Source organism: Rhinolophus hipposideros (genome assembly GCF_964194185.1).
Source record: "Rhinolophus hipposideros genome assembly, chromosome: 8".
Taxonomy (NCBI): Eukaryota; Metazoa; Chordata; class Mammalia; order Chiroptera; family Rhinolophidae; genus Rhinolophus; species Rhinolophus hipposideros.
In genome coordinates this window covers 12,106,531-12,167,478 of record NC_138054.1, presented here as the reverse complement: position 1 = coordinate 12,167,478, position 60,948 = coordinate 12,106,531, and the positions used below count along the sequence as shown (strand labels likewise).

The 60,948-nt window shown below is 42.8% G+C and overlaps 2 protein-coding genes across 2 annotated transcripts; one reads left to right on the top strand and one right to left on the bottom strand.

The window, feature by feature from the left end:
• Nucleotides 1-327: 327 nt before the first annotated feature.
• On the bottom strand, nt 328-29,638 carry SMIM13 (small integral membrane protein 13). Its single transcript, XM_081056032.1, has 2 exons — nt 29,082-29,638; nt 328-4,545 (listed from the first exon to the last, which is right to left on the bottom strand). Exons 1-2 carry the CDS (start codon nt 29,155-29,157, stop codon nt 4,358-4,360), a joined length of 264 nt encoding a protein of 87 aa, XP_080912158.1. The 5' UTR covers nt 29,158-29,638; the 3' UTR covers nt 328-4,357.
• LOC308500745 (M-phase phosphoprotein 6-like) lies at nt 15,334-15,983 on the top strand. Its single transcript, XM_081056031.1, has one exon. The coding sequence runs from the start codon at nt 15,360-15,362 to the stop codon at nt 15,840-15,842; it is 483 nt and encodes a 160-aa protein (XP_080912157.1). The 5' UTR covers nt 15,334-15,359; the 3' UTR covers nt 15,843-15,983.
• Nucleotides 29,639-60,948: the final 31,310 nt, after the last annotated feature.

Here is a 60,948-nt window from a genome sequence, read left to right as displayed (position 1 = left end):
ACAAAAATATAAGACATAACCTATGGTACAGAATATCAAAATACTGGATAATGTCTAAGAAAAAAAGACTAAACATGGTAAATGTAATTTAGCTCTAATGCTCCATGTCCATCAAATTCTATGTCAATTATTTTCACTGCACTCAGAATACTACTGTTACCTCGTCTTAATTCTTAGAGATTTGGGGAGTTTGGAAAATGAGGTGAAGCGAGGACCACTGAGGAAAATGGCTACTTTCAAATCACTTCACTTCCAAGGTACCTGTCATACGTATTATACTTTATCAATGAAACAAACATACACAGCTTGTTTGTTTTCATTTTTATTTATTCTGTGCAGTTTAAAGTGAAAGTTAGAACATCATATCAACAAACCACAGAAGCTTTACCTATAGTAGTGACCATTTTAAAACAAAAACAGTGAATGATCACTCACACACATTCCTTATCTCTAAGATTACATCTTATTATACGATGGTACTATTAACACGTTACACAATTCTAATTGCTTATAAACCTGTTTGTTAAGCAGCACGACGGCAATGCATCAGAGCACAGCACAGACTGGCTCCTTTGAGAAACCACAGCAGCAGTATTTGGTGAGAGGTTATGCACAGAACTGACCTGGAAGGTAATACAAAACATGGCTCAGAAACCTGGCAGCACGTGTACATTAACAAAGAGAAAATGTAACTTTTATTAAAAAATGGTACTCTTTCTGCTTTAAGTTAAAAGCTATAAGAGCTTTAGAAGCAGACAATAGCAGGTGATTTGATTCTATGCTCTGTAACAAAATACTACTCCATTAGCTGCTTGAGAGTCTCTATTCTTTGAGTACTCATTGCCTTTTTAAAGTCAACATCAAGTAGAAAAGTTTACCAGTTAAAATCTAAAGTTACATTCGTTACACGTTACATTAAAACATAACTTTTCAGAAAAACTGACTTCAACAAATACTGCATAGTTGACTTAACTTCAAAGAATGTTATTCTTAAAATGAAAATGTACTACTTTCAAGACTTTCAACACATTTTAGTTTGAAATGCCATATTTGTGAAACCATTACTTAATATATTCCCAACTTTCAAAAAAATAACTTTGAAGCTATTTTTAAACCTAATAATATCTAAAGAAATGGGTCAACACATGTGTGAATTGGCTAGGCACCTAATAATGTATTTGTGTTTCCACCAGGATAACAATACTACAAAATCCACTGGATGGTTTTTAACTTGATGTAAATACTTAAAAAAACAAACAAACAAAAAGCTCATTTAATAGTGCTACACAGATATTTCGTGTTTTTTGGCATTTAAATCAGATCAATGCTACATTTGATACTGGCAATTTTCATATGCATTTAGAGGCAAAGAGAAAGGTTTCAAAATGGTTGGTTGGGAAGGAAATGAACTGAGACCAGAGTGCTCAATTTTAGAATTTCTCCTCAAAAGATGGCATACTTGATCAGCATTACTATTAATGAGTATTCAGACAAGACTAATACTTGTATGTGTCCTTCATACTCACAATGTCCTAAGCTGTAAAGTTAACCTCCAGTGAATCCGTCTCCCACTGAGAAATTAAAAATGCCCTTTGAAGTTCTGGCAAGTTCACCTACAAAATCTCCAAACAGGAAAAAGAACAGAAACAACGTACCATGCAAATAATTCTGTTAACAAGTATTTCTCTTGCCTCTTAGTAGACATAGAAACATGTACCATACGGAGCGTACTGGGGAAAGACAGTTACAGGAGGGTAAAAAAAGATTTTGAACAAAGGAATTAATTTGTAGAATTTTCACATTGGCCTCAGTGATTTCTTTTTGCCCTCCAAAGAGTTAAAACATTGGTAGGGTGTGAGCTATTAATAGGCTTTTGGATACATCTCCCAAATGAGTTAAGCAGAACATTAAAATACCAACATGTACACCTTTCTATGGCCTCATTTAATTTGTGGATGGCCCTTGCAGGTTTTGGGGCGTTGCAGGGACCATCATTCCTTAATACTAGCACAGTATGGAGGTTCCCCAGGTACTTAGTTAGCAACTATTGTTACCTAAATCTAAGATATCCACTACAAAGCAGAATCCACAGCTCAAAATATTCAACTATGAAAGATCTAATTTAAATATCCTCCCAAGCAAGAAACTTTTTAGGCATTTTTTTCTTCCCTAACAGATGATCGCTCTAATGTGGTATTTTTTGCTAGTATAAAGCACTAAAATTAATGCTTAAAAGTTGTTCCATTGATTTTGTAATCCCTACAGTCACATCAGAATAGAAAATTGCACCCAATAAAGAAATGAAGACAAAATGATTAGGCCCACTCAGCTGCTGGGGATCAAATATTTACAACTAAAGTCAAGCTCCCTAAATTCTCTTTTAGCATACACAAAAGGCTGCAATGACAGCAGAGGTGTTTGTCAGGAATACCACTTGAAGCAGAGCAAATAAACTATTAATTAGCAAGCAAAACTATCAGTATCAAAAGTATGAGCTACCAAACATAATTGTACAGCATGGTAAAATAGAGGTGACATTATGTGGACTAGTACTTTAGAAACAAAGGTTAAAAACATGAAAAGACCTTGGATGAATAAATTAAGTTGGCTTTGCAATTCACTCATACAAGGCAGATGATACTTAAACAGGAAGGTTTTTTAATCCCTATCTCTCTCCCCCACCAATCACTCAGTCCAAAGTTCAGTGAAGACAAACATGCAAACTAACCTGGCAAGAGTCATTTTACAGTGAGAAGCGGGCATTCGAACCCACGATTTTTCCTATCATTGTCTCTGAGATCTTGTCACCGAACTGCTGTTTGTGAAGAAGTATTTTATCCACAACATGCACCTTGAGCATGAAGTCGTCCCATACAAGGGAGTAACTGATCCTACTCTTCCTAAAGTAGAAGATAACTCTGACATTCCTAAGTTATTACTCTGAAGTCTTGAATAAGTTACCAAAAAATGTATCTCACGGAGGATAATTAACAACATTGTAAGAGTCAGAATTAAGTTCCCCAATAAATAATTGCTATCCCAGAAAAAAATAAATACATTTACAAACTTTTTTATTTCATCGAAGAAAACATCACTTTTAAGACGCACCATATGTATCACGAAGAGAAACACAGGCAATTAAACTATGACACGATGTTTTCGTAACATATAGAATGTTTATTTTACAGTTATCGAAAGAGAACTTAAACAGATTTTTATCGCATCAATTTTGTGCATAAAGTGTAGGAAATAAACTGGTTAAGTTATAGCTTAATATCCCAAGTCCAACTCTGCTGAGTCACTTCTTAAATCCCAGAGATCTGAGCGCTTCTGCCCCACAGCACCCGTGGTGTCACCAAGCGCACTGGTGGCGCAGCACTTCCTGGAGAAGTGCTCTACCACCGCCTTCTGGTGGAGGTTAGCAGGAAGCTTGGACAGCACAGCGTTTGACACCTTAACCACAATCCTGCTCCATGCATAAATCGGTCACACCGGCCTCTAGTGGCTTTACATTGCATTTCACCTATTCCAAGGGTTTTGGCAAATTCTCCCTCCATCAATGCATCGCTTGGCATGTGATAGGCAATCCTTTGACACGTGTCTCAGTGACAGAATGGAGTACAGCTTCCTCTACTTTTGGGTATCTCCCCTGGTTAGGTCCTGTAAAGTTTTTTGTTGCTTTACAAGAAAACACGGCATTCCAGTCATTCCTCCAGGGACGGCTATTGGCCTCAGTAATGTCACATGTATGCCCTGCTGCTCTGTTGCCATGCTTTTCTGCATACACAATAACTGCGTTTCAGTGCCGACTCCTAGTGTAATGTTTCAGGACACATTTTTAAATGCCAATGAAATCTGACACGTTAGATACCGACAGTACAGACATGATGCTATGACAAGCTGTGGGTCGTACACGCACAGGCAAGGACAATCACAGCAACTGTTGCCTGGCCGCCAGCGTGGTGAGATACATCCCCATTTCAGACAAATTGAAATGTTGGGGGGCGGGGGGCGGAGAAAAGTACATTAGAAAACTAGTAAAATGCGGTCTTTCAAGACTATAATGTTTAACAGATTCACACAAGTGCAAGAACAGAAGCCCAAGAGCCAAGGAATAAGTATATAAGTAAAAGCTAGTAAAGCAAGAGATTATTTTTAAGATGAAATTTGCAATGGTCCGATTTGGTTTTAATTCCCTTTATTTTCATATGGCTTACGTGTAAATCTTTTTTTTTTTAATTGGACGGAATATCCAATTAAAACAAAGGTTCTTCAATATTTCCGCAAACTGCAAAGCCAAGTCGTTAAAGACGGGCCTCCCACTGCCTGTGGTCATTGCCTGGCAGGCGGGGCGGGGTCAGCGGCCCTCCTCAGAAGGCGCCCTCCGCTGACGAGCGGATCTGATCCTGTGTGGAGACAAGCAAGCATCCTCTTCTGTTTCAGACCCTGAAGGCTCAGGATCTCCCTCCTGGGAGCCTGTGTCTCCCACCAGTTCCCGCAGAAACTTGAATTTCGATAAGAAAATATGCCATACAAAATACCAACCTAAGAGAGACAAAAACATGAAGAAAAATGATTACACACGAGGATACATACCATTGACAACATTCCAGTGAATTGTGGGACGTGGGGGATAATTTTACAAAATATGTATGATGTAAATAAATAATGTGTGAGGACAAACATATATTTATATAACAAATGCTTACTAAGCATTTACTATGGACAAGACTAAGGATAAACTCTGGGATTATACAGGAATGGTAAAACAGTTTCTGCCTTTACAGAATTTAGAATCCAAGCTCCGTCCATCAACATTAAAATTGAGATCAAACCTAAGTAAAAGTGTTTATTATATTAAAATCAACTTTTTGAGAGCCATTTTTCGGTAAGAAAAAATACACTTTGCTATTTACTTGCACATTCGTACAGCACTGCTAGTGTTTACTAAAAGCAAGTTTTCTTTGAGCAGAATGCAAAAGACATTAAGTGGCAGCATTAAATGCACTACAGTGAAATCTTCGCAGTCAGGATCACCTATTACTAAGTTTCTAAAAATAACACATTTTCACAGAAAACAATGAACTTTATTACACGATGAGATAATAAAACCAGAGCATCAGTATCTTAAGTTCAAGATTCTAAAAATATACTATATTCATGTCAAAGTTATTGACATTTGAATAACTCCCGGAAAAAAAAATTACCAAGTTGTCCTTGTTTTGCAAGAAGTCTAAAGTTTACTAAGTTTTACATGCCCACTAAAAGGAAAAATAATCAATAAAGGAACACACAGGATAAAACCTCCGAACCCATGACTGGTTGCTCTGAAATGTTAAGAGCATAAAATAAACAAAATCAACCATTATAACAAAGTTTGTCATGTTACCACGATGTCTTTATTTTAAATGCTCTAGTTTCACAGAAAAGCAATAGACCATAGTGAGACAGGTTAGTTAGCCTGTCCCCAGATAGACTGGCAGGTCTCTGGTGGAATAAACAAAGACACCCATATCCTAAAAATCCAGGTTGAAATCACTCCTTCACTCCAGGAAAAAATGTAACAAGGCCTTGAAGTTAATCATAAAATTCCTTTTGGCCTGACAAGTGGAGCAGATCTGATAAGTAAGAGTGGGTTATTTTGCTAATTCCTTCAGGATGGGCAAGCAGAACAAACCTGGTAGATGAATTTCATTAAAAGGTGCCAGCTCTCTTTCCCCAAACAGGCAAAGGAAGGTATAAAAGAGCTTTTGCCTCAGTCACTGGGCACCCCCATTCAGGACCCCCTCCCGCTCTGGAGTTCTGAACACAGATTTCCTAAGGCTATAACTGCCATAGATAGTGATTCGTCTAATGGATCTGGGCAAAGTAAATTGAAAACATTCTGGGAAGAATTCACCATTCTAAATGATACTAAGAACATCTGTGATTCATTGGAAGAGAACAACATATCAACATTAACAGGAGTTTGGAAGAAGCTAATTCCCACCCTCACAGATGACTATGAGGGGTTGAAGACTTCAGAGGAGGAAGTAACTGTAGATGTGGGAATGGCAAGAGAACTAGAATTAGAAGCCGAGCCTGAAGATGTGACTGAATTGCTGCAATCTCACGATAAAACTTTAACAGATGAGGACTTGCTTTTTGTGGATGAGCAAAGAAAGTGGTTTCTTGAAATGGAATCTTCTGGTGGAGATGTGAAGATTGTTGAAATGACGACAAAGGATTAGAATATCACATAAACTTCGTTGATAAAGCAGCAGCTGGGTTTGAGAGGATTAACTCCATTTTTAAATAAGTTTTACTGTGGGTAAAATGGAATCAACAGCGTCACATACTACAGAGAAATCATTCCTGAAAGGAAGAGTCAATTGATGCGGTAAACTTCACTGTTAGCCTAAGAAATTGCCTCAGCCATTACAACCTTCAATCGCCAACACCTTGCTTGATCAGACAGCAGCCATCAACACCATGGCAAGACCCTCCACCAGCAAAAAGATTACCACTCACTGAAGGCTCTATTGATGGTTAGCATTTCTTAGCAATAAAGTGATTTTTAATTACAGCATATACGTTGTTGGTTCTTTTAACATAATGCTACCTCATACATAATTGACTACACGATAGTGTAAACATAACTTTTATATGCACCAGAAAACCAAAAAGTTCATATGACTCGCTTTAATGTGATATTCATTTTATTGCACTGGTCTGGAATCGAACCTGCAATCTCCCTGATGTATGCCTATAAATGGAATCACGGTATGTGTAGTCTTTTGCGTCTGGCTTCTTTCACTCAGCATATATCTTCGAGGTTCTTCATCCATGTCGTTGCATGTATCACTTCATTCCTACTTCTTACTGAATAATATTCCATTGCATGGATAGGCTACATTTTGTTTAACCATTCACCAATTAATGGACATTTGGCTAGTTTCTATTTTTTGGCTATTATAAAAAACAAAGTGGGCCCGGTTGGTGGCTCAGGTAGTTGGAGCACCGTGCGCCTAACGCCTAGGTTGCCAGTTCGATTCCCATATGAGCCAGTGAGCTGCGTCCTCTATAGTTAAGATCGTGAACAACAGCTCTCCCTGGAGCTGGGCTGCTATGAGCTGCTGCGGCCTGCTGATCGCTGCAGCGGGCTACATTGTGCCACCAAGCGGCCAGCAGCCAATGTGAGTGGCCATGGGCTGCTGTGTGCTACCTTGTGCCACTGAGAGTGGCCGACAACTGGCGAGAGCTGCCAGGAGCTGCCGGGAGTGGCCACCGGCCCACCTACCAACCGACGACAGGGACCAACGGCCTCAGCTGGGGGGCAGCGCAAAGCTCATAATACTAGCAGGCAGGGGCCAGGGAGCTGTGTCCTATACAACTAGACTGAGAAACAACAGCTTGACCTGGCCTGTGGGGGGGAAACAGGAGCAAGAAGGCTTTTTGGCTCCAAAGACCATTTGTGTACAATTTTTACTCAAACATGTTTCCATTTCTCTTGGGCATATATCTATGAGTACAATTGCTGGGCCATATGGTAACTATATGTTTAAACCCACATGCAAAGCATGAGGTTCCAACTTCTCTACATCCTCTTCAAGACATTTTATTGTCCACCTTTATGGTTACAGTCATCCTAGCGGATGCACAGTGTGTATCAGTTTGGCGCTTACTTGCATTTCCCTAAGGATAAGATTTAAACATCCTTTCAGGTTTTTACTGGCCGTTTGTGTATCTTCTTTGGAGAAATGTCTATTCAATTCCTTTGCCCACTTTTTAATCAGGTTGTTTTTCTTTTATTATTAAGTTGTCAGAGTTCTTTATATATTCTTGCTATTAAACCCTTATCAAATATACGATTTGGAAATATTTTCTGTGTGGGTCTCTTTTTATCTGTGTGGATAATGTTCTTTGAAGTACAAAAGCTTTTCACTAGAACAATGACCAATTTGTCACTTTTTCTATGATGAACTCCAATTATCTCATTTTCTTTGGTTGCTTGTGCTTCTGATGCCATTATCTAGGGAACCACTGACTAACCCAAGGTCATGAAAATCTATGTATTCTTCTAAGAGTTTTAGCTCTTCCAGTTCGGTCTTCAATCCATTTTACATAATTTTGGTGTAAGGTCCAAATGCAGTCTTTTGCATGTGGACATCAAGCTGTACCAGAACCCCTTGTTAAAAAGACTGTTCTCTGTCCACTCTCCCTTAAAATCTCTTAGTACTTTTGTCAAAAATCAAATGATCATAAATGTTACCGTTTATTTCTGGACTCTCAATTCTGTTCCACTGATATGTATGTCTATCCTTATGCCAGTACCATACCTTGATTACAGTAGTTTGTATTTAAGTTTTGAAATCGAGAGTATAAGCACATCGTTTATTCTTTTCAAGATTATTTTGAGTTCCATGCATGTCCATGTGATTTTTAAAATTATTTTGTCAATTTCTACAAAAAAGGCACCACAAATCCTGGTAGGAATTGCACTGACTCTAGTCAATGTGGGACCTACACTGTTTATTTTATAACTTCTCTATACTTTCCATATTTTTCTACACTACATACATATGGTTTTCATAATAAGGAAAATTAGGAGAAAAACAAGTCAGAAACGATAAGTAAATCGCAAATGCTCTTTAGAGGTATGTGTTTTAAATAGGCCAATGTAATTAATCGGCTTAACTTACTAAGGTCAGTTGGTTTCAACAGACACCAAGGGAAACGCTTAATTCTTCGGTTAGTTTTGAGAACCCAACTTAAAACTTAAAAGAACTCACTTGCCCAGGGTACTGTGCTAACTAGAGATTTTGGAAGTGAAGTTACCATCAGGGAAATTATAATCAAGCTCAAAGATGAAAGACTGGACCTCATAAAGATCAAAGATTCTAACAGTGCCTACAAGTATAAAATAACCACAGAGAAAAGTAAGGGAGGTTACTGAAGGTCTTCTGACTGAAAAGAAACTAGAGCGAAGGGCCGCCGAGCGAATGGGAACTTAAGTTCCCATTATACTGTCCTTGGGATGATTAACGGAAAGCAGTCTCCCAGCACAGAAATCTACAAAACAAGGAACTGAAGATACCTGTAGCAGTCGGTTTGGGTAGATATAAGAGCATTCAGCTAGATCACAAAATCTTGCTTTCCTGAATTTAATAAAACAAAAAAATAATGCACCATCCCCCTTTTCTTTTTGCTAGCAACCAAACAATGTAAGAGATTCAACTGAAAGCCCAATTCAGAACATGGTGGCCAATGAGAGAAACTCCAGTTTGTAGCAGCAAGTCAAGGCCACTCCCTCCACACTCACCACTCCCTGACTACCCCCATACACCTCTTTAATTTCTACTCCCAAATATGGAGATAGGCAAACTTGAAAAGTATGCTTATTTGCCCCCTCTTCTCCCTGGGTGTAAGGTATGAGAGGGTGGGGGTGGAGGGGGACAAATGGGTAGTGACACTGTTTCTCACAAAAAATCCTGAGGTAGAGAATTCCCCTACTATAGACGTGGAGTTCATGTGCTGGGCAGCCAAAAAGAACAAATGCCCACTGTGCTTGGCTTTCACAATGACTGCTGTAATGATAGGGTGGGAAAGCAACGTTAAGAGACCAATTGTAGTGCTGATAAGAACTGCAGTAGTAGTCAGTACACTGAGGAGGATCAACATCTTGTCCTCCAAGTAAAATAACTCAGGTCTTACATAGCTGTCATTCTGGGGAAATGGGACAAGGATGGAAGTGGGCGGAGTTCCCATAGCACAGTGCATATCAGTAAGATCCTGGGCTTCTACAACACGCTGTTTATCACAGTGTTAATAATGTGAAAAAGAAATGGTACTAAAAATGCCAGGCAGTTTGAATGGAAATACTGCACACTACTTATTTTAGAAAAAGAACCGCAATTAAAACCCTAGTGAGTATATACCACGAAAAGCTACACTTAGCAAAAAAACTAACAGAGGTACTTCTGTGCCAGAAAAAACTGCTACTAAGATAATCACTGGCTATGTTGATCATACATGGAAATATTAGGTTGATGCCAAAGTAATTGTGGTTTTAAAGGTTAAAAAATAATTATTAAAACCGCAATTATTTTTGCATCAACCTAATAATAATAGGTAACTTAGGAACAGGTACTGTGAGGAAATGCTTTGCACATATCATTTAATAGCCAAATTGTGATTCAATGAAACTAAACTGTCCCTACACATACTTTCGGTATGTCACAAACCCTGTAGCTGATTAATATGGCCATGACCTAATCATCAATAGCATTTTACTGATACTGATCAAATACAAAATAGAAAGTCATATACATAGTCCATCTCCTATGATTTTAATAAAGCAGCTATTAGTTCAAGTAACAGAAACACTGCATCCGCTTAAAAAACCGGGGGAGCCCCTTATTAGCTTAGAGGACTGTCTCCTGAGCACTTGGGAGGAAGCATTCTTATTAGGGGCTAGACTAATAGGAGAAGGCTCTTGTTAACTGATGCCATTCTCCCAGCATCATCGCTCTCATTCTGGAAGCTTGCCCCACTTTCTGCTGGGCTTCTCTTGCACATAGATGCTTCTTCACAGCTTTCTATGACTTCCAAGTTCATATCCTCAAAAAGCAGAATCTCCATCCCAACAGGGGTCAAGTGTGAGTCCTGAGACCGATGTGTGTTACCTGGGTCAAGTATTGCGAACATGGCTGGAGGCCCTCCCCCTTAGAGTTCCAGAGTAAGTTTAGAGATTAGAAGGGAGTGCATAGGACAGCCTGGAGAAAGAACTCCAGTCAAGAAGTCTCCTCTACTTTCACTGGGAAACAGGCTCCTGGAGGAGGGTCCCCACTACAAGAGTCACCCAAAAGAAATCACTGAACTAGGCAGGTAACTCTTTTATTGGATAAAGGCTAACCAAAACCTTCAATTTTCATGGGATCTGCCTAAATGCCTTGAAAACCTCAACGCAATGTGACCGTTCATGAAGGTCCACACTGCCAGAGGTCCTCAGCCTCCTGAGCAGATGAACTACTTGGGGGAGGGGCAAGGTGGGATCAGATAAGACTGAGTCATATCTCCTTTTCAGGGAAAGGGACACGTGTCAGTGTAAGGAAAGTTCAAAAGCATGTAATACCCAATGCAATGAACCCAGTTAAAGTACGTGATTACCACGCTGCAGCCATTCACAAGAAAAATCGCCCAAACTGGATACTCATCATATCCTGCTAGGGAGCTTTGAGAAACTAGATTCCCAACAACTCATCCCAAATATTACAAATCAATGTCCAGGGACTGTGCTCACTTGCTTTTTAAGCTCTTTAGATGATTCTGAGGCACACACAGGTTAGGAAAAGAGAAAAGGAGTGAAGAAGAAACGTAAGTGCTACTGCCCATCGGTTATCAAGATGGTCCAAGAAAAGGGAAAAGGATAAGCAATAGAGCACCAGTGGGGAAGGCATGGAACGCCAGTTGACCGGATTACCTATCTGAGAAGATCTCACTTGAGTAAAGGCAGCAAAAGTCACTTTAGCATTTAGTGATTGGACAGAGGAAGCCAGTGAGAGGGGGCTGTGAAGAAACTGCCCAGGCGCTGCTGCTGAGTGGGGTGATGCTGCAGGGGAAGACGGACAGCTGAGGAGTGACGCAGCGGATGCTCAGGAGTTGGACATGAGGACTGAGGACACCTTTGCTCCAAGAAGAATTGCATTGCCTGGTGAATAGAACGCTTTGGTACAACATTTATGTACTCAGAGTTCATTCTCCTGTATACTATGAACATAAGAGAAAACAAGTAGAAAGTTACATAATACGTGTAAAATGCATCATTACACCGCATCTACATGTTATTGGTTGTAAGAGAGCATCAAACAGCGGAGAAGAACATGCACTGGAGTGTCTGCTGGGAGAGGGAGAGGCACCACAGACAAGGGATGGAATCACCAGTTCAGATTAACAACTCTGACTTACCACAAGAACAGACCAACCTAATTTGGACTCTGGGCTCTAGTAACTTTCCTAGGTGTATATATGTACCTTTGGAGGAGAGCAGGATAGTAGGAAAAATAACCACTAAAACCCAGACTACCTTTCACGGAAATGGACTTACTATTGCACCCTGCATGCCTACAGCAGCCACAGGACCTCTTATGGAATTATAATTCATAAAATTCCTCCCACCAAACTTGATACGCAGATACCAGAAACTCTTTACCTACCCTTATTTGTCTTGTACCTTGTCTTGGGATTTAGTAAGAAAACAATGGGAAGGAGGAAGGCAGAAAAAAAGGAAGGAGGGGAGAAAGGGCTATCTACAATTATATGTACTTATAATCAGAAATTTACACTAATTGTTAAAACTACTATCGCAGCTTTTCATCATTTAAAAGACAAATCTGTACTTTGCTCCAGTCTCACACTGGTAAACACTGTATGAAAAAAAAACTGCTGGCAACAGGGTGTGTATTTTGATATAAGCAAAGGAACACTCACAAGTGTGCCAATAACTAAGCATTGGGTCAAACAACAAATTCATAAAATACACTGTACACTATGCAAGATAAATGTGCTGGCTGCAGAAGGGTAGTGATGTATTTGAGTGATGAACCGTCACCATCAACACACCACAAACCCAGGAGATAGCTGTAATTATAGAGTTCTCATTTCACAGATGCCCTTGTATTCAGCATCTCATTTAATCCTCCCGGTAACCCTCTGAATTAATTAGACAAGGAATCTCCCTCATTTTCCAGATAAGAAAACAAAGGCTCAAGCAAACTTTCAACCACTGAAGATCGCCAGCTAGGCAAAACGGAGCAATGAGTTTAAAAATTGTACCTTATTTCTCAGATTTTCACGATGAAAGTAAGGCTAAAACACAAAACACTAGCTGAGGAATGAGAATTTGATTAGCCAAGGTGTTTTAGGTCAAAGCCCAGATGCAGTGTAACCACAAATTCTTATCTTTGTGGAATCATTCCAGTGGAGTTTCATAACCCCGCTTTCATGGTGGTGTCTAAATAGTTAATCAACTGGCTCAATACCAATTTCAATTTGTACAAAGCTCTTTTCCATTTTCAATCCTATTACCTCATTTCATTTTACTCTGAAGACAGCTAAGGTTCACTTCTAAGATAACGTAGGCTAAGTAAAAACACAGCCATGCTCTTCCAACTCCTACCACAATCCTCGCTCTACTGCAAACTCCTTTTGTAATGACACTGGATAGCACCAGAAGATAAGCCCCTGGAGTCACCATTCTGAACCACACAGCATTGAGCCATAATACCTCCACATGAAAACTCTTTTATCTGATAAACATAAGACAACTCTGAAGTCTCCTTTGAAAATCTCTCCTTTCTCTTTCTATATTCTTCTCCCTTTGGTGGTCACACCACTTCCATGGATCTAAATACTATCTTTACTACAAATGATTACCAAAGGTTTCATCTGTACCTTCTAACGTTTCTTTAACTACCAGACACAATCTCTACCTGGTTGACTTTACAGACTTATATATTATATACAGCTCGTTCTAATTTTGCATTTCTGTAATGGGGACTGTATCTTCTCCTTACTTTCTCGTGGCAAAGTGTGTCTTCTCAGCACATTACCCCTCCCCTACTTTTACTTCAGTGCTATATATCTACCTTAATATACCCTCTTCCATTTGTGTCCTTCTCTACATTTCAGTGTTATTCTCTATCCTAGATCAAACCCTTTATTATCTGTCAACTAGGTTATCACCATAATCTCTTATAGCTCGTGGATCCACACTGCTTGGCCATGTATCCTAACTCAACAACTTACCTCCAATTTGGGCAAGTTAACCTGAAACTCAAAATAAGTAGAAGAAAACAAAGATAAAAACATCAATCAATGAAATAGACTATGACTAATGGAGGTGGGGAATCGATGAAACCAAAGCTGATTCTCTGAAAAGATCAATAAAATTTACCAAATCTAGCCTGACTGATCACGAAGAAGAGAAAGGTCACAGTAACCAATAACAGGCATGAAAGAGAAAACATCAGCACAGATCCTACAGATAGTAAGAGGAGAGAATATTAGAAACTTTACTCCCACAATTTATATAATTCAGATTAAACAGGCATAGTGCTTCAAAGACACAAACTATAAAAGCTCACGCAAGAAGAAACAGTGAGGTAGAGTACCTATTTTAAAAATTAAATTTGTCATTAAAAATCTTCCCCAAAAGATAAGTCCAGTCCAGATTAATTCTACCAAACATTTAAGAAAGTATACAAACTGTGGCAGACCTCTTAGTAACCTAAATCAGTCAAGCCTTTGTGTAACCCTTGTTACGTGTCTTTAGAAAAGCAAATGTTTTGTATTTTGATTGTCTCATCTGTCAATTTTTTCTTTTGTATTTAATGCTTTTTGTGTCCTATCTAAGAAATCACTGCTTACCCCAATGTCTCCTTTAGTGTGGGCAGAACCCGGGACCTGCTTCCAACCAATACAGGTAATGGGATAGTTATTCCTTATTAGGTTACGTTACATGGCAAAGGTTAAGGGATTACGCAGATGTAATTTAAAAGGTCTCAATCAGTTGAATCTGAGTTACTCAAACGGGAAACTATCCTAGGTGGGCCTAACTCCACTAAGTGAAAGCCTTTAAAAGAGAGACTGGGACCTTGCCTAGTGCCAGAGAGATTCTCCTGCTGGCTTGAAGAAGCACGCCAAGCCAAGAGTCCTACAGTGACAAAGAAACGGATTCTCCCAAGCTCCACATGAGCCAGGCCAACACCCTGACTGCAGATTTGTGAGATGAGGAGCAAAGGACCCAGCTAAGCCAAACGCAGACTCCTGACACACAGAAACTGTGAGCTAATAATTATATGTTGTTTGAAGCTGCTAAGTTTGGGGTAATTTGTTATGCAGCAATAGAAAATATGCCGATTCTATGCAAAGTCTTCCAAAAAATAAGAGAAAGAAATACTTCCTAACTCATTTCATGAGGTCTGCATGAACTTACATGACAAAACCAGACAAAGGCATTAACGAAAACTACAAATATTTCTCATGAATGTAAACAGGAAAACCTTAAGAATTTGGTAAATCAAATCCCGCAATATATAAAAAGGATAGTACATCATGAACAAAGGGAATGCATCTGAAGAATGCAGAGTTGCTTTAACATTCAAAATCAATGTAATTCACCATATTAACAAACTTAAAGAAAAACCCCATAATCATCTCAATAGATTCAGGGAAAACATGAAAAAAAAAAAATCAGAAACACACATTTCTGATTTTTTAAAAAATCTCAGCCAAGTAGTAATAGAAGGAAACTTATCTTGTTCAACCTGATAAAGAGTATCTATATAGGTGGAGGAGCGCGGGGCCTAGCGGAAGCCAGCATGGCGGCGGAGCGCAAGACAAAGTTGTCCAAGAACCTGCTGCGCATGAAGTTCATGCAAAGGGGACTGGACTCCGAAACCAAGAAACAACTAGAAGAGGAAGAAAAGAAAATCATTAGTGAAGAGCACTGGTACTTGGATTTGCCAGAGCTTAAAGAGAGGGAGAGTTTCATAATAGAAGAGCAGAGTTTCTTGTTATGCGAAGATCTTCTCTATGGAAGAATGTCATTCAGAGGATTTAATCCTGAGGTTGAGAAATTAATGCTTCAGATGAACGCTAAGAACAAAGCAGAGGAAGTTGAAGATGAAACAGTGGAGCTCGACGTGTCTGATGAAGAAATGGCTAGAAGATACGAGACCTTGGTGGGGACAATTGGAAAAAAGTTTGCCAAGAAAAGAGACCGTGCCAATTATGAAGAAGATGAAAATGGAGACATAAAACCAATGAAAGCAATGAAGACGTTCTTAAAGCCCCAAGATTAAAATAGATGATGCCCTGAGATACAGCTCAGGGGTGCCTTCCTTGTGGGAGTTAACGTATTTTGGAACTCATTCCAATGGGTTCGCTATAGTTGTTAATACTGTAATGTTTATTTGTAATGTTTATTGTAAAGAAATGTATAATTCTGGTAACATGCTGTTTTTGAAACAGATGTGTGATGGATGTTAAACATCCTTTCCTTAGTGGTGTATAAAATTCATCAAGAGTGGATTTTCAGTCCTTGATCTTCAGATGTACATAGGTACATAGTTTCTTCCTAAAGATTTTTTTGACCTTAGAGATTGTTTTTAAAATATATCTCTCTATTGACTGAACTTGATGACTCAAAAATTAAAACCAGTGTTTAAATTGTCCTTGAGTATACAATTTATTAATCATGTCAAGCCGATTGGCACATACATTTTGGAGTCAAATATTGTGAGTTTATCATGTGTAAATTCATAAAGAACAAACATACCTCTCCAGCCTGAAATATTTGCATGCTTCTAAGTCATTGTCAGTTTGTGGAATTTTTTTTTTTTTGTATAAAGCCTTTACTTAATAAAAAACAATTATTATTCTGTAATAAAAAAAAAAAGAATATCTATATAGAACCCACAGCTAACATTAATAACACTTAATTGTGACAGATTACAGGGAGGAAGGTCTGTTTTCACCCCTTTCCACAATGTAGTGGAGGTACACTGAGGCAAGAACGAAAAGACGTACACATTGGAAAGAATAGGTAAAACAATCTTCATTTACAGTTACCATCAGCCGCTGGTTAGAAAATCCTGTGGATTTTCCAAAAAAGGAATCCTTTCCATCCAAAATCTTAGTAGAAGAGTGAATCTGGCAAGATTACAGGATATAAAGGCAATATGCATATAAATGAATGAATGAATGAATTTAGCAGTTTTACCAAATACACTGTCAATACACAAAAATCATTTCTTTCTATATTAGCAGCAAACATTAAAAGAATACCATTTACAAGAGCATTAAATATGAAACCTTTATAGCTAAATTAGACTAAATCAATGCAAGAACTACATTACACATTGAAATATACAAAGTGTTGCTAAGAGACAGTCCTAAAAAAATGGAGAGATATAATATGGTCATGGACTTCAACATTAAGATGTCAATTCTCTCCAACTTGACCTATAGATTCAATAGATAAATTTTGACAAGCTGAGTCTGAAGCTTGCAAGAAAATGCAAAGCATCTAAAATAGCCAAAACACTTTGAAAAAAATAATATTGCACAACTTACACTGCTGACGTAAGAATAGACACGTATAGCTCAATGGAACAGAATAGTCCAGAAATAAATCCACATACCAGGGTGGCAAAAAAATGTATACACGACTTGTGTTCATCTTTTGTTACTGGTATATATTGAGTATTACAATTTTAATACAGTTTTTTTCTTTCTTAAAATGTGTATACATTTGTTGGCACCCTCTGTAGTATATAGTCAACTGATTCTCTACAACTGCCTTTTCAATAAATGAGGCCAAAACAGTTTCATATCCTTATGTAAGAAAAAGAACCCCAATTCTTAATTCAAACCATACATAATAATTACCTCAAAGTATACAGACCTATCGGTAAAACCTAAAATATAAAACTCCAAGAAGAAATTATAGGAGAAAAATCTTTGTGAGTTTGGGGTAAGCAATAATTTCTTAGATAGGATTCAAAAAGCATTAAATACAAAAGAAAAAAATGACGGATGTGACTATCAAAATACAAAACATATGCTTTTCTAAACACTTAAAAATGAAAAGGCAAGACGTATACTAGAAAAAAAATATTTACAAAACATGTATCTGATAAAAGACTATACCCAAAATACATAAAGAATTGTTACAACTTTGATAATAAAAAGATGACTTTTTTTTAATGGGCAAAAAATTTGAACAGACACTTTACCACACGACTGTTGGCAATGCAAAATGTTTGGTAGTTTCTTATAAATTTACCCAAGAGAAATGAAAACAGTAAGACTTATAATTGAATGTTAGTAATAGTAGTAATACTTGTAACAGCCAAAATCTGGAAATAATCCTAACATCCGTCAATAGATAAATGAATAAACAACTTGTGGTACATCCATACAATGGAATACTATGCAGCAATAAAAAGAAGAAATCACTCATATACACAACAGCATAGACAGATGGACTTCAAAAGCATTCGGCTAAGTGAAAGAAGTCAAACACAAAAAGCATGTTGTACAATTCCATTTATAATAAATTCTAGAAAAGGCAAAATGATGGCTACGGAAAGCAGTTCAGTTGTTGCTAGGGGCTGGAGAATTAACTACAAAAGGACATGAGGGAACTTTCTGGAGTGATGAAAATGTTCCGTATCCTGATTGTGGTGTGGTCACACTACTGTATACATTCTAAAACTCAACTGAATTGTGTTCAACTTTGTGTTAAAAAAAAATAGTGCTTGTGTTTGAAAGGACAGTGATAACAGGGAATGAGTATACACACCTAAGTTGATGAATTTCATGTAAAAGTACAGAGTACCTATAGCAGGGTCTGTTGGGACCCCTCACAATGCCCAAGGCATCACCTTTCCTTGACCTATAGGTTAAGAATAGATTATCCCCCTGTGACTTGAGCCGTCCCACCCAGTTCCATTTTAGAAAATTACTGCTGAAACTTGTAAGTAATACCCTTAGGCTTATTGATCACAATCTGGTCTAGCATTCTTTCTAGGCTACTCCCATCATTGTTCCTTGGTTGCTGAAGCAGGAGGGAACCACGTTGCCAGCGGGAAGGCTCCAAGCAGACGCCCTCCCCCGTTCCACCCCAAATCCTAATGTAGCCTTTAAGGGAAGGCCCAGATTTTCCCTTAAATATCCAAAGCCGGTCTGAGAATGTTAGGCAGTTTTTGGAGGTATTAACCTGCTGCCTTCTCAGACCACTGGTGTCTGATAACAAACCCTCATTCTATGACCCAACTCCAATGTGGGTCTATTGGCTGAACAACTCAGGCAGCAGAAGCCCCGAACTCGGTTGGCCTCCTGTTTCACACCCACATTAGTAGACCTTTTATTGGACTCTTGCAACTTGTTGTTGAAAGTAGTGACTAAGCTGTATTCTTACAGAATTTGTTGTTTAGTGGTGGAACCAGATTTTAGTTATCTCTGCATCTCAGAACCATGCTTATAAGAGATGCTCCTGTAACCAGAGGCCAAACGATTCTGGGGCTTGTGCTGCCTGTGCTGCTCAGCCAATAGATCGACACTCAGAAGCTGGGTCACTGAACGAGCGATTATCAGGGAACTGGTGGTCTGAGAAGACAGCGGGTTAACACCTCCAAAAACTACCTTACATTCTAAGACAGGTTGGGGGTATTTAAGGGAAAATCAGGGCACTCTCCCAGAGTCTGTATGATGTCCCCTCCTGTCTTCACATCTCCTGTGGTGCCAGCCATCCGGAAACAGTAGGGGGGAGTAACCTGGGAAAATGCTAAGCAGTAGAGTTTGTAAGTAGAGAGCATCTACAAGGAGATGCTGTGGGACCAGGAGCTGGAACAGGGCAGGGCATCCCAGAGGCATTCTGAGCTCAGGGGCCCCAGCTGGGCTTTGCTTCACTCCAATATTTGGGAGATGAATGGGTGTATGACATATGGACCTAAGATTGGGAATGAATGAGAAAGGTAAAATAATGTCTATGGTTTTGTGCACAAACCGCAAACAAGGAATTGTGTTAAGGAAAGATCCTGAGCTCTATGAAACCACCAGAAAAAGGAGGAGAATAATGTATGTGAAACTGGTGCTCAGAAGCCCAGGTTTTACTAGAGTTACCTTGTAAGAGTGTCTTCCCTACTGGAGTATAAGGTCCTTACAAATAGGCATTATGCATTATGAATTTTTGGACACCTCTGGCCACCACTACAGCACCTGGGCATAAGTATTCATTTAGTACTGAATTAAGTAATACAAGGGTTATCCATTCTGAATCAATGTTGGTTTGTACCACACTTAAGACTTACGTGATGGTAATTTAATAATACATATTGAGGAATTTTTCCTCATTCCTTCTTAAAATGTCTGAAGGCCTATTACACCCCGGGCACTACTCTAGGATACAGGGATAGAGCAATGAACAAGCCAAACAAGGTCCCTCCCTTTGTGGAGCTTGCACTCTTAACTGGGGAAACAGACAAATGAAGTTTGTCTTATTTCAGAGAGTGCTAAGTCCTATGAAAACTAAGGTTAAATGAGATAGAGTGACTACATGGGCTATTCTACGTGGTGAGAATAGGTCGCTGTGGGGAAAGAGTCCCAGAGAGCAGTTTCCAGGCTCTCAGCCTCATGTAGAAAGGTGCTGGCTCGGGGAGTAGACGGCCGTCAGCTGTGACTAACTGGCCGTCAGCTGTAACCAGTTAGCCAATTAGCCACTGATATAACTGCCGAGGCTGCGCTGGTGAGTCAGTGGGTAGGCAGGCAGAGAAATGGACAGCAGGTTGCAGGTCGTGTGAATCCAGCCTCCAGTGAGACTATAGTGCCGCCAGTGAGACCACAGTAGTATGATTCCCGTCTATGGCTCCGTGGGTGTTCCTTTTTGGCTTCACCATGTCCTGTGTTCTTGTGTGGGGAGCAGGAGCTGAGACCCCGCAGGCCGCCTCTCACGACAAATGGCGCAGCGAGCAGGGTGTGGTGCTGGCCAAGGCCTACTGAAGGATGGTGGAGCAATTTGTATGTGTATAAGCTCAGCTTCGGGAGGCCCATGAGGAGCGACACCAGGAACGGGAGGTGCGGTCTGCCTGGGTGACTCAAGCCTCCAGATGGCACACCACCCTCTTGGCCATAGAAGGTGTTGCCTTCATTTTGGTGATCTGCTGTGATCTTAGGCTCCGAGAGTTGTGGGCATTATACACCGAGGCCACCACCCACTCAGACACCTGGCACGGCGAGCAAGATTCCGACCAGGTAGGAAAGGAGTCTGACTCTGGGCAAGAGGACGTGTGGCCCCCACACAGTGTGTGCTGTCCGGTGGCCACTGTTCTCAGGAATTGAAGCCCCAAGGAGGGGTGGGAGGACATGGACGGCTCTCCGGCCAGCATGTAGAGGGCCCTGCAGGCTCTGGCTGAGCAGTTGCCGGAGGAGGAGAAGGCTACAGCTGGCCGTGTGGGCTGGATGTTCCTCAGGGCCTTGAGTCTCAACACAGAAAATGCGCTTAATGAAATGGCCCAGGTGCCGGACCAGCTGTCCCGGATGGAGGCGCTGGAAGCCCGGGTCCGCCTGTTAGAAGAAGGGCCTCACAGTGGAGACCCTGAGACAGAGGTAGAGGCAGAGGATGTGAGTGGAGACAATGTAGCTCCCAACCGCCAAGCCCAGCCAATCTTGAAGCAAAAGATAAAACGTGAGCAACCTTTAGGCCCCGGCGGCGTTGCTGTTGGCAACCCAGCTGTGACTAAGTTCACAACCTATACCCCTTACACTCCCAGAGTTGCAGGAGCTGGGGAGGCGGTAGAGACAGAGCCCTGGAGAGCCAGTCTCGGCTTCGCTATTACGTTTATGGGATGAGGGAGCAGACAGCATTCTCTGCTCCCCAGGTGAGATGGAAAAGCTAGCCTTCGTGACAGTGCATCCGTTCCTGCGACAAAGGTTACAGAACTGCCATAGGTTGGCCCAAAACCAGGGCAACCACTGAGTGGCTCACTGCTGCAGTACGCACAGTATGGGGACAGTCTGGCGAGCTGCCAGTGTGAGTCAATGGCAGTCATATATGGAACTTACTCAAATCATCTGTGAAATGGGTATGAGACATGCTATTTTCAACCCTAATATGAGGGGGGCCGGATGACAAGCTTTTTACAGCCAGCATGAGAGATCTGGTTTTGGATACTGCACCTGGGAGTGCTTTTGGATCCTTGGTCGCCATTCTTACGCCCTATGTGGGGCGACGGATCCATGCAGTTACAACTGCCATGGCCACCCTAGGGGATGTTGAAAGCCGGAGGTGAAGAAAGTTAAGACAGGAGGTCCGCGCAGTTGAGACCTGGAAGCCCAAACCAAAGGTAAAGGGGTGAGGTCGCAGGCCTCAGAGAGTAACACGCGCACAGATGTGGCGAGATCTCGTGGCAGCAGGGGTCGATCGGGAAGAAATAGACCGAAAACCCAATGCACTCTTGTTGGAACTTTGGAAACAGTTGCGTCTGGAACAGCAATTCTGGAGAAGCTTAAAGAAGTCTGGGAAAGTGCAACACGTGTCCCACCAGGACTTCATGCAGCCGCTTGAGGCCGACTCCTTTCAGCTTGATTAGGGGTGGGGCTAAGGTACCTTGTCAGAGGGGACAAGCAGGGACCGGAGGCCCCACGTGGAACTGTCCATACATTGGTCCCCTTCGAATGTGCAGAGGGTTTTGGCCCTAGATGACACTGGCGCAGACTGCAGTCTTGTTTATGGGAACCCAGAACTGTTCCCCGGACCAGCAATCTGCATTGATGGCTATGGGGGAAAGACTGTGACTGTGAAAGCTGTTTCCTTACCACTGGGTATAGGAAGGCTTCCACCTCGTACCTACAAGGTTTATGTCTCCCCCGTTCCGGAGTATATTCTAGGGGTGGACGTGCTACATGGCCTCAGCTTACAGACGTTGGTGGGAGAGTTCTGTCTCCGGATCAGGCGGTGAAAGCGGTGACACGCAGGCATGCTCACCACCCTCCTCAAGTGCTGCCACAGCCCTGGCGCGTGGTTACAGTGCGACAGTACCGCCTGCCAGGAGGGCAGGAGGAGGCTGGTGGTACCCTAAGAAGTCCAGGAAGTCTGGCTGTGCTCAGAAGGACTGGTGGTGCCCTGAGAAACCCTGGCTGTGTCCAGAGAGCCTGGCTGTGTCCAGGATACTGCATTCACCTCCAGGCTCCTCACACAGGGCCCCTCGTGGAAGACGCTTGTCATGTAGATTGTAAGGCGAGACCCTGTAGGGGTGGAGTGTGGAGACAGAGTCCCAGAGAGCAGTTTCCAGGCTCTTGGCCCCAGTAGAAAGGTGCTGGCTCGGGTAGTAGATGGCCATCAGCTGTGGCTAGTTGGCCGTCAGCTATAACCAGTGAGCCAATTAGCCACTTATATAACTGCCGTGGCTGCGCTAGTTGGTGAGTCGGTGGGTAGGCAGGCAGAGAAACGGACAGCAGGTTGCAGGTCATGTGAATCCAGCCTCCAGTGAGACGATAGTGGCGCCAGTGAGACGATAGTGGTATGACTCCCCTGTCTATGGCTCCGTGGGTGTTCCTTTTTGGCCTAGCCATATCCTGCGTTATGTGGGGAGCGGGAGCTGAGACCCCGCACGTCACCACGCATGACAAATGGCGCAGCAAGCAGGGTCTCCCGCACGACAGTCTGAGACAACAGCTCATGTGTAAGCTGAATGAAGAGAGGAATCAGCATGTGAAGAGCTAAGGGAAGAACGAGGAGAGTATCAGGGGGACCTGTTGGTAGAATGCTGCGAGTAGTGGGAAGGGAGAATGGAGATGCGTGGAGGAGGAGGAGGCTACATCACACAGATCCTTGGGGGCCACAGTAAAAAACTGGGTTGTATTTAGAGGGAAATGGAAAACCATTGGAGGACAGGCTTTAAGCAAGGAGTGACATTTTTAAAAGAGTGATAACTGATCTAGCAAAGAAAAGAAACAGAAATTTGGATGGCAGGAGGGGAGGATACCAATTGGAGCCAAAATTCAATCAAGAACCATGAAAAAGATCAGAACTTAGGATGGGAAGATGGAAGGGGAGGAAGAAAAAAAGGATGGGTTGAAAGTCTACTTACAGAACTGTCATACAGGCAGCCAAGTTTAAAACACCCACCAGAGAAATGAGAGGACTTGTTCCTGGAGGGATGGAGTACCCAGAGAACAGACCTCCAGGTAATAACAACTGGGGATTCCCCTAAAGAAGCCCTATCACCCTGCAAAGAGCCCAGAGCTGACACTGAGAATTTATCACCATTTTGCTATCTCACCCTTAAATCTGAACAGAGAAGAGATCACTAGACATTTGCAGAAAACCTCCAATCGAAAAAGAGCACAAACAAGCAAAAAGAAAATACATGTAAGAAATAAAGGCAATGCAGGGAGAAGAAAAATACTTTCTTAAAAAGAAGTATAACTAATATATGCTTATGGAGATAAAATACTATATACATAAATGAAGCAAGAACAGTTGCTATAGAAGAGTAATCAGAAAACAAGAAAGCTCTAAAATTAAAAATTGGATAGTTAAAAACCTATTAGGTAAAAGATAAAACCGCAAACATCTCTCAAAATAAAAGAGAGGAATAAAGTAAGACAAGAAATAGGAGATAAAAAGATACAATTAAACATCCAACTAACAGAAGTCGCAGAAAGAAGAAAAAATCAAGGGGAAAAAAATGATCAAAAACCTAATAGAAATTTTTCCATAAATGCAAAATAAATCTGAATCAAAAGGACCCAGAAGAAATGAAAGAGAAACATACCATTAGGCATATCATTATGATGTTTCAGAAAACCAATAATTAAAAAAAAACATCCAGATAGCATCTAGAAAGAGAAACCAAGTCAAATATAAGGATAAGGAAACAGAAGGCATTAGATTTCTCAAAATCAGACCTAGGAAGCTAGAAATCAATGGAGTAATAATTTTTAAATTCTGGATGAAATTATTTGCAAACTGAAATCTATTCAAATTATCAACCAAGTATAAAGGTAGAAAATAAAATAAAAAGACATTGTGAGGCAAGTATTAGCTCAAGAAATTATTTTCCATGCATTCTTTCTTAGAAAACTACTAGAAAATGTGCTCCAACAAAACAAGAGTGTAAACTGAGAAAGATAGTCACATGAGATCTGGAAAAGAAGTTTCCAATAAAGAAAGTAAAGAGGCTAAGAACAAAAGCTGGTGAGAAAGAAGGAGGGCTCTGGGACTGGCTTAGGGAGTTGCAGGGGATCAGGAGAGGAGAGGAACAATTCCTCTGAACATATGGCAAATATTACTGATGAGTGTGTGTTAAGAGATTATGGAACATGGGGGGAACAAATAATGTATACATACAAAACAATAAAACTAGGTGAATTAAAAAGGCAATTAACTTCAAGAAAAGTGGAGAACCGTAACAAAGGAAGTATTGTCATTATTACACTATTTGAACAGCAGGGACTATTTACACAGTCAAAATATAAATCTTGACTATCACGTCAGCCAAAAATTGTCATTATTAATGGTACGCTGGGAAAGAAATGGGGACTCTACCCTGGTTAGTAAATACTATCTAAATTGTAAAATCAAGAAATAGCTATGAATAAATTATTTAGGAATATGGAAATATTTAGGAAACAGTGAAACTGAGGTTTGAAGAGAACTTCTTTTTAATAAGTCTTTTAGTACTATTAAGCTTGAAACTTTATTTCTTTTGTTAAAAATGTTTAAGAAAACATTTTCTGAACAAAGTCTGACCAGTATGTGAAAAGTAGATTACAAAGAACAGGGGAAGTAAAAAACACTAGTCAGGAAACTAAAACAAGCCATAAATGGAGAAGGTGGTGGTGGTAGACATGGAGCAGAAAACATTATTTCAGATTTTTTAAAGAGATAAAATTGGACATTCAGACAGGGTTGCTACTTGTAAGGGGAGATGGATGAGGGGAGCAAAGGAGAGGGAAAAACCAAGTATGACACCCAAGTCCTTGGCAACTGGTAACATGTGAGATGAAAAGGGGGTCGGGGGACAACATGGGGTGAAAATCAAGAGTTCTGATTTAGATGTACAGATGCTCCTCAACTTACGATGGGGTTACATCCCGATAAACCCATCATAAGTAGAAAATATCGCAAGGTGAAAATGCATTTAATTCGACTGAACATCATAGCTTAGCCTAGCCTAGCCTATTTTATATGTGCTCGCAACACTAACATTAGCCTACCATTGGGAAATCATCTTGAGTTTAATCTCAAGAGTAATTGCCTTCCTCTTCTCACCCAGAATCAGGAGACACAGATGGGTGTTTTGTAGAAGTGATGAGATTCCAAACCACAATACCCAAAAACCACAACACAGTACACATGGTTGTCTACCTTTACCCTCGTGATCAGTTGTTTACCCTAGTGACCTTGTGGCTGACCCAGAGCTGCAGCTCGCTCTGCTGCCCGCTTCACAAGAGACTATCCAACCGCTTTTCGCTATCCCAGGAAAAGATCAAAATTCAAAATTTGAAATATGGTTTCTACTGAATATGGTTTTCACATCATCATAAATTTTAAAAATCCTAAATCAAACCATTGTAACTTGGGAACAATCTGTATTAAGCTTGAGATGCTTATTACAATAGATCTCCAAGTGGGGATATCAGGAAGAAATGTTTGGTGCATTTGCCTGGGATGGAGAAGATAAGTGAAAGCTGAAGATACCAATTTTAGTCATTAGTTACAGTTAATTAATATTTAAATCTCTAGGACTGGATAATGTAGCATAAGTAGAGAACAGAAGGACAAAATAAAAATAAAAATAAAAAAAACATGTATTTGTGTTATAACATAGTATATTATAGAAATATAATAGAAAATAATCATGCATCTCATGGGGTAAGGGCAAGTACTAGTCCATAGAATTTTTATTTCAAAGATAGAGATGATAGGTAGATAGATAGATGTATGTATGTGATTGATGCATGTAATTTACATACTTACGAATGTACTTGGAATAATGTAAAATGTAGTTACTATTACAGATTGTGATCAAAATAAGTTAAGAAATTCTAGGGGATTAGAAGCCTAAACAATTAGCCACAATGGTAGGAAGAACACCATGAGAGTATAGTGTACAAAAGCCAAGAGAAATGCTTCACAGAAGGAATGCTTACCTGTGTAGAATAAGAGGTTACATATAATTAGGACTAATAAATGAGCACAGACTTGGCAATATGGAAGCCATTTGTTACTGCCTTGAAATGGGCAATATCAGTGAATGGTGGGAATGGAAAACATTTTAGAATGAATGAGACAAAAAAGTAGACATAAACAATATAGACAGGAGAAGGAAAACCTCCACAGGAACCTGAAATTTGAAAATCAAAAGAGCCAAAGTTCTAAAATAAACTGGCAGATGATGACTTTCTTGGGGCTGACCTGTGTCATAGATTTCTAATCCCCCAAGTGACTGTATTCAGAGATAGTGCCTTTAAAGAGTTAATTAAGGTTAAATGAATTCATAAGGGTGGGGCCCTAATCCAATATAACTGGTGTCCTCATTAGAAAAGATTAGGACACAGACACATACAGAGGAAAGACCATGTGAAGACACAGGGAGAAGGTGGCCATCTGTAAGACAAGGAGAGAGGCCTCAGAAGAAATTAACGCTGCTGACACCTTGATCTCAGACTTCTGGGCTCCAGAACTGTGAGGAAATAAATTTCTGTTGTTTCTTGTCTGTGGTATTTTATTATGGCAGCCCTAGGAAACTAATACAACACCCTATTTTCTCTCTTAGGTCTGGTAGGATCCTTCCCTCCTCTTGCCAAGCCCCAGGCCCATCCTAGTCAAAACATGAAGCTACCCCAGCATTAGCACTCCCAACAAAAAAGTGCTTGGATTACTTCTCCATAGTGCTATTAGTTCTTGACCCTTCCAGTCAAAATAAAGTGTTCTTTTACTTACCACACCTCACCTCTCATTCCATGTTTTCTAAAACCAGACAGGGCACTTTAGAAAAATAAGTCAAATTAAAGTCAAATAGCTACTGAGAGCTGAGAATAAGTCTCATGCATGTAGCAATTAGGAACTTTGATGTCCCAAAGGCAAGTTTGGCAAATATTCTATCAAAGATGTTGTCACCTGTCGCAGTCTACACATTACATCCCCATCTCCATGTGGCTTCTATCTTCAAATTAGAAAAGAAAACATATGCTTTCCTCCTTCCTCACATCCAAAAAAAAATCACAAAGACCTGGTTTTCCTTACCTTAAGGATCCTAAGCATCAACAAACCCAAAATCATGTTGTCACAAGCAGAAAATGGAGAAAGTCTTTTCAATTGTTTTACCATCAGAAAATAAAGGCTGCTGTAAGTCAGAAGCTTTACTCTGGTTCCTCAGTAAAGCAAGAAAATTTAAATTATACACAGAAGTATATAGGGGAGCATTTGAGATCTTGTTCCCTGGCATATGTCAGTTTAGTTCAAATAAACTCTTAAATTAAAAAAAATTATATATGTATATTATATACATATATTATGTATGTATATTATATACGTATATTATGTATGTATATTATATACATATATACACACATACACATACATATATAATTACATATACGTATATAAATACAAATACATGTGTATGCATGTGCACAAACGCATACATGTCTTCTCCAAACACAATTCTGATATTGAGCATTATTGCATCAACCTGCACCCATACTTTAATATTGCAATTATGAAAAACTCACTGACACCTGGTTCTAACTACTTCCCAAATTTTCACAATTGCTCTGCATTCTAATAAACTTGTGGTTATCGGTTACTGGGTATAAAAAAATAAAAAAGATCTAAAATAGAGCTAATATTACCTTGAGAAGAAAGTTTCATGCCCTCTCATCCCAAGTAGGAAAAAAACCCCAGCAAACAAAATAGCACCATTATTACAGAACCACCAGTTGGGTTACCTGACCCTGGAAGTTTCATGCAGCCAATGTTTCTAAGTTCTACCTACTCTTAACATTTATGTTTTGAATTTAGTAGAAGCCAGAAATTCGAGTGTACGAACAATTTCACGTGTGCTTCAAACCCAGCTCTGACCCTGTCCTTGATTAAATTAAGGTAGTGAGACCTCTCATGATCATTAGGGTCAGAATCTGTAAAAAAGAAAAAAGAGTAACCAATCACTTCACCTTCGAATACAGGCCAAGGTTAAAATCTGAGCGGACTGTGGTAAGAATGGCAATCAAGAGCAGACGCTGCCAGTGAAGCAATATCTGGTTTAACCTCGAGTCATGATGCCCAGCCCTGGATCCTGTTCTTTTCCTCTCCAGGATGCCAGAGGGCCTGCCATGGGTCAGGGGTACGTCTCCTCCGAGCTCACTCCTGAGAGGTAAGTGCACAGGTAACAGGTAAAATGATTTTGAGACACTTGTCCACTCACGCCTTCATTTTTTTCAACCAGACAAAATAAGCAAGTCAGCAACACGAGTCGACCTGGCGTGTGTCCAGCAGCGTGCAACTGCCCCACGGCGGCTGCCACACTCACCGCACACCATGAGGAGCAGGACGATCAGCAGCGTGGCCACGAACACCAACAGGGTCAACCCGACGTTGTGCCACATCTTGGGGGCTGGGGGGGCCCGGCTTAGAGCGGCCGGGCGGTGGGCGCGGGCGAGCGGGCGGGCCCTGGCTGCGCGTCCCGGGCTTCAGCGGCGGGAGCCGGGCGCGGAAGAGCGCTGGGGCGGCATGGGCGACGGGCGCCCCTCGGCAGCGCCCCCAGGGGGCGGGGCGGCGCGGGGCGGGCACCACGGCCGGCCGGCCGACCCTCCTCCTCCCCGCCGCCGGCTGAGCGCGGGCGGATGCGGGCCGCAGGGCGCCCCTACCCCCTCATCGCTCCGGAGAGCCGGGGACGCGGCGCCCGGAGAGCCGGGCGGCGGCCGGATGCGCTTCCATGGCGGACCCCACGCGCCTGTGTAAAGAAAAGAGGACGAGCACAGGGACGCTCGGCGACCACACGGCCCTCGTCGCCGCCCGCCCGAGGAGCCCTCGGCCCTCGCGAACCGCAGATAACGTCTCCTGGCAGCCGCAGCTGCAGCTTCCCAGGCCCCCTCCCCCTGCAGCAGCTCATTACCGAGAGCCCCCACCGCTCTCCTCCTCCGCGGCGCGGGGGCAGTTGGGAGATGGAGTCCAGAGCCCCGTGAAGGCCTGAGGGGCCTGCCCCGCGGGGACTACAACTCCCAGAATGCACCACCGATTCGGCTGCTTTGCTTCGCCCTCCCTCTCTCCTCCTCTGCCTTTGGTTTTTCTCAAGCCACAACCTCTGTCTACCGACTGTGGGTTTCGTGTTTCGGAACCCGCGCAGTTGGCTGTGCCAAAGCGCCGGAGGGATTTCAACCATTGCTCCACAAAGTCATTTTGTTTAAAACCATGACAGACGAAGAACGAAGAGGAACTAGCAGCACGTGAACCTAGCCTTCTTGCTGAGGCAGAAGGTTATGTTCTTGGGACTTCTGAGGAGGTACCCATATCCCTGCTGACGGCGTGGAATCTCCCTTTCCCCCCTGTAACATGTTGTTGTATGTTTTCATAGGTAATGTTTTTCAGAAAGGGCCCACGGGGGACATCAGTTTTGCCCTTAATTCACCTGAGTTGTCAACTTAATCCACTGCTTCCTGGAGACCCAGCGACAGATAACCCACAGCTGAAGATTTTGCTGCACTGGCTTGAACAAACCACTGTGAAACAAGACATTTTAATAATCTCAAGTACTCTATCTCTACCTGAAATTAAAACTCCTCAATTCTGTCAGATTACATTCGTTTATTAGAGAGGTGCCCTCAAAAGAGGATAAATGTGTAGCTATTTTAGAAGGAACCAGATATATAGCCTTCATGTTTTCCTGTTACTCCGTTGCTCCCTACCTTTCCATTCCTCTACAAATTCCTTTACCCTGTCGTCTTCCAAAAACAAGCAAACACAATTTATGTAGCAATCCCTTGATTTAATAAATATATCCTGACCTTACTCTGTGAACTGTATTCCCTAAGCTGCAGTATTATGAACAAGTATGTACTATAGATGAAAATATTAAGGGATAATGACATTGCAGAAAACTTAATAGAGAGTTTCTATGAAGAGAGAATGAACCCCGTGCAATTAAGAGGTATTTATAAAAAAATCAATTGATGATTTTTTCACAAGTGGTTCAATTCTATTGCATAAATGAAATGCATTGTATTTAAATCCAGTTGAATAGTTGAAAAAAGCACAGAACTGGAAGAATTTATTTTAAATAGTTTTATTTCTCTTTCATTCACATAATATTGAACACCTAATAGACGCCAAGCACTGTTCTAAGTACTGCAGATACAGCAGTGAATAAGACAAGCAACGGTATTTACGCTCAAGATACTTATAGTTGGAAGACACAGACAAGTGTAAATAGGCAGATCTCAGGAACTGCTAATTCCTATAATGAAAACAAGCAGGGAAGTGTGATAAAGATAAGGGTGCTATTTTAGATTGGGGGAATCAGGGAAGGCCTACTTGAGAAGTTGACATTTAATCTTAAACCTAAATGGCAAGATAAATCCAGCCATGGAAAGAAAAGCGTACCAGGTGATGGGAGCAGCTAGTGCAAAAGCCACGAGGAGCAAACAAACTTAGCCTTGCTAAGCCTTGCTAAGTGTTTCTCTAAGCCTTGCTAGTGCTTCTCAACACTGTATGAGCAGTGGTTCTCAAAGCATGGTCTCTGGACCACCTGAATCAACATCACCTGAAAATGTATTAGAAATGCAAGTTCTCAGACCCTACCCCAGTCCTATTGAATCCAACACTCTGGGGTAATTCAAGAAAAAGATAGTATCTTGGATTGAGGCACTAATCAATAAACTGAAAAGTGAACAGATTAGGGATATGTTTTAAAAGGAAATTATCAGGATTAGCTGGATGGATTAGATGTGGAGACAGGTGAAAAAAAGAAATAAAAAATGACTTAGGTTTTGAGCCTGAGTTTCTAGGTGAATGGCAGTTCCATTTCCTAAAATGGGAAAGGCTTATGCAACCATCTCCCCCAGAATGCTTTAGGAACTCCTGTCTTTACAAATGATCCTTAAATATCTGGGTGAAGGATGTTTTGGCTGGGACAAAATCACACAGCCAGGAACCAAAGCCTCGTACCTCTGAAACGGGGTCAAATATATGGTAATGGAAGGAGAACTGACTCTGGGTGGTGAACACACAATGTGATATGTAGGTGATGAATTACAGAATTGTACACTTGAAACCTATGTAACTTTACTAAGCATTGTCACCTCAATAAACTTTAATTTAAAAAAAAATCAGCTTCAAAAAAAAAAGAAGCCCCAGATCTTTTCCACTAAACCACACTGCCTTATGTCTTATCATTTGCTATATTAGCACAGATCATTATCTAAAGAAAAACTCAGTAAGGGTTGTCAAGAATGAGGTTTGAGGTAACTCGGGCTACAGTTATTTCTGGAGTCCTTCTACTTACTGTTCTCATCCCTGAATAAAATTATCTGCTCCCTCCTTTCTGACTACCTCATTCCTACTTATCCTGCAATGCCTGTCCAATTTCCTCCTCAAAAACACCTCCTGATTCCTGTTCACTTGTCTGTCTAGCTGCTCTAAGGCAATGGTTCTCAACCTTGCCTATACATTGGAATTACCCAGGAATCTTTAAAAACAGGTCACAGTTTTCATGGTGGGCATATTGAAGGTGAAGGGTCTGTTATTATTTAATGTCCTCCAGGTTTTGATGAGCAGTCAGACTTGAGAAACTAGTGCCAACTATATTTAAAAATTAATTAGGTACCTATCTTGTGATATTCCTTGGATTGTTTTATATTATTATTTAGTATTTCATAGTGTAAATACATATGAGGTCGGACAATTAAGTTCACGAACTCATCCTAGAAAAAGTGCTATATACCTCATTGTTGAATATCAATACAGTCACCTTCCAAGTCCTCCCCTTGGGAAGCTATGCACCAACGCCAGAGCCTAGTCTACCCTTCAAAGCAATTATATAAGACCCCGTATTATATGATATTGTATTATATTATATTATGTTAAAGACCCAGTCTCATATAAGACCCAGTCTTATAGGCTATTAAAATAAGACCGGGTCTTATATTCATTTTTGCTCCAAAAGACACATTAGAGCTGATGGTACTGCTAGGTCTTCTTTTCAGGGAAGCATGGGTAGTAAACTTGGTTAACTGTCCAGTTGGTACAAATTCATAATGAATAATCCAGCTGATACCAAAAAAGTTTAGTAACATCATTGCGATGAGTTCACGAACTTAATTGTCACATATCATATATATAATATATCTTGTTCCCCAAATATGAGTCTTCAAAGGGAACATTTACCCCTCCCCTACTAGTTCCTTCCATAAGGGAGGAAGCATAGTTGGTAATGTCTGGTCTCTCTATGTTCTTTCATTCCCTCTGTCCCTGGTCAGTGGAGGAGTGACTTATCTAATTAGTACATTTAGAAAAAATAAACTGGGTTTGCTGAGCTAGGCTCCTCCCACATTCCTCTTGGGTTTGAGCTGCCTTATGCCTCACCTGACAGGCCTTCACCATAGGGAGGGCCACCCTAGTTCAGCATTGCCTCAGCTTAGGGTTTGATTAACAGGCCTGACTGCCTCTCACATTACTGTATGTTCTCTGACTTAGTCTTTGTTGTTAATAAAGAAGATGTTTTGTCCTCCATATGTCTTACTCATTTTTTAAATTTTTCAGTTGAGCAACATTTATTCATTGTTCCTCCTCAGTGATCCCACACTGTTTTAAAGTAAGTAAGGAAAAGAATCATTAAATGCCAGGAATTCAGCATTTATGTACTGCTTCTCAGATACTGATTGATCTAAGTGTTTGATCTTTAAAGCCTGGCAATAGGCAATAGGCCTGAATTTTAGCCATTTGATCTCTAAATGTTGTGGAAGAATTATGCTAAATGTGGGATAGATGCAAGGTAACTGAGACAAGACTCCTGTCCTCAAGGAAATGCAGTCCTATGGCAAGAATTCACCAAATACTTAGTGTTTGCTAGACACGGAGCTTGCCAGTCGCAATGTAAAAAAATAAACAAAAATGCTCTCTTACATAAAGGAACCCAACCAACTCAACACTTTTTCAACATCGACTCATCTGTGCTTCGTGAAATCAATGTAGTGAGTTATGACCAGCCACTAATGAAATAGACTAGAGTAGAGTAGATCAGTGTACTGCAAGTAGTAAGTGCTACTCAAGAAAATTATTTCGGGTGTGTGTGTGTGTGTGTGTGAGTGATATGAGTTGCAATACAACATATATTCTTACTGTGGATTATAGTTTTTAAAAAGTTGAAGATCCATAGTCTAGCAGGGGAAGCCAGACATGTATATAAGTGACAACAGTAAATATTATTTTATATGTATAACATAGGGATTCTATAGATGAGATTGAGGCTTAGGGAATCTAAAAAATTGGTAGTAGGTGATGGATAGATTTAACATTCGAAGCCAGATCAATCTGACTTAAAGAAATTTTTGTTTCTGTTGTGCCACAAGATTGGGGGTGACATTGGGAAATTTATTTGGTAAAGGGGAAGATTAAGCAAAAAGGCATGAGCAAAGTCTTGAAGTCATGAAAATGCATCTTGTGTGTGTGCGTGGGAGAAGAGTTAGGATCCTTAAGATTCTATGGAAAAGACACAATGTCTTTCAGTTCCAATGAATTTGGAGTAGAGGTGTAATATGGCGGGTGAGAACTATTCTATAATTAGACTCTGGCTATGAATTCTGACATGGTTGAATTAGTTCATCTGTCTAAGAGATTAAGGCTCTGTCACATTTGTAAACATCTGTAAAATAGGCACAATAATAGTACCTTCTTCATTGGGTTGTTTTGAGAATTTAATGAGACGCTATAGAGAGCTTACTTAGCATTGTGCCCTGCACTTAGAAGGTCTTCAATAAATGTTGGCTATTAATCTTAATAACATAATCTATTCTAACATATAATGCGAGGAACTGGGTAACAGATATGGTTTCATTCAATTCGTTTTCACTTAATTTGGAAAACGTTCCTTTAGGGTTTGATCAGAGAAGCAGAACCACCATGTGCTTATGCAATAAGCTAATAAGGGAATTATTGTAAGACTTAAAGGCAATTCTGTGAATTAAAAGACACTATTAGAAGAATTTTTGTAAGAATAAAGGCAGGGCAGTCTATGCAGGTCTTTGCCTCATGCCTAGTGTTGAGTCTAAAGTTGCTATACTGGCAGTAGGAAAAGAAGTTTGGATGTGGATGAGGTCAAGGACCAACTAGGACCAATGAAGACAACTGCTACCTACAAAGACTAACTGGAACCCACCTCTCCCCACCTCCAATCTCGATGCCACAGGTGACAACATGTAGGAGAAGCTGGAACCCTACACCATGCAGCTGCACACACACCCAGTCCGGGAGTTGGAGATGTGCCACAAGCTGGAGTGTGCCTGTTTCCCAAGGCTGCCATGACAAAGTATTGCAAACTGGGTGGCTTAAAACAATAGAAATGTATTCTCTCACAGTTCTGGAGGCTACAAGTCTCAAATCAAGGTGCCAGCAAGGCCATGCTCCCTCTGAAGGCTCCAGGTGAGAATCCTTCCTAGCTTCCCGTGGCTGGCAGTCCTTGGCCTTCCTTGGCTTGAAGCGGCATCACTCCAATCTCTGCCTCCATTGTCATGTGACATTCCCCCTATGTGTTTGTATCTCTGTGTCTTCACGTGCCCTTTTTATAAGGATACTAGCCATGCTGATTTAGTAGGACCTCATCTTAATGTCACTAATTACACTTGCAAAGACCCTATTTCCAGATGAGGTCCAGGTGGATATGAATTTAGGGAAAGGTAGTGGACAATGCCATTCAATCCTGTATGTGGAGAAACCTAGGTTAGGTGCTTCCCCATGGCAATACGTGGGCTGGCCGCAGATCAGAGACAATGTGCTTGGCACCTTCCAACAGTCATTAAAACATTTAAAAAATAATTAATAATAGTTTCTTTTCTACCTCCCAGATAGCATCCAAAATGTCTCCATTGGTCAACACTGATCCAGAACCACATAGAAAGGAAATTCTGGGACATTCCACCTTAGCTAAGTTGACATAGTACAAAGCCACCACACAGTGAGAGTCAATACGGATTTTTTTTTTTTTTTTCTGAGCAGGGAAATAATTTGATGGAAAAGTTGTTTTGAAAACAATGATCTGTCAGCAGATTGGAGCTGAGATTGGGGGTGAGAAAATATTGGCAACATTAAGAGCTCATTGGCCTAGTCTAGGAGAGGGATCGTAACTTTTTTTGATTGTGCTTTTCGTAATGGCAGACTAGATAAGCGGGGCCAACCCCCTGGATGAATACAACTTAAAAATCTGAATTAAAACAAAAATCTTCCTGAATGTCCAGACTGATAAAATAATGAGGAGGAATGGGGCCACGATTGGGAAGTAAACAGAAATGGAAATCCAGGAGCGTGAGCCGGGCATTTTGGGGCTCTTTTACCCAGAGGAGCATTGAAATGTCCTGCAGAGGACACTGAGCAATGCTTCCCACAGGTCTGCGGACCATGGTGAGGCTGGTCCTGGCCTCAGGGAGACTAGAAAGCACATTGAGCTGAGACACCAAAGAACTGCAAACACAGGAGGGAGGGGAAGCAAAGAGAAGCCTGGGGCCTGGGGCAGCTTTGCCTAATCTGGCTGACCCAGAAAAGTTCAAATCCTGAAACTGGATTAAGGGAATCCTGGATTACATGGCTCCCAAGCCTGGCAGAAAAAAATGAAGAAGCTCAACATCCTAGGCCTCAAATTATTTCTATAAATAAACTTACAAACGTAATTTTCAGCACATATGCAAGCATTTTTTTTAATTGCTTGCCATTCTTAGTTAAAAGAATTTTTTGAGCACCTACTTTAATCATATTTATTTACTTACAAAGATGAGCTAGGGATGAAATAAAGTATCTAAGTTTTTATTTTGAATGGTAGGAAGCAATTTTAATATCACTGTTTAGTTTGGTAGGACAGCCGTAACAAAGTACCACACACTGAGTAACTTAAAATGACAGAAATGTATTCCCTCACAGTTCTGGAGGCTAGAAGTACAAAATCAAGCTGCTGGCAGGGCCCTGCCCCCTTTAAAATCTCGGGGGAGGCTCCTTCCTTGCCTCTTTTAGTTTCTGGTAGCCCCAGGCACGGCTTGGCTTGTGGCAGCATAAATCCAATCTGTGCCTCCTCTTCACATGGCCTTCTTCTCTCTTTTCTTCTGCTTTCTCTTCTTATAAGGAAACCAGTCATTAATTAAATTAATTCCCGATACCTGAAAGTAGAATGCGCCTATGGAATCTTTCATAAGCTGAAATGGCATAAAGTGAAGAAGCAATTGCCATTAATTCATATGGAAAAAATTTGAGTGTTTCCAGTCCCGAAAAATAACGTACCAAATCATATCAAATAATCTTAATTATGCCCAGTTTTACACTCAGCATAACATCTTACGAGCTCTCTTAGGCTCTTCTGATACTTTAGGACACAGCTTGCTAACAGACGCACAGAATAAATGGAGATAGAGCCCAGACGCCCACAGACACAGTTCAAAGCTCTGGGGGCTTGAGGCCGAGATGCCGAGTGTAGTTCCTGGGGAAGGAGCTTCCAGAGGTCGCTCTCCCTCCTCGGGGTGCATGCTGCCTCTATGAGGGTTCACTGCAAAACACACACTGAACGCTATTTTCACTTTTCCCCTTCGTTCGTAAAAGCAAAAATCTCTTCAGATTTCTTTCAGTTAGCAAAAACTAATAGATCATGCTTCCCCCAAAATAAGACCTAGCTTCCGGACCATCAGCTCTAATGCATCTTTTGGAGCAAAAATTAGTATAAGACCTGGTCTTATTTTACTATAATATAAGACTGGGTCTTATGTAACACAATATAAGACCAGGTATAATATAATATAATATAATATAATATAATATAATATAATATAATATAATATATATATAATACTGGGTATAATATACTATAATAACAGTTATAACGTGATATGATATGATATGATGTGATATGATATAATATAATAACGGGTTTTACATTAATTTTTGCTCCAAAAGACACATTAGCGTTGGTTGTCCACCTAAGTCTTATTTTCAAGGAAACATGGTAGGGTTTTGGTAAAAGCAAAGTGACATAACACACTTACGAAAAGTGGGGGCTAGCTGTATATCTGCAACAACCCTATTTCCAAATAAAAGCATTTTGAGGTATTGGAGGTGAGGATTCCCACTTATCTATTTGGGGGATACAATTCAACCCACAACAATCACCAAATAGTCTCCATTACTTAAAAAATATTTTGAAAATGATTAATACTTTGAGATTCAGCAGCTCAATGATCTATGTTCAGGTTATCTTAGTACTTAATTTTAATGTTTGTCATAATTATAAAAATTAACTCAAAATACCCAGAGATCCAAATGAAAGCAGTCCATCTCTGACTGAGTTCCTGAATTGTAATATGAGTTTTTTCAGTCCCACCCACTTACAATACAAAGATATTTGTTGATATTCAGCTAATAAATTTCCATCTCTCCTGTGTGAGTTGTTCTCAAACACTAATTGGAAGATGTTGCATTTTTATTATTTTTATGAATAGGTTAAAAATCCATAGGTACTCTTTGTTCTGGTTCCAAGTTTGTGTGCAGATAGTCAACACACTCAGTTGTGTACTTTTTGACAATTATGTTATATAACAGTGGACATGTTTTCAAAATATTCTCTCCATAGAGTACATGTCTTTCAAAAGCAACTACTTTCTCATTTATTGTTAAGATATCCTCTTTATCTTGAGGAAACAGATTAAATGTATTTTTTCCACAGCTGTCTGCTGTGTAGTATGCTATAGAACGCCACTATCATTTCATTTCATTTCTGCAATCATTTCATTGTAGAAAAGTCCAGCAAACTTTGTATAGTTCTTTTCTGGGATGGATACCGTGATACAGCACACTTACATGTCCCTCCCCACTCAATGACAGACATGGCTCCAGCTGTAGGGAGTGCTGGTGGCACTACAGGGATTGCCTCACCCACACCCCTTCCTGGGGTGGCCCACATCCAGGGACTGACCCACGCATGACTATGAGAGATCTGACCATCTCCGCCCAACTAAGGACAACGTGGAAGGGCCATTCTAGCTCCAGAGCTCCTCTGGGGTTAGCCAAGGACTCTTTGGCCTATAATGCAGCTTGACTTCTCCTTCCACTTGGTCCTGCTTCCTTCTTCTTCTTCCTCCTACACATGTGGAAACAAAGGGCATGCCTTTATAATCATCGTGCAGGCTGTGTCTCAGAATTTTCTTCCCAAGAACCCAATTTGCAACACCATCTTTTAAGAGAATAAAACAAACATGAGTAACTTGTCTTCACATACTTTGTGAACAGAAAACTCCTGTGTTGTACAAAAGGTTTGCCAGTTCAGTCTAATGATGACCTATTATTTTAAAGTCTTGCTTTTACAAAATTAAGCCCATTGAAAACAAGTCATAGCAGGGAAACAGCAATGCATAGTGATACTCTGGTAGTAGAACTCCTACTATGCCCTCGCTATACTTCCTATTATTCTATTTCACATATGACCATATAACATGTAGGCCAAGTGAGGGTCCCAGTGTCAATCCTTAGAGTAAATAATAGACAAGCTGGTTCTCTTACATTTTAAAATAAAAATATATGTTTTCTCGTATTTTCTTATGTTCTTATGAAAATTAATAAACAACAACCTCATTTAAAATGGAGTTAAGAGGTTAAAAGAGAGAACTCTCATGCACCTGTCTCTCAACACACACTACTGATCCCAACAGGAAGAGACATACCTTGTATCTTCAACAAGAAATGATACTACTTGACTGCCTCAGCAGAAAAACGAAAGATGCTTCTTTGCCCAATAGCAGCTTAGTAATGGGAGACTGTCATAACTCAACCAATGAAAAGTCACCATACTTTGAACTTTTAGTTTCTTCCAATTGACTCTGTTTACAACAGTCCCTCCAAAGCCCATAAAAGAGCATTCTTCTCCTTTGTTTCTCTGGACTTGCAAGAGGTTCACTTGCATTAGGCCATGTATCCTGAATTGCAATTCTTTGTTGTTCCCAACTAAACCCATTTTGCTGGATAAATATTTGGCTGTGTATTTGTTGAAGATCAGCTTCTCAAGGTTATATTGCACATTCTACTCATGGGCAAAAAGCCACAAGAACTAAACAGGCTGTGGCAAACGAAGGGCAGAGGGAGCAATGCTATGAAGACAGAGGACCCATGAGTTGTCTGTACTGCTGAGAACATGGAAAGAACCAATGATAATTTCCAGATTGTTAGCCCAAGGGACTGATTGAAAGTCAGTTTCCCAAACAGAAATCTTTGAGTTGGAGAATAAGGTAATGTTTGCCAGGCTGGATTTGGGTCATGATGGTGGGACATCTGGATAAAGACGTTCAGCAGGATGATCCTAGTGGGTATCTGGAGGAGGTTCAAGAGAGCAGCCAGGACTCAAGTAGCAATTTGCACATTTGGAAGAGTTAAACTAAAGGAGTGATGACAGTGTAGGAAGAGGACAAGGTCGAAGTAGTGTTTTTAAAACATTAGGCCTAGAAAAAAAATCTTGAAAACAAATAAACAAACAAAAAGGTTAGGCCCAGCAGTGGAGTTGAGGATATGTTGGAAAGACCTTAGGTCTTATAGGGGTTCTGAGCATGTCACCCTAAAATATGCCACTTAGGCATGTTGATATTTTGAGTAAAAGGCACTTGAAAAACAACATATGCAAAAAGGACACCCTGGCTTTCCTTTTTCTTTCTGAAAGCAGGAGATAAAACTGCCATGTGAAAGGTGCCTTCCCTGTGCCAGGAGGAAGACAGATGGGGAGTCAAGGCCGAGAGAAATCTGTACAAACCAACCTTGTTAAACTAACCCTTATCTTCCTAGCCATGTCCCCATGATGAACTGCCCGAGCCCAAACCCCCTTCTCTTGTCATGTTTTCCCAATTTACTACATTTTTGTCCAATCTAGATTATAAGGTTGGACACTGCCTGCCTCTTTGCATCTTCAGTTTTCTTGTAAAGGCTCTGCTATATGTGTAAAAATTACTAAGAAGAATATGTATGCTTCTCTCCTGTTATTCTGTCTTAGGTCAGCTTAATTCTTAGGCCCAGCAGGAGACCTCAGAGGGTAGAGGAGAAATGGTGTTTCACCTAGTCTCAAGACGATCTAAGGAGGCTGCAGGGGTGCAAATGTGGGCTAGTGAAGTCGCAGGCAAGGGCACAGGGAGGGTGGAGGGATGGAAGGGAGAGGGTGGGGTCAAGACTAACGGGAATGAGACACCAGGAAGAAGAAAGAGTTCTAATTTCCCTTTTAGACCTTATTTTGGAAAACCTATTTTTATTTCAAATACACTGTCCTGTTCTCATTCTGACCTTATGAAAATCCACAAAAAAATTTGAGTCTTGGATATTCTTTGGTTAAGTTACAGGTAGACACTGAATGCACACCATTTTACTTATGGCAACTAAAACAGCTAATATACTAATAGATTTTTATCTACACAGATAGCAACAACTGCCTTGAGCAAGAAGACACACATTGAGACAGGTTAATTAGTATGGTTGCTAGATAGACAGGGGAGGTCCCTAGTGGAATAAACAAAAAAACAGCCATGTCCTGAAACTCCAGGTCCTGGAATGTCTCCTTCACTCCAGGACAGAGATGTGAGAATACACCTTGAGGTTAATAAATAATCTCAAATCCCTTCTGGCCAGACAAAGGAGCAGATCTGATAGATAGGAATGGTCTATTTCCTTATCCCTTCAGGATGGGCAAACAGGACAAACCTGATAGATGAATTCAATTAGAAGGCTCCAGCCCCCTTCCCCAAGCAGGCAAGAGAAGGTATAGAAGTAAGAGCTTTTGCCTCAGTCACTGGGCACCCCCATTTGGGAACCCCTCCCGCTTGGGAGCTGCAACGTCTTCTCCTACCTCTAATAAACTGTCCTCTTTTTAAAACTTTTTGCTTTTCCCTGATCCATGTTTCCATTCTTTAGCTTCAACGGCTCACACCCAGAAACCACCAGCAGATCCAACATCATCTACATCATCATGGCTGACATTCATTTCCTGTCTTCATTTAATCATTCCCATGAAAGGTGAAATATTCAGTTTTAAACCATACATATAAAAGTTTTTACTGTAACTATTTAGGTTGATTTGTTAATTTTTTTTAAGGAAAAGCTAAACAATTTGGAACTCTGAAAGATACTATTATTTTCACAATTTAATAAGTGGAACATTTACAGTGGATATTGTCTTTGAATCATTCAGGCTGCTACAACAAAAATACCATAGACTAGGTGGCCTAAACAATAAACATTTATTTCTCATGATTCTGGAGGCTGGGAAGTCCAACATCAAGGCACCAGCAGATTCAATGTGAATCTGGTGAATCTGGTGAGAAAAACTTCCTGGTACATAGAAAAACTTCCTGGCCACCTTCCCTCTGTGCCATAACATGGCAGAAAAAGAAAGATTCTTTGCGGTCCCTTTTACAAGAGCATTGATCCCATTGATGAGACCTTCACCCTCATGACCTAATTACTTCCAAAGGCCCCACCTCCTAAACGATCACAATGAGAGTTAGGATTTCAACACATGAATTTAGGGAGAGAGGACAAACTTTTCATCCAAAATACATATCATCTTTTTTTCCTTTAGCAGCTCAACTTATCTTATTTCTAAAGTACCATAACCACCTCTGCCTACCAAAAATTGGACAACAATGGGGGGAGGGGAAAGAAGGACACTAAGAAAAAGGAAAAAATTCCGAAATCATGTCATGTTTTCATAAGTGATACACAGAATGGAGTCTACGACATCCTTCCACTTGAACAATAAAGTCCTGACTCTTACATTTCCCAGGAAGTGTTATGATTTGCTGGATCTTCATTTTCTAATACAAAAAGGATATCAGCAGGTATAATATATCCCAGGAAATTAAGCCAGGAGGAACACAGTACTGGCCACTCAACCCTGCTGTCTCAGGCATCACGCTATCTCCCACCCTAGAAACAGTGGGAACAGCTCACAAGTATCATTGCAGAGGCTGGTCCCAGGACAGTCATCTGGCCAATCAGCATCAGTTATCTTCCACAGCCACAGTGAGTGACTCGGGGCTGGGCATGTGACCAATTAGGTCCCTGGAAGCAGCCCTTCATGTGGGAATCAAGAGACCAGTGAAGCTCAATTCAAGTTGGGGTGCTGGGGGGATATGACATCATCCTGTGGCTGTTGGTGGCCATCCTGCTTCCATAAAGGAAATGTCCACTTGAGAGTGACACCAGCAGAGGAAAGGAAGCAAAACCAAGAACTCAGGAGAGATGGTTCCTGCTGACATCATCCAACACCCAGGTCAAGCCTGAAGCTCTCAGCCTTTAGACTTCCTGGTTACATAAATTATTTCCTCCTGCTTTGATTGCATGCTTGTTTAAGCCACTTTGGGATTCCTGTCACTGGCTATCAAAAAAATTCTGACCATTCCTTACAGCTGACTAAACGGAGCCCCCTGAAACTGCAACAATATGGATTTAGGCTAGCTTCAAGGAAGGACTTCCAGATAACACTGTAAGACTCCAGTCTAAAGTGGAGATCCAAATGGATTCAAGCAGAGTCTGTGAGGGTTGACTACAGGCTGGGCCACTCACCTTACCCAGATTAATCCTCATGGGATTAACCCTGCTAAGGTAGCAACTGATGTCCCCATTTCAGAGGGCAAAACTGAGATTAGGCCAAGAGACATAATTGGGCTGTGGTGAGGAAGTGTGCATTAAGACTGCACCCTGAGATTCTGCTGCTTGTATTCTGAGAAGCCACGTGATGTGGCTTGTGTACGTGACGGGGGGCTAAGGTTACCCGCCCCAAGTCAGGGTAATGTGGGAGCCTGAGACTTGATAACTGCCACATGGCCCACATACAATTCGCACTGAAGGGAGGAAGGAGACCTTCCTTCACCAGCACCACCACACCCTCCCATCTTCCCATCCCTTTCTCTTGTTTTGCTGCCAATTACAGGGCCATGATCATGTGACCACATGGGCAGTCGCCCATTCACAGGCCGACACCTGGAACTCCAACAAGAGCCTTCCTGGTCACCATCTATGGGGACAACTCCTTCCATTGGGCCTTACAGCACACTTACTTTTATAAAAGGAAAGCCCACCTGCACACCAGCAGTTTTTGCAGAAAATGCAGAAACCTCAGTCACTTTGGAATGGGATATATCCATCACTGCCCTTTCCAAGGCTCCCTTGAGACTCAGCTCACATACTCCTTTCTTGGCACCCTGTGGCCTCTTGTGGCAGCCCCAGGAGAGACCAGCTGACAATAAATCACCAGCTCAGCACATGTGAGGTGAGACTGGCAGCTGGTACCTCGTACACGGAAGAGGCTGACGAAGCCCCTGGTGTGCAGAAGAAGTGCTTGGGCCAAAGAGAATCAACAGGCTTTTGGATGGCTGAAGGCTTCTGGCCATAGGGGGATGTGTGCTTGGCAATGCCCCTCAGGTGTCCTGAAAGCCATTTGTGTGCAGGCTCAGAGCACATAGAGCAGAAAAGGCAGAGGCCTGCCTTAGGGGTGTTCAAAGACCAAAGAGAGACAAGCCAGCCAGCCAGCCGGAGCACCACAGCTTCTGAGCTGATTTCATGGGTGACGGGTCGGGGGACAGGGAGAGACACAGGTCTGCTGGGGAGCTAGTTAAGGACACAGGATTTTCCACTGAGACTTGAAAGCTCTGTCATTCAGGTATGTGTTTGGCTGAAGTAACAGAAAACCCTGCCAAGATTGCCTTAAACTATAAAGGTTCAGAGGGGGTCTGGTGGCCCAAAAATATCACCAGTGACTCCACCTCTGTGCTTCACCATTCAAGGAATGATGGCGTCACTCCCTCATGATTGCAGGATGGCTGCCTCCACTCCAGCCATCACATCTACAGAGTTAGAGCTCAAGCCAGAAGCAAGGGGGCACCTCCTTCCCTGCCCATCTCTTTGTTTCCAGGAAGGAACATCTCTCAAGGATCCCTCTGCTCCCTCTGCCTCCTGAGCGATCCTGGTGCTTCCCTGGGTGGCCCCAAAGGGTGTGACATGGCCCCTCCTCTGGGAAATGTGAGCAACAAACTACCTGTTCATTGACAGTCACTTCCTGATCTGTGGGCCTTACTGAACCTCAGATTTTCTATTAATATGTCCTATATGAAAGAACAAATGAATTATACTCATACACCTTTCTTTTGACAATATCCTCAACAACTTTAATGTTTTCATATTTATTTGAGTTCCTTTATCCCATGAAATTGTGGACTCCACGAGAATGGAGTACACATAGCAAATAATATGACAGTCCACCTGGGGAGTCCTAAATATTTGTCTCCCAAAATGACCTCAGGGCAATGCTTGACCGAGTGTACTTTCTGCCTTCGTACCATGCATTTAGCGGGGTATGTGTCAGTTCCAAACTCATATTTCTAGCAATAATCAAGTTATAGCAAGCGTGACACAGCCTGTTGCCTGAGTTCTTCAATGTCTGTAGATGTTAGCAGGGAAAACGTCAACACAGTTTATTTCCAAAGCAGCTGTGTCTTTGAGAGAAAATGGGGGTACATTAGTGTAGGTGGAAAGAACAAGTGACATCCCTGGAAGGACTTTTCCAGACTCTTCTAGTTGGCAGCGTCCACCTTCACAGGTTACATTTCCAGAGCAGCGCCCGGAGAGGAGAGCGGGCTGGAGCTGAGCTTGGCCGTCAGCCATGGGAAGGAGGGCTGACGATTTCAGACAGCTGTGGTTCTTGGAGCAGACTGCCCCAAGGGAACCACACAGAAAATCCCCTCCAAGGCTGCCGTCCTGGTTAGGATAGGTTCAGTTTTCCTAAGGAAGGTTCCCACTCAAGAGTGGCCGACGGAAGTTTGCATCTCTCCAGCTCGCTGTGGAGGCAGACAGTCCAGGGCTGGTCTGGCAGGGCTGCTCCACGAAGCTCCAGCCTCAGAATGCGCATTCTCAGCAGGAGGGCACAGGGAGAAGCCCAAGGAAGGGCCTGCTTCACTCTCCTGGGAACTCTCCTAGAAGTTGTACAGATTGCTTCCCTTCCCATCCTTGAGGGAGAGCCTGGTCATACTCCCAACCCAGCTGCAGAAGAGGCTGGGAATTCTGCAGCACTGGGCAGCCAAGTGCCAGCTATCAGTGTAGTGATAGGTTGCTCTGAGAGAGAAGTGGGCAAGGTTGTTGGGAGCCACCTGGGTGTCTCTGCCACACACCTTTCAGCAGGGGTTCCCTGCTCCTCCCCACCACTCCCTATCCTGAGTTCATGCTGTATGAGAGGTTATCCACCAGAGAACTGCACGAAGAAATTCCTAATTCAGGAACCAGCTGAAAATCATGGGCCGGTGAGTGATTTTCAGCAGATTTGCTGGCAAGTGGCTGCTGGGACTCCATGACTGACGCTGAGGCTTTCTTTCCCACGGCGAGCGCACTGTGCACAAGCAACCAGAGGTATCTTGTCTCAAGGCAGCTGATCCTGTCCCCTCTGGCAGCTGATCCTGTCCCCTCCCTGCTAGGGTTCCCTGCCCTTCAGACCAAAACTCCAAGTCCTTCCTGTGGCACTGAGCTGGGGCTCATGGGGGAGATGACAGGCAGCCTTTGGACCAGCCAGAGAAGGCCAGATCTCACCGAAGGAGAAAGTCTCCTGAGCAGAGCGCTGTCATGGGAGCTGACTGCTGTCCAGGCCCTGAGCTGGGGGTTGTTTCAGTTTGGAGATGCAAGGCGAAATGCACCAGTGGGACTGGTCCTTGAAACAAGGGGAGCTGCTCCAATCCCTTTCCCCCACCTCTGTCCTGAATGCACCGAATACTCTAGCTTCCTTCTGCTCTCATGCCTCCTCTCCATTTCACTGGTCAAATGGGTGCTGTGGGACCCATCCTGATGGGGAAATGGGAAGGCCCAACACCTGCCTTCTAGTCAGGGAACTCAGCTGCACAGCTAAGCTGCTTTGGGGCCCACACCCCTGCCACTTCTCTGACACCCTACACAGGCTGGTTCATGGGACTTTGCTGTCCTATAGCGGCCCTATGGCCCTAATTAACACAAGCCACAGGACCAAAAGTCCCCCTTGGTACTTCTAAAAACATTAAGTAATGTGAGTGTAGGGAGGTAACACACAATTTCTGCCTTTCGCTTTGCAGTCCGGCTCACAGCCTGTTCCCTCTGGAACCACGTTCCTTGCTACTGGGAGTTGCCCGAAGCATTGTCTTCAGTCACTTTTCTCTAGTTGTTGTAATAACGAGCAGGGAAAAGAAAGGGGAGGGCATGCTAGAGTGGGACTAATTAATTTATTTAGCAATGTCTAATCAATTTATTTAGCAAATGCAATAGCAAACGGCAAAGGCAATTACTAGAATATGCTAATGACAGAAAGTAAAGGTGGTGAAGACTAAAATATGCCAAAGAAGCTCAGCAAACCATTGGAAAAACAACACTGCAACAGTCAGGAATCAAAACCTTGCCAGCTCTGCATGTGAGAGAAACTCAGGGGTGTCCCACTGCTGCTTGCTAGTTCCCCAGAATGTTGCGTTGTTGCCTTTGTTGCCATTGCCTTTGCTGTTGCTGTCCTTGGATGTGAGGGTATCTTCTGATGCTGCAAGCTGCACACAGGTTTCTGAAGTACTAACAAGTTCCCAATAATGTTGCTGCTTCGCCATTGCTGTTGTTGTTGTTGCTGGCTGCAAGCTGCAAGCTGCATAGAAATGTTCCAAATGCTAACCCCTTCTCAAGAAGGATACCGAAGGCTAACCCTAGGAAATAACACTGGAGAGGCCGGGAACCAGCCAGACCTCACCAGGTCCACAGGTGGATGTCAGGGCGTCTGCTGGTGTTGTAAGCTGCATGCTGCTAGAAGTTTCCAAAATGTTAGAATGATGAAAAATCACCAATCACAAAAGAAGAAATAACAAAATTACACTGCCAACTGAGGTCTGTCTTATGTATTTTTCTCAGATGTACCTTAGAGCCAAGCTCCTTGTTCCTGCTTCCCCCTCCGGGAATGGCCAGTTCCCAGAGGGTCCAGCAGTTACACTGATAAGAATATTGCTTATCCCGCCGACTAAAGGGCCAGTTCATTTGGACAGATAACACCTGCTGTTCTGGCTCGGGATCATCGGCCCAAGGCCTTTCAAAGCCTGGCAAAGTGCTTGTCACGTCATTCTGATATAACTTAGTTACTTCTCCACCTCATCTGCTCATGCAGGCAAAACAGACAGAAAGCGACATCCTCCCATATCTCTCCTTCCTGGAATGGAGATGAGGGAGAAATTTTGTTAACCCTAAGCTAACCAGTACCTCACGTGCAGTCTGTCATGGGAGGGAACCTCACATGTAGCCGCTCATGTGAGGGAACAAAAACTAACCTTAATCTGAGCAACCACCTCACGTGGGGGAGACTAACATCGCCCCACATGAGGGAAACAGACAAAGAGACAAAAAAGCTAACATCAGCCAATGAAGGCAAATTTTCTTAACATCTTCCTTACAGTTCTGATTAAGTCCAAGCACCATATCACTACACGATTCTCAGCCTGCAGGAAGCACAGCCCCAATTCTGTGCAGGGAGGGTCTGAGACGTCTTTCTGGATCATCACTGTATTATAAGATTTCTAAAAAAAAAGAAGGAACACAAAAGAGTGTTTTGTTTATGTGGAAACTAAAGGCTGATCGTTACTTTATTAGAAATTAAAATCTGTAAGATGCCTCAGTGACCTTTTCATTTATAAATTGAAAATCTGTGATAATTTTTGTCTTTTAGAGACCTTATATTTCTACACTTGAAATATTCAATTCCTTTTCCTAAAACTCTGATTTGTCTCAAATGATGGTACAACTTAGCTGATATCACGATATTATAGGAAAATGTTCTGTTACATGACACCGGATAAGGTATTTTATAAACATCTATAAAGCTGAGTGGAGATATCTTTCATTCCATTTCTGCCACTTAGTTCATGAGCACATTTCTCATCAGAAACCATGGAGACCAGAGGGCAGTGGGTTGATGTATTCAAAGCATTGAAGGAAAAGAGCTGTCAACTAAAAATCCTGTAGCTGGCAAAACTGACCTTTCAAACTGAGGGAGACCCTTAGACATTCTCAGAGAAACCAGAGCTGAGAGAGTCCATTCCCACTAGACCTGCCCTGCATGAAGGGCGTTCCTCAGGTCGGAACGAAAGAACCCAGGGCAGTGACTCAAGCTTTAGGAAGGAATAAAGATCTCTCCTAAAAGTGACTGCATGGGCGATTATAAAAGCCAGTACCATTGTAACCTTCATCTGCAGTTCTCTTTCTGTTTTCTACTTAAAAGATGAATGTATAAATACAATTATTAGTTTATGTTCTGGGACACACAATGCATAAAGATGTAATTTGGTGACATCGATAACCAGGTGGGGTCAGAGCTGTGAAGGAGCAGTTTCGCTAAGTTCTACAAGTTAAGCTGGTAAAGATACACATAAGCGTGTTATAACTTGAGGATGTTAGGTCATTCAGGTGATCAAAATATATTCCTCATGTACGTTTGGTCTTTGTTTGGGGTTCTTGGCTCACAATACCCTTGCAATTGCCTGAGTGATTTGAGCCATGGGGACATTTTTTTTTATATTTGGTCTCTTGTCCTCAGTTCCTGTAATCATTTCCGAGTTATCAAGGTGCAATGTGTTTCGTGTTAGTCATAATAATTCCCTTGTCACCACCACGGGGTTTGGGCTAATGGGATGACTTTTGGAAACCTCCTAAAGATGAAGGCTCGTTGCCAGGGAACCTGGTTATGAATAGATGGTTGGAACTTTCAGTCCCGCCCCCTGATTTCCAGAGAGGGCAGTGGGACAGGAGGTGAAATCAACCTCCAGTTGCAATGAGTTCATCAATTATACCTATCTGATGAAACCCAAAATAATCGGATTCAAAGAGCTACCACATTGGGGAAGCAGAACACTTCCATGTGCCACCATTTTCGGCCCCAAACTCCACAGGGACAGAACCTCCTTTACACGCGACTTTGTTCCGTGTATATGCTGACCTGGCTATTGATTTGTATCCTTTAGTATCCTTTGTAATAAACTGGTAATCTAGTACTCTGCTTTCCTGAGGCCTATGAGCAACTCTAGCAAGTGAATAAAACCCAAGGAAGGGGGGAGTGAAAACCTATGATTTATAGTCAGTCAGTAGCGCAGGTGACAACCTGGACTTGTGATTGGCATCTGAATGGGTGGGCCATCCTGTGGGACTGAGCCCTTAACCTGTGTGTGTGAAGTGCTTTTCCAGTAGAGATCTGATCTGAGTCATGGACCTCACTCCAGAAAAATGCGCATTCTCCACTGCAGACCCGGTCATGGAAACCTGTGCACTGGCTATGAGGGAAGAACCCAGAGACAGTGTCGTTTATGACCACTTGCCTCACCTTTCACATGTGTGGTGTGCTTTTGCCAAGTGTCTTAACAATTTCAGGTTGTGTTGGCTAAGAGAAGGAGCTGGGTAATATACACTTCAAGGGCAAGGAGAAATATAGCCCAGGAGTGGGTGCCAAACATAAAGTTGTCAATGTTTATTGCCACACCGGCTGAGAGAAGATGAGTTCTGTGTGATCACCAATAGCCGGAAGGAGGAAAATGGAGAGACGTCGGCTAAGTGCACAAAGTTGTACTTAGGTAGGATGAGTAAGTCTAGAGATGTAATGCCCCACATGGTGACTCTAGTTAACAGTACTTTAGTGTGTACTGGAAATCTGCTGAGACTAGTTGTCAGCTGTTTGCACACACACACACACACACACACACACACACACAACATACACACACACACCACGCACACCACACACACAAATAGTAACTATGTCAGGAGATGGATATGTGAATTAGCCTGACTGTAGTAATCATTTCACTCTGTATGAGAAAACATCATGTTGTATACTTAAAATCTATGTCGCTTTTATTACAGAAAAGATCCCTACGTATCTCTGCCTGGGCTCTGTCACCTCTGCAATGGCAGGGATGACACTCCTGCCAAGTTCAGGCCCAACCTTTAAACACTGGCAATTTTTGCTCTTTTGCTTTCCAAACCAGCCACCATGCTGAGAGGAAGAAGCCCACGCAGCCACATGAGGGTGGCCGAGCCCCTGGGCGTCACCCCTGGTGAGCTCCCAGTGTCAGCCACTGTGAGCAGGGCCTCAGCTGATGTCACATGGGGCAGAGATGAGCGGGTCCCTGGGCTCTGCCCAAACTGTGAAATCTTCGGTGAATAAATGAAGATGACTGTTTTAGAGCACTGAATTTCAGGGTGGTTTCTTACACAACAGATAACCCAGACACCGCCTAACCTCTCTCCCCACGCATGCTCCAGCTTCTCAGATGCCCCTCAGCTCTTGTTGGAGACTGAATGTCGGTGTCCTCCAATGTAGATACCGAAGCCCTAACCTAGTGTGGCTGCACTGGGAGACGGGGCCTGTGCGGAGGTGCTGAGGTGAAATGAGGTCGTAGGGGTGGGGCCCTGACCCGGTAGGGCTAGTGCCCTTACAAGAAGAGAAAGAGACGCCAGTGCTCGCTGACGTGCAGCCTCCAGAACTGTGAGCAAACACATTTCTGTTGCTTGAGCTGCCCCTCTGTGGCACTTCCATCCGGTAGCTGCAGTGAATGATACACGCTCTCCAGGCTCAAAGTCTTGCACACACTGTTCTCCTGCCTGGAATGTTCCCCACGGCTAACATCACCTGACCAGTGTCCACTCTCAGCAGCTGTCCCTAACTAGGGGCAATCTCTGACCACCCTCCACAGACTCAGCCAGGCCTCCCCCTTCACCCCTCTCAAAGCAGCCTGCCCTCCCCCACAGCCCGCTCCAGGCTGGACGTTAGATTTCATGGAATCATGTTTAATTAATACTGCCCCCACCCACCTTCCAGCTCAGCACAGGCCCTGGCACACAAAAGTGCTCCATTCTAGAAGAGACGGTGGCTTTGCCCAGGAAGATCAAAGCACCCCATGACTCGGGCGTTCAGTTTTTAGGCATAAACACCTGGGGCCAGGGAAACGTGTGACACAGCCTATGACCCTGTGCTCCCGGAGCCAGAGCTGGAATGGGCCTAGCGTGTCTGAGAGGAGAATGGATGGACGTGGCCCATGCACACAACACTAAACAGCCAAGGGAGTGCATGAGCCCTGGCCGCTCCCAGGAGTAGTGTGAGTCCCCCAGGCAGCCAGTCCCCAAACAGGGCACGCTTCGCAATCCAAATGAATGCAACAGATGTTTATCAGGACTGGAGGCAGTCTCCTTGCAGGCTGTGCAGAATGTGCTGGCAGAGGCATGGTGGGTCACACCACACCATGTGGCTTCCTGGTGTGATGTCACTAGTGCTTGATATGGGCTGCTCTGTGAGGATCTGCGGATGGATGGCCACATGCTGCTTCTAACACTGGTGCTGCCCCACCTCTATTAGAGCTCAACAGACTTAGCTCAGTCTGGGAAGCTGCATAAACTCTACACCGACCCAGCACATCGCTCCTTCCACTCTGTTGTGTCATTTTGGCATCAGTGTCCTCACTAAGGTGGTTTACCGTGATTCAACAACAATGGTCAGTGACACCTACCCAGAGCTTACCATGTGTGTGGCACCATTTGAACACTTTGCAAATATGTACTAATTTGGTTAAACTTCCAACAGACCCATATAGCCGCCAGCATTAAAGTTCTGAGCAAATACCTGCCCAAAAGTGTGTTCCAGCTGCATATTGCTTTCACTTCAGAGAAAGGGCCTGGGCTCACAAAATAATGCTTGGGACAGATAAGGCAAACTCAATGCCTCCGCTGAGAGACGCCCACCTGGGAGTTAAACTATGAGGCTTAGCAGGACATGACTGCCATAAAAGTCAGGGGCCGGTCACCCTGGAGTGAGTGCTTGGTGACAGAGGGACACCAGTGGCTTCTGGGCTACTGGGAATGTCCCATTTACTGACCAGGTTGGAAAACACAGGGGTTCATACTACAGAGATCTTTCAACAGTGTACATACACGTACATAAACATGTATGCATGTACATTTTGCATGCATCTTCCGTGTGTGTAAGCCTGGTGGTATGGTGTCATGTCCATAAGGAGAAAAGAACTGATAACCATCTTTGAATATAAGTCTCCAGAAGATTCCATGATGACAGCTATAGTCATAGGTCCTGGGTGCTGAGTCCCAACACAGTCTCACTGTGTCTGGGAGTTCCCAGACCAGCAAGCGACTGGTCACTGTGAAACGCTGTAGCTCTTGCTGTCACCTGTTACTCTAACCCTGGAATCCCAGCCTGCAACGTGCTGGCTTTGGGGAACAAGTGGAAGGAGAGATGCGTACTGAGTACGAGAAGGGCAGGCAGTTCTGGGGCTGCATTAAAATACAGGAGCCTTGAATTTCTTCACAGCGCTTCCAGTTGTTTGGGACAGTAATGCCACTGGCCACACCCACAAGTGTTCACAAACTCCTGGAAACTCAGAATGTGCAGCCTGGTGTCTTTTCCCACAGAGCACCGGACGATGGGTCAGGAGAGCCTGTCCACAGGAAGTTGGGGACCTAGGGTTCCAAAGCCTGCTGGTGAATGGAGCCTAGAGTGGCAGGGCCATGCATCATAGGCTTCTGGCGTACCCGGCCTCAGCTGCCAATGCTGTATGACCCCCCTGAAGTGCATTGTTACTTCTCTTTTCTGAAGCTAAGCAGGGTTGGGCCCAGTGAGTACTTGGTTGGCAGACCACCAGCGAATACCGAGTGCTGTGGGCTTTTGCCACCCACGTCGTCTTTTCTCCCTCTCTTTATGTCACTCTATTTGCCCTGTTCCTCCTCCCCCTACCCACAGTTGTTCCCATCTTTGGCCACTGTTGAGTGGACCACGAGTAGAGTCCCGATCTGGGTAGCTGGGTGGTGCAGGGATTCAAGGAAATGGGGGTTCTCAGGGATGATCGCTGAGATGATCGCAGGATTAAAAATGAGAAGCCGTCAGTCATTGGCCCAGACCTGAGCAGTTGGACTGATTGCTGTGGGCGCCATGGTCTGGCCTTCTGGGCTGATGGCTGCATGCAACCTGTGGTTCAGGGGCTCACTGCTGGAATGAGTGGTCCCCCAGCTCCCAGGCAGATGTAGAACATTCCATGGGCTGACACCCTTCCTTTGTCACCTTCAGTAGCTCAGAGACTTTTTTTTGGATAACTTAATTCAGTTATTTGGATAAACTTTATTCAGTTATTTTGTAAATACAATTAAGCACAAAAAATGATTTAAACCCAATAATGTGTAAAGGTGATAATTTTTTTTATTACTATAAATCCCTGGAATGTTTCTCCTCACTAAATTTCATACTGCAATGAATGAATCCTAAGACTCTCAACAAATTCATTTCATTCTTTTATAATGCCCACCGACGTCCATCTCATCTATGTTCCTGGATTGACCTAAAACCTGACAGCCCAGGTGAGACCCGACAAGTCCTGAGAAGGTCAAGCAGAAGAATGGGATAGGCAGGCAAATGCTCACTGCCCTAGCCAGCTGGACAGCCTTGTCTGGTCCACCGCTGGTCATCATGTCTCTTGGCCTTGGTCATCCTCTGAGGCCAACAAAGGCCGATTCCTGACTCCTGAGTGAGAGAGACATCTAAAACTTCCGTGAAGGAGGCTCCTACTTCCAGACCTGTACAGGGCCACAGCCAGGTTGTGGTGTCCTCCTGGTCCCTCACAGGATGGACCATGCCGGTCCTCTTTTATGAAAAGATTGTCCCAGAGTGCCTACAATGACGGGCCCTGCAAATGTGGCCAGGCCCTTTGCTCCCAACTCGCTAGCCCTCGATACTGAGGGTCTGTCTACGGCTATTGGAAGACCCTGGTGTGTGTGTGTGTCAGCCCTTAAGTGCCACACTCAGGAAGGGATCAGAGGATGCCCTGTGTGGCTCTGAGTCCTCTCCACGGGGAGTCGATCCAGGTCTTTACAACAGCACTCACTCATTGTCTCATCATTGCTGTGGACCCAGATCTAGTTGAGCTGGGTTTTCTGCTGCAGGATCTCTCATGAGGCAGCTTTGGAAGTGTCAGTCGTGGCCATAGTCATCCCCCGAGCTCCCTTACGCAGTGTGAGTAAGGATTCGGCTCCTGGAAGGCTGTTGGACTGTTGAAGGCTGTTGGTCTGTGTGTGTCACTGGCTGTTGCACACAGGCCATCTGCAGGTCTTTCCCCAACATGGCAGCTTGCGGGCCTAGGAGAAAATTGAGTCTGCTAGGAAGACTAACCACTCTTTTGTAACCTAATCACAGAAGAGACGTCTTTCCTTGTCTTCACTAGAAGCCAGTCCCTGAGTTCAGGCCACACTTGAGGAGAAGGTATTACACAAGAGTGTCAGTCCAGGAGACAGGGGTCATTGGGGCCATCGTCAAGGGCTGCCTGTCATGTGCGTTCTCGTGGAATTTGCATTTCTTATCATGAGTGAGTGAGGTTCTATATCTTTGGATGTTTCTATTTATATTCCTTGTCCATATTTCTATGGAGTGAGTACCCTTTTACTTACTGATACCTAAGGGCTCTGTATATATTAAGGAAATAGACCCTTTAACTATGATGTGAATTGTAAATATGTTTTTCATTTTTCTATTTGTCTTTTGACTATGCTTTTTATGGTTGTTTTAATATATATAATACACACACACACACCCACACACAGAGATGATGCCAAAAAAGTATACTGATTTTAAGAAAAGAAAAGACTATTAAAATTATGCTGATGGTAACCACTTTGAGCACTTCTTGTAAGTGCAGAAGTCATACATGTATTCTGTTCATCATTTGTTATTGGTATATATTGAGTATTTCGATTTTAATACAGTTTTTTCCTTTATTAAAATGTGTACACATTTTTTGGCACTCTCTGTGTATATATATATATTCAGATTAATACTCTTTTGTGACTCAGAAACTGTGTCCCACTAGAACAACAGCTGGCTCATATGAAGCTCCCAGCCCGTGTGTGACCACGCAGGGCAGCATATATTACGGGGTTAGGGAATGTGCTCATATGAAGAGACACAACTCCACTCTTTGTCATGAGGCTGCTCTCTTTGTGTTTGGCATATCAGAAGTGTAAAGTGGTGGCCCATGTTGTGCTGGCGTGCAGAATGGTCAGGACCTTAGGCCGAGTGGGGGTGGGGTGCAGATAAAGAGGAGGGACGGTCTGGCAGGGATCACATCTTAGCAAAGATATGGTGCAGCCTAGAAAGGTGGGGAGGCCGAATGGGGCGGAGAGATATATGAGGGAAGAGATTAAAGACGGGATTGGGTGACACAGGGGATGAGGACAGTGTTGTGATCCCCTCTTCTTCATTTTTTTGGTGAGGGAGGGATTCCCTCCCTAGGATTAGGAGGATGGTGGAACACATGGCACCCGATGATAGGGCCCTCAGGAGGCGGCCCCCATGAGCAGAGTGACCCCGCAGGGACTGTGGGCGGGGCTGTGCAGTACCAGAAGAATGGGCCAGGCCCTGATATGTGCGGGAAGGTGTGACCGGCTTGTTTGTGGTCTGGTAGGGAAGTAGAGCCTGCTCTTCAGGGATAAGAAGGCGCTGTTCCCATGATAGTCCCACTTGGGGCACTTGCAGGACATCCATCCGGTTAAAAAAAATGATCCGTGACACGTGTTCACCTGGTAAGAAGGACTTTTATTCTAGGGAGGACTGTTGAAATCGGGATAGAGACCACTGCAATGGGGAGAGTTGGCTCCATGCTGAGTACAACAAGGACACTGGGAATTTATAGCCGAGGGGCAGGTTGGTCAGTCCCACCCTCACAAGAAGGGGTTTTAACTGACACTTTTTTACTTGGTATGAAGAAAAGTGAGCATTTAATATGTGACCCTCATAACCCCAACATTTTATCGTATATTGGTTGAAACACTCAACGGGAGTGATGAGGGCAGCCCTGTTCCACGGGATCCCAAACCCCGCGGATGGCCCTGAACCCAGGGACTGCAACTCCCTTGGGAAGAAGGAGGGACAGAACCTGAGGAGGTCAGGGCAAGGGGGAGGCTCAGGCCCCGCCCCCATCGGCCCCGCCCTCTGGAGGCGAGGCTCCGCCCCCTCAAACCTGCCTTTGGAGTCCCCACGTCCCACGTCCTGTACACTCCTGACGTGTGGGTGGGGGGTCGCTGTGGACTTGACAATCCCCATCCGTGCTCAGTCTGCTGGCCTCGAGCCCAGCCCCCGCCCCCCAAGACACTTCCAGGGGTTCCATCGGCTGCAGGTCCATGTCAGATTCCATTTCCGTTAAAATCCCAACCGGCCTTTCTAACTTTGGCCCGTGTGGACACCGCCCGCTGCCTGGCTATCCTGCTTTCAACCCTTCATCATCTTCTCTCCTCTTCATCACTACCACCTGTCTTGTTCCCACTCCGGAGGTTGGTCTGTCCCTGGCCCCCAGCCTCTCCCCTGAGGCCCTCGAGGACAATCCCAGGACAAACCCCTTGTTCATGCAGGGATTCTCAGACCCCAGCCCTCTCCTGGGAAGCTCCCATCCTCCTCCTCCTGCAGCCAGCACCCCCCCAACCCTCCACACACACACCCCTAGTGCTCCCCTTCACAGCCACCCCTCAGAGACGCCCCTGAACCCTGGACGGAGGGAGTTGACACAACGGCTTTCCGTGACACTAGGTGTTCTGTCCCTAATCCCATTCAATGGATGGCCTCCCAGGTGTGTGAATACTCCCATTGGCCCACTGGACGGTGTGCTTTGCTGGATAAGGGGCACGTTTGTTCCATGCCTGAATGGCTCAGTTGGTCAGAATGGGAGCTCTCAACAAGGTTGCCGGTTCAATTCCCACTTGGGATGGTGGGCTGCGCCCCCTGCAACTGAAGATTGTAAAAGGGCAACTGGACTTGGAGCTGAGCTGCGCCCTCCACAACTAGATTGAAGGACAATGACTTGGAGTTGATGGGCCCTGGAGAAACACACTGTTCCCCAGTATTCCACAATAATTTTTTTTTAAAAAAAGAGATTAGCCTTTGAATCCATAGACTTGAGTAAGGAAGATGGCCCTCCCCAATGAGGCTCGGCATACAATCCAGCTCTGCTTGAGCCCAGATACCTAGCTTCTCCTGCCTTTCAGCATTGGCTTCACTCATCCCCAAGCCTGTCTGCAGGAAGGGACTGGAACTACACCACCAGCTCTCCTGGGCCTCCAGCTTGCAGATGGCAGATCGTGGGACTTCTCAGCCTCCATAATCTCGTAAGTCAATCCCACATCATAATAATAACCATCATAATAATTATCAACATAATCATTATCATAATAAATATATATATATATATGTATTCCAGTGTTCTCTGGAGAACACTGACTAATACAGATGCTTTTAAATTTCCAAATTTCCTTTCCTTTCAAATTAATTTTGTCAGATTCACATTGAGGTCTCATACCTTTTCCAGTCTTTTTTACATGTTGAAAATATTCCTTGATGCTCAGTAACTAATTTTGCAATTTGTGCTTGGTAAGGATAATGATGTATTTTATATTTACGGATGAGCCCTGATTTAACCACCTTGTCTACTATTCAACATATTTTTTTCCTCGTGTGATCTGTGAAATTTGTGGGCTGTGAGCCAGGTTTTCCAGTTAAGTATATGTTTTGTTCAAGTTCCCTTTGTCCTTGCTCTGCCGATGGTGACGAATGGGATGAGTTGACATGAAACTAGAATCTAATGCAGATCGTCTCTGTTCACAGTGAATAAAGTACCCAGAGTTATTTCTATAGCTGACCCACTTTCTAGTTTTCTAGTGCTAACAATGAGGTTATCAATTTCATATTTTTCATAGCCTAATGCGGTTTTCTGGAAAAGAGTAATGAAATGACTGAGATCAATGTGATTAAAAACCAGGAGCGAGAAGTCTCCCTGGCTCAGGCGGATGCAATACAGTCAGGAATCCTGAGCAAGGAATCTCTCTGCTGGCCTCTCCTACTCACTTCCTCGCCTGTCCAATACACACAGAGTCACAAGACAGCTGGATAGGGAGGGAAGAGACAAAGCAGCCCCTCCACACGAGCAGTTTTTCTTACAGTAGAATACACATTGCAAAATTTACCACCTTAACCATTTTGAAGCGTGCACTACAGTGGTGTGAAATACATTCGTCCTGTTGTGCAATCATCACCAACACCCATGTGCAGAACTCTTCATTTGTAAAACTGAATCACTATATCCACGAAAAAATAGCTAAACGTTCCTCCCAGTCCCCAGTCTTTGGGAACCACTATTTCTGTCTATCGTTTTGACTGTTCTCCGTATCGTATTTATAGAAGTGGAATCACAGTATTTGTCCTTTTGTGACTGGCCTATTTCACGGACCAAAATGCCCTTATGCTTCATGCATGTTGTAACATAATGTCCTATTTTCTCAAATTTCAAAAATAGTCCATTGTCTCTATCCACCGCATTTTGCTTAGGCATTCATCCATCGATGGCCACTTGGGTTGCTTCCACATGTTAGCTACTGTGCATTATGTTGCCATGAACATGGCTATATTTGATTTAGAGGAGATTTTGTCAGATGTTAGTACAGCCACCCCTGCCCTCTTTTGGGTGCTATTTGTACAGAATATCTTTTCCATACTTTAACTTTCAATCTATATGTCTTCTGATCTGAAGTGAGTCTCTTGTAGAAAGCAAATACATTGTTTTTTAATCCATTCTGCCAATCTATGTCTTTTAATTCACAATAACTTTTTCCTTTGAATGGGCACTGCTCTTTTTTGGTGACTGTTTGCATGGACTATCTTTTCCCATCCTTTCAAGTTCAACCATTTTGTGTCTTTGGATCTAAAGCGAGTCCCGAAGATATAGTGTATGGTAGGTTCATCTGTTTTATCCATTCTGCCAATCTCTGCCTATTTAACTCAAGCCCACTTAAAGTAGTTATTGACAAGGAGAGATTTTCAGTTAGTTCTCTGTGACTTTGGTGTTTGCTTTCTATATTCCTTATTTTGTTTTTTGTTCATGAATGACTGTCCTCTTTTGTACTTAGTTGACCTTTCTGTAAGGAAATGTTTAAATTCCTTTCTCATTTCCTTTTGTGTATGTGCTATAGTCCTTTTCTCTTGGTTACGATGGGGAGTACATTTCACACTCCTCTATGACTTCATGCCAGCTTGACTTCAATTTCTTAGTTTTCATAATAACTCTGCTCTTATATAGAACTGACGTCACACCTTTTCAGTTACTGTTTATCACAAAATTACACATATGCGGTACAAGTCCAAAAACATAAAGTATCTTGTTTTGAAAGTACATTAGCCTCTTTTTATAGAAAGCAAAAATGTGGAGCTAGAACCCAAAATTACAATAGTACTAGTTTGTGTAATTATTCACATATTGACTTCAGCAGAGGTTTTATTTCTTCCGAGGCTTTGAGTCACTGCCCAGTGTCCTTACCTTCCAACCTGAAGGACACCCTTCAGCCAGGCAGGTCTAGTGGTAAAGAACTCTCTCAGCTCTGGTTTATCTGGGAATGGCTAAATGTCTCCCTCATTTTAAAAAGACAGTCTCGTCAGATATTGGATTGTTGGTTGACACCTTTTTGTTCCTTCAATACCTTGATTCAATCAACTCACTGCCTGGGCTCCAAGGTTTATAATGAAAGATCTGCTGAAGACCACATTGGGGTAAATATGACGAAAGCTCTCCCTTCTTTCAGGAAGGTCATTATCAGGAGTCGGCTGAGCTCCACCCGCCTCCAGAGACTTCGTACAAAGCTCAGAGCGTAAAGGCCCCGAATCACCCAAATATCGTAAAAGTGTTCCAGGTGATGGACTCACCGGAAGCACTCTCCCTCCTCTTGGAATGTGTTAGTGGAAGAGACGTGTCTGAGTATCTGGTGAACCACAGCCACATAACAGGGAAAGAGGCCTGATGCAGATGTCAACATCTACTATCCGCTGGGCAGTAGTGCCACGAGAAGGGTATCATCCACAAGGACCTGAAGCAGAGAACCTGCTTTGTGATGCCGAAATGAACGTAAAAATTGCAAAGTTTAGCCTCAGCAATGAGTTTATGGGCAGTATGTTGAACACTTATTGTGGTAATCCCTGTACCCCTTTATGCTGCCCCAGAAGTCCTCCTGGGCCAAAAGCACGATGGCCCCGCAGTGGATGTGTGGTGCCTGAGAGTTGTTTGTATTCCGTGCTCACTGGGCACCCTGCCTTTGTGGGAGAGGACTTCTGGGGGCTGCAGTAGCAAGACACT

Excerpts from the sequence above, each read along its gene's own strand:
- LOC308500745 (XM_081056031.1), top strand. The coding sequence starts at position 15,360 with ATGGCGGCGGAGCGCAAGACAAAGTTGTCCAAGAACCTGCTGCGCATG.
- SMIM13 (XM_081056032.1), bottom strand. The coding sequence starts at position 29,157 with ATGTGGCACAACGTCGGGTTGACCCTGTTGGTGTTCGTGGCCACGCTG. Across the intron at positions 4,546-29,081 it reads CCTGCTCCTCATGGTGTGCG|GTTGGTATTTTGTATGGCAT; the intron begins GTGAGTGTGGCA and ends TGTCTCTCTTAG.